The sequence below is a fragment of the Fistularia commersonii genome, chromosome 5 (genome assembly GCF_037954325.1).
Source record: "Fistularia commersonii isolate RoL2024-O1a breed Wild chromosome 5, RoL_Fcom_v1.0, whole genome shotgun sequence".
NCBI classification, from domain to species: Eukaryota; Metazoa; Chordata; class Actinopteri; order Syngnathiformes; family Fistulariidae; genus Fistularia; species Fistularia commersonii.
Genome location: NC_141288.1, coordinates 2,934,301 through 3,004,801, shown reverse-complemented (window position 1 = coordinate 3,004,801; position 70,501 = coordinate 2,934,301). Strand labels below are relative to the sequence as shown.

At 47.9% G+C, this 70,501-nt stretch overlaps 2 protein-coding genes, 1 long non-coding RNA gene and 1 other non-coding gene across 6 annotated transcripts; 1 reads left to right on the top strand and 3 right to left on the bottom strand.

Annotated features, from left to right (window-relative positions):
- Positions 1-45,988: 45,988 nt before the first annotated feature.
- On the bottom strand, positions 45,989-50,535 carry LOC147233842 (uncharacterized). Of its 3 annotated transcripts, XR_015106091.1 has the most exons (5): positions 50,397-50,535; positions 50,259-50,298; positions 49,730-50,039; positions 49,567-49,634; positions 45,989-46,495 (listed from the first exon to the last, which is right to left on the bottom strand). It is a non-coding gene; the product is annotated as an uncharacterized LOC147233842 (long non-coding RNA). The 3 variants fall into 3 exon arrangements; XR_015106090.1 differs by lacking the exon at positions 45,989-46,495 and having other exon boundaries at positions 47,981-49,634; XR_015106092.1 differs by lacking the exons at positions 45,989-46,495; positions 50,259-50,298 and having other exon boundaries at positions 47,981-49,634; positions 50,377-50,528.
- A 5,638-nt stretch (positions 50,536-56,173) lies between these two features.
- rpl18a (ribosomal protein L18a) lies at positions 56,174-58,821 on the bottom strand. The gene is made up of 5 exons (XM_086146436.1): positions 58,775-58,821; positions 57,501-57,680; positions 57,276-57,405; positions 56,566-56,675; positions 56,174-56,313 (listed from the first exon to the last, which is right to left on the bottom strand). Exons 1-5 carry the CDS (start codon positions 58,790-58,792, stop codon positions 56,221-56,223), a joined length of 531 nt encoding a protein of 176 aa, XP_086002562.1. The 5' UTR covers positions 58,793-58,821; the 3' UTR covers positions 56,174-56,220.
- LOC147233841 (small nucleolar RNA SNORA68) lies at positions 58,120-58,251 on the bottom strand. The gene has a single exon (XR_015106209.1). It is a non-coding gene; the product is annotated as a small nucleolar RNA SNORA68 (small nucleolar RNA).
- Positions 58,822-59,634: 813 nt separating the features above from the next.
- On the top strand, positions 59,635-68,503 carry xpot (exportin, tRNA (nuclear export receptor for tRNAs)). Its single transcript, XM_086146434.1, has 25 exons — positions 59,635-59,796; positions 60,971-61,121; positions 61,226-61,308; positions 61,393-61,449; positions 61,555-61,624; positions 61,726-61,944; positions 62,692-62,876; positions 62,970-63,138; positions 63,382-63,618; positions 63,708-63,746; positions 63,837-63,899; positions 63,983-64,107; positions 64,222-64,366; positions 64,441-64,560; positions 64,659-64,753; positions 64,864-64,933; positions 65,118-65,356; positions 65,447-65,732; positions 65,812-66,001; positions 66,090-66,206; positions 66,288-66,403; positions 66,485-66,532; positions 66,613-66,684; positions 66,766-66,822; positions 67,651-68,503. The coding sequence occupies exons 2-25, from the start codon at positions 61,035-61,037 to the stop codon at positions 67,675-67,677; spliced, it is 2,916 nt and encodes a 971-aa protein (XP_086002560.1). The 5' UTR covers positions 59,635-59,796; positions 60,971-61,034; the 3' UTR covers positions 67,678-68,503.
- Positions 68,504-70,501: the final 1,998 nt, after the last annotated feature.

Below are 70,501 nucleotides of genomic sequence, written 5' to 3'. Positions count from 1 at the left end.
GTCAGACCACAGTCTGTTTATACTGTAACCTCAGTCTGTATGCACTCGCTCGTCGGGCCAAGCGGACAACACACAACCTGGGGATGCTCTGTGCAGCTCTACGCTCCTGTCCAACTGATCCGTGACACCGCAGCACAACACTGCTAGCTGATCTATAATGACGCATCGCTACACTGCTAGCTAATCTGCGATGGTGCGCTTCTACGCTGCTGTCTAACTCATCAGTGATGCTACAGCTCTACACCGCTGTCCAACTGCTCCTTCACACAGCTCTACTCTGCTGTAAATCTGATCTGTGATGCAGCAGCTCTATGATGCTAGCTCATTTATAACCCTGCGGCTCTACGCTGCTACCTGATCCATGACCTTGCAGCTGTACACTCCTAGCGGATCTATAAAACTGCAGCTCCAAACTGCTTGCTAATCGGTGACAATGCAACTCTATCCTCCTAGATGATCTCTGACGCAACTTTAAGCTGCTGTAGCTCTAAACTGCTAGCTAATTGATGACTGCTAGCTAATCTACATCCCTGTCCATGTGACCTGTGATACTGCGGCTCTAGAAAACCCCTGCACCAAACGGGTACAGAGCACCACAGCGACGAGGGCCGATGACGCCATACCTTGGTGCACCTTGAGGTTGGAGGGTATTAAAGCGAACTTGGACAAGCGGCTGCCGTTTCGGGCTTTACAGGAATATAAATGTTTTATATCATGTTTATGAGTCCATAATGCGCCGGCTGGCAGGAAACGAACATTTTCACACATTAGCACCATATTATCACTTGTTATCGTCTGGAAAAATTTCGACTTGTATTTGTCTTTTTGGAGCGTGCGGCAAACGCACCCACCTGCTGGTGACGGGTAAACACGCCGGCTGTTTCCTCAGGTTTGTCCGCGGGTTCTGAAGTGGTCGTGTTTATCCGCCGTCGCCTTGAACAGAGATGTTTGTGTTTCCCTCTGCCCGCCGCCGCCGCCCACAACGGCCGCCCTCATGACTGATGGTCACTTTACAAATGAGGCATTTCCTTCTCGGTGTAACAAACCGCCGCACCTGCAGGGAAACATGAGACAGAGTCTGTAGTCACGAGACGAGGAGCTGCATCCAGAGACATGAAGTCAAACGTCTTCCTGGTGGAAGTCAGAGGAGGATGTAGGAAGAATAAAAATTGGAAAGCAGGGACCTAAATATAATAAAAATGACATTTTAGCCAAGCTGATGCTGGAGCGCCCTGGACGTCCCTCTGCGTAGCATAGTAATGTCAACACAGAGCTAATGCTAGTGGCTAGCCCTGTTCTACCACTTTCTGTTAGTTTTGGTATTTTGAGGTGAGCCACCTGGATGTGACCCGCAGGTGTGATGTCCCTGTAAACCCAGGATGTGATTGGCCATATCGTTCCTCCTGGAAGCCAGTGGTTCCTTTTTCCCTGTCTTTTTCTCCCCCCTCAAGCTGAAATGGTGTTTAGTGCAAAACGGCTTTAACGCAGATGTTTTTGATCATTTCCAGGTTTTTCGGCTGCAGTTTCGGGGCTAATCTTCCCTAAATGTTGGGTCACGTGACTTCTGATCTCGGAGGAGCCAATCAAGGCTTGAGCGTGATGAGTTTCAGAGCTCCTCAGCCCGCCGCTTTCATCGCCAGGTTTTCGAGCGAATGACCCGGTCTGCTCTCTTCGGGTCCCGTCCTCCTCTGATCCGATATTAGTCGGTAATTTCATTCCCGGCCGGGTTGTGTGGCTGCAGTTTGTAGGGATGGTTTCTGTCTGACTGTAAAGCCCGCAGCCTGTTTTCAGGGTCCGGGGGTTAAATCATAAATCCTGCTAGTGTGTCATGTTGAGAGTCTGCCAGCAGCCTGGGTGGTGTTGTCATGTTGCTGCGCTGCTGTTGTGGTTACAAGCGCCGGGCGGAGTCGTCGCCCCACGGGCATGTTGTCGCTCGCAGGAAACTCCAAGTCATTTAAAAGCCCCGTGTAAAACTATAAATCAGCCGCGCAGGAAGGGACGAGGAGCCCGTCAGGATTGGACGACGCGGAAAAGTGACTTTGGCTGTTTACTTTCAGAAATGTTGTCCCGTGCCGCCAGCGAACCCGGTGTGGTCACAGGTCCGTCATCCAGGTCTCACAACAGTCTCAAAACAAGCCGGGTGTCAGGGGCAGGACACGCATCACTCCTGCAGGAAGTTATTTCCCCGTCTCTTACCAAAATAAAATTACACCTCTGTCAAACACAATTAATTAGACTCCGTGTTGCAGTACATTAATTCGTTATTATCTGCAGCGCCGAACCTGCTCACAGGGTTGGCGGGGGGATTTCCGACTGACACCGGGTCAGGAAAATTAAGAGCACTTCAAGTAACCTACTAACTGTTTTTGGATAACAGTGATACAATCAAACTCCTGGTGGACAGACTGTCACTCAAAACCGTGACCATGGCGACCACAAACACATCAACTCAATAAAATGACCAAATGGAGGACCGAAGCTGCCATTAAAATGAAAAGCACATTCATAAATAAAACAAAAGGTTTACGATAAATGTCTTCAAGTCAAAGGAAATTATTCAGATTTGAATTAAATATAACAAAATATAATTTATTTAATACCATAAAATCTTTAAAACCACCTCCCATCACTCTTTCATTTTCACCCTCCAGATTTTCATATGTTCTTAAATATGAAATGATTCTGGAGCCGCCGTTTCATCTGAAAACCATCTGTCGTCGCTGATCTCTGGCCACGTTTGTTTCCCATTTGGAAAACTATCCAACATTGGAGACAATTTTTTTTCTCTCCCGATATTAAAATAAAAGTGCAGTTTAGGGTTTGATGATAAATGTGTTCATGTTAATTTGGCGATTGGAGTTTATTTAAAGGCCATGTGACCGGCATGTGACTGTTTGTAATAATAATATAAATAAAGGTGAAGTTAAACGGGACTCACAGTGTCGACGGAGCGGAGGCTCGACGGCGGCAGGTAAACAGTCAGTCAGCGTTTCCAGTCTGACCTCATGCGTAATAAAGGTGTCATTAAGGTCGAGCCGGGCAGGTTGTTGTTTATCGTCTGGGGCGGCCGGGGGGGTGATTTATTCAGGCTGGCAGGTATGGAAGGACTTTGGCGTCCTGTGACATCACACTGAAAAAAAAAAAAAAGGAAAAGTGTGAAACTGTTGTCTGAGTGGAGTTAAGGGGGAGAGGATTCAGGGAAAAAAAAAAAGTCCATAAGGTTGTTTTTAAATTTGTGGTCCCAATTAGAGGACGATAAACACTACGAAAAAACGAAATCCGAAGTTTATTTGCAAATCACTTTACGGGGAAAATTTCTGGTTTGTTTATAAATGTCAGAATTAATTCGCTAATGAAATATTTCATTTATTTGTTCTTTCATTGTCTGAACACCTCACAGAGCCAATCCCGTATTACACTGGGGGGAAGGGGCGGAGCTTAACCTGGACACAGCAGCTGTCAATCATAGACATCGCAAAAGTCACTCTCTCTATGAGTGAACTATGGACAATTTAAGAGTCCTCAGTGACCCTGCTGAGTGTTTGGGGGCTGTGGGAGGAAGATGGAGAACCCGGAGAGAACCCAGGTGAGAGAACAGGGGGAGAACCTGCAGAGAGGACTGGGCCTCTGGCTTTGGTTGGACCCAGACTTTTTACTGTGAGGTCGCAGGTCTGACCTCTGATTTTGCTGTCTTGCTGACATCAAGTCTCAGTTGATTCTTAAAGAATTTTCAAGAAAACAGAAAAACCTTCCTGAAAAATCGTGATGTTTTAGAATGCAGCATCTGTAAAATCTAAATTTGACCCTTGAAATCAGAGGCTTTTTGGCTGAATCCAAAGGTCTGTGTGAATCAGCGGCAGACAAACTTGTTTTGGTTGCGGAGAAGGTCCTGGTGGCTCCGAGCGGAGCCTCGGTAGGCAGGTGGGCCGGGGCTCCGTGGCTCCGCCGAGGACTTCGGGAGGAAAAAGTGAGCGTTTGTTCCTGGACGAGGAGCTTCGTCTCTGAAGGGCGGAGCGGCAGCTGGCAGCCGTCCGGACACATGATTCAGCCGGATGATGCAGGAGGGTCGGGCCTCTTTAAACGCCATCAGGCATCAACGGCCCCAGGCCCGCCGGCTTGGGGGGGTTGGGGGGGGGGGGGGGGGGGGGGCGCGACGGCCGCCGGACTCGTCGACCGCAGCTGTCAGCAGCAACTTAGTCTGAGCGGCGGAATAAATGAAAAAGAGGAGAAAATTGTAAAGTCACTCGTCGTTACAGGAGCAATTTGTTGCAGCCTAAGAGAGCTTTAATGAGCTTCTCGGTCATTTGTTTTGTTTGGGAAAAGTCTCATTGGCCGCGGTGGCGCTCAGGAATCCCACGTGCGAAACGGCGCCAGCTGCCCCTGGAGGCTGAGGAGACGATCACACGGCGACCGGCGGCAGGAGGAGCGTCCGAGCGGCTGACGGGCAATCGGAGCGGGCCGTCGACAGTTTTTTCCGTCGGAGGCTCTGCTCCCGAGGGGCAGGAGGCGAGAACCGCCGACATGAAGGCGACGCCGTCGGCTCCGAAGCCTCGGATGAAAGGTTTCTTCAGGGCCGGCCCGCAGGACGTCCAGGCCCCTGGGCACGCAGCCTCAGGGCCCCCTTTGAAAAGTAGGACTTTGGATTCCCTCTGTTTAGGAATGTTTGACGTTCACTTGGATCACTTTTTACAATTGGAACAAATAAATCAGTAATTACCTTGCAGATACAAATCTGGAGTAAATTATTTGTGGTCAAACTCTCTCCAACGACCCCAATTTTTCTGCCATCCGCCCTCAGACCAACTGCCAGCACTGGACTGCAGGTACTATGTGTATTTCATCCAGATTAAAGTAGTACTTAGCTAGTTTTAAGCTGCTTTTAGTGCTTTTCCACTGCGTTCTACCCCGGTAAGCTACTTGCACGCGAACCGTTAACCGGGTTCACTCAGTTCCCCAAGCACTGCTTAGAAAGCAAAGCTAACGTCAACCGCTCCACTTCCTGTTTGCCGGTTCCGATCCTCACATTGGTGTGTGTGTCACTGAGTAAGCTGACTTCCCATGATGCTTCGGGGGCCCGGAGGCAGGGTTTCACGCTGGCGTCCCAAGTGTTTTCATACAAATTAGCTAATTTACCGCGGCGGCGATGCGGCAGCCTCGACCAGTGGAAACATTAAATCAGCCTGGAGCTCAGCTGCTCCGTGTCCCGTTACAGCCGCCCTTTGAAGCTCCGACGATGCCGATTTCACCACCTCCGTCCTCAGACGCCTCCTCGTTCCGACTCCGGCGGGACGATGGGAGCCGGTGCCATTAACACTCCGCTCCCCTCCACTCAGCCGTGACTGATCTGACCCTCCTTCTTGAGGAAGCAGGAGACGGCAGCTCCGCCTCCCGTCAACGCTCCTCAGGCGTTAACTAATTTCTCTGCGCTTCAGCTCGGGGTGTGTTGACAAAATGTGATGTAATGGCTGATTCACCTGGACCCGTACCCCTCCGAGGAACTGTTTTCATAGCGGTGGCTTCCAGGAGTCGTAACTCGCCGTCAGCGCCGGACGAGCTCATCGTCCAGATACTGAATCATCGTCGGCGTCCTCTGTCCAAGCACCGCTTTTTATCAACCGCATTGACAGTTTTCTCAAGCGAGAAAAGACCGTGAAATCAGATGACTTTTGAAGGAGGCAGGGTTTTTTTCCCCCCCGGCAGCTCGCCGCCTCTTTGACGGCGACATCCAGTCTGGGAGGCCGAGGACGATCGCCGGTCCAATCGGAAGCCGCCGTCGACGCGGCGACAGCAGTCACGAAGCGTTTCGTGGGCAACTGTCCAACGCCGGTCGTCCGCCACTGAAATGGCGAGGAAAACAGTGATGAAAAAATGTGAAAAGTCATTGTTCTGATTGTTTTCAGGAAAACCATCAGATCCCATCAGTCAGAGTCACATGACCTATGAACACACAGACATACACACACATCCTTCAACACATGACGGGCCCAATATGTTAATACGTTAATTCCCTGTTCCGCTTATCCTGCACGCGGGGTCGGGCAGGTCGCCCTGGACCCGTCACCTGCCAATCTCCGGGCCACATATAGAGACAGTCGTTCACACATCATGTAGACATAGGATTGTTTACTCACGCATTCACACATCTGGGCAACGTAGGGCCTCCGCTGAACCTCCTGCATGTGTTTGGACAATGAGAGGAACCATGAGGAAGCCCACGCAGAAACAAGGAGAACATGGAGGCTCCACGCAGAAAGGCCCTCCTATGGGAGTCCAACCACGGACTTTCTCGCTGTGAAAAAGCACAAACTGCTGCAATATGTCATTTCAATATGTCATATACTAATTCATTTCTTAAAACCTGTGCCTGGGCTTTTGGTGACTGTGTTATTCTTTCATATTATTTTGCTTTACTAGTTTTTCATTTTATTATTTTTCAGATTCATGGTGACATTGAAGCGTATTTGTCACCTCTTGCTATTTTTTTATTTTGTCATCGGTAATTAGAAACTAAATTCTTCCAGAATTCTCAGGTAATTTCTTTCAGGTAATGTAGTACTTAATTTGTCTTTTTCTCTTTTAAAACTTCCTTATCCTATGAAATATTTAAATAATTCTATCTAAAGTTTCGTGCAAAGGTTTCATTAATTTCTAACCGTTTTCTGGTGAATCTGTGATAAAAAACGTAAATGCCAATGTGGTTCCTGAGACATTTTTAATTAGGTTTTTCCATTAATGCCTTCTGATTTTTGGAACTTTGTCTCGCTGGTCTTTAAATAATTTTCTGCTGATTCTCAGGTCATTCCTCGCTGATTTTTAAATGATCCTTGGCTGCCAATCAGATCCCAGCGGCCACGACCGGCAGTCTGGAACCCTCCCATCAATTTATTGATATTCAATCACTTAGAATATTTTCTTTGCTGGACTGAATGATTTGATTCATCCACCCTGTGATCCTCCTGATGACAAAATGTGCTTAAATCATAAAACCAGAACTCAGAAAATGTAATCTGGGGAAAATTAAAAGAGATTTCTCCGATGTCCGCCGGCTCCTGCAGCCAATGACAAAACCCAGCGGGGAAAGGATTGTGTTTGAGCCCATTCCAGTCCAGTCAAACATGTCCGGATCTCTACACGTTAAACGACCCAGAATGTTTCTGTGTTGAAGGTTAAAAGCAGCCTTTCAAACACAAAGCTCCCTCCTTCTCCTTCTCCTTCTCCTCCCTCCTCCTTTCAGCGCCAGGCCTCTCATCACTTCTTGGCTAATAGGATGACGGAGCAGCCAATCTTTGAAAGGGAGACCTTAACGCACTCCAACATCATGATTATGGAAAATAAACCCCGACCAATTCTTCTAACCTTGTCCCTTCAGAGAGGCTTCAATTTTTCTTCTCCTCACTCCAAACATGGCAGCCGGCCTGCAGCTCCAAGCTCGCGCCTCGCAGGAGGAGGAGGAGGCGTCCTGCGGTTTTGGCTGCCGGCGAGCTACTTTTTATTTACTTATCCACCCCCGCCCCCCCCAACACCCAAACCCCAGATTCTGACCCCCACCCGTGCCCAGCTCCTGCAGGAGGACGTCTGGGTAGCGAGGCCAGGTGAGGAGGTTAACCTGCTGTCTGAGGCTGCGGGGATTATCTGCTCCTTCGATTCGCCGCCCTCTACTTCGCCCATCCAATCCACCCCCCTTTCTTTTCTTTTCTTTTCTTTTCCGAGCAAATGCAATTTTCAGAAGATCGGGGGGGGGAGGCGGGGAGTCGGGGAGAAATCCCACGGAAATCGGCAAAACATCCAATCATAGTTAGCATAAAATTCCTGAAGAGTAAAAACAAACGGAAAAAAAAAACAGGCTAATTACGAGGATGAAAAATATGAAGAATCAGAAAATTATGAAATGAATAAGTAGGAACTACAACTAAATTGTCGGGGCTGCGGAAAGAAGCTGAGAAATACAAATGAATGATAAATTTGAGAGAAATTAATTATTGAAAATAAAAATATTTTAGAACAAAGACAAATTAAGTTCTAAAATACTGAAGATTTCACTAATAAAATCAAGAAGAAATTAGGAAAATCACCAACGAGTAAATTAAAACTAGCAAGAGGCTACAAAAACCAGCGTGGATCTGTGAAAAAGTAAAAAAAAAAATTAAATCAAATTTAAAAAATAAGTCATCTAAAGCTCAACTGCTAGTGTTTGAAAAATTAATCAGTATATGATCAACAGGATTCGGTGAAAAAGAAGTTTTCATTTTGAACTGATAGAGAAGGGCGGTACGGTGGTTAGCGCTCGCTCCTCATAGCCAGAAGGTACCTTTCCTTTCTGTGTGAAGTCTCCATGTCCTCCCCGGGTCTGCGTGGGGTTCCTCAGGGTTTTCCTTGTTTCTCCCACAGTCCAAACACATGCAGGAGGTTCACCGGAGGCCCTACATTGGCCAGACCTGTGAATGAGAGGGTGAATGCTTAGATGAACCATTCTGACTGATGAACAATTGAATGAATGGAGATGTTTCAGAGTGTCCGTCAGGACGCCAGAGGTTGGAGGCCTCCCCCTGGCATTTGAAAGTGGCCGCCGGTTTACGGGAAGTGTTTTCGGGGCCTGCTGCCGGTCCACACTAAGCTGATAACCAGCAGCCGTTGCCGACGAGGCGGCTTCCTGTGGAAACCGGCTGCCTCCGAAGGCTTCGGAGTGTTGAAGAGGTTGACGAGTCTGTTCCATCCGCTTAATATTTTATCTCTCGGCGACGGCGGCGGCGCAACGTAAACAACAACACGCAGTTTGTCGCTGCCGCTCGCTTGCATCATGGAACCCTTGGAAATTTCCATTTTTCTGTGAGCTTCTTTGTGTTGGACGTAGCGGGCGACACGGTCCATTTAGTCGCCTCTCTGCTGCTTTCAATCATGTCACACGTGGCAGCGAGGAGTTGGGCCGGCGCTGGGGAAACTGTCTGATACCATCGGAGGCTCCGGGGAGACCCAGAGAGGGACCTGCTCTGCGGAGACACCTGGCATCATAACGCCGTCATGTTGGAATGTGTGAGCAGGGTCGGCCCACAGGAAGTCGTGGAGAAGATCAACGTGGCTTCCAGGAGCGCGACTTCATGTTTTCATACTGGTTGTAAGTCAGAAAGAAGAGACCAGGGTCACTGGTCCAGGGCCTTCAGGAAGGAAGATCACCCTTCGAAGTCTTATCATCTCGTCGTCAGATCTGGGACAAGCGTGTGATAGTAGGTCAGCCGATCGCCTGGTGATGAGACTTCTACTGCCAAGTTCAAGGACTGAAAAGATCAGGTCAGAAGGTCAGCCTGAGAACCCGCTGACGGACATCGACGGCGAGGGGGGTCGTCTGTCAGAGCGAGGAGCTGCTTCGAGTCTGATCTAGGAGGTGAACCAGATGCACATGGAGCACCAGAGGGGTGGAAGGGCACAACCGCAGAGATGAGACATGCTTCAGTGTCCTCCTGGTGGAGGTCAAGGAGAAGCTTCTCAGGAGAATCAGCTGTGGAAGGTGCTGAAGATTCTTGACACGCTGGGTCTTGGATGTTGAAGGAGTTTGATCCTACTGGCAGGAGGCCCATGGAGCCAGATCATTCTACGGGGGATCCAAACACGATTTAGACTGGAAAGGTCTCGGGATCCTGGGAGGGTGTCGGGTATCTGTGAAGACCAGAACCCAAATAGAACAGTGGTTGCATTCACAGGGGTCAAAGGTCAAAGTGTTTTCTGCAGGGAGTAACACAATGGAAGGATGATCTGACCGATGGATGGACAATAAAAGAGCAGATGACTCGTACAGAGATTGACGGTTGGTTGGTCTGAAACATCTACTGACTGGCCGGAAGGGTCACGGGTGAATGGATGGATGATGGCCAACACAGAGAACATCCCATGATAAAATCTGCGAGAAGTAAACAAACACGGTGACAATGAAGACCTTTGGGGCCCAAAATGTCCAACCAGCAGCAGGGAATGAACTTTGTGTTCCACGTTTCTCTTTGTCTCTGGTCACCGGAGGCGTGTGGAACAAAGAGAAGGCACTTTTGTGTTGAAGCCTGAGCAAAGCCAGCTTTTGGGGAGCTTCTCGCCGCTTTGGGGAATATTTTCCCGCCCGCCGGGCTCAACGTTCTTTCTCTGTTTACTGCCGAGCGGCGGCAGCTTGTTAAGACGCTAAAGTTTATAATAAAATTCAAATTATGACGGGGAAATGTTTACAGAGGCTTTGCCGCTGACAGGGTCTATATTTATCTACAGTAGGAGCTACTGTACGGGCCGGGCCGGTCCTGAAAGCCCCTGGCAGGCGGCGGCCGAGCCTCGGTCTGAGCCGCAACAACAAAAACACACCCCCAGAAAATGGGCCACAACCAGAGTCACACTTTGCTCCAGTAATAACGACACCTCGGACCACAAGACAAGGGGGTTGTGGTGAGTCTGGGCCTGAGTCACTGCAGGCGGAGCCCGGGCCCGGACCGCGCTCCGCCGCTGGTCCCGGCCGCGCTCCATCCCGGGGCCAGCAGAACCCCACCAAGGACTGGGATCCGGTGAGGCGCAGACGCACATCAACGTCGACCGAAGAAATACCAATAAAACGAACAATGATTCATTCAGATATTAAAAATGGTTCATTTTTATCGTCTGTATTCGGTCGCTCGTTCGATTTCAGCGGCGATTAATCTCGGAAACAATGTTTTTTTTGTTTATCTTAACCACTGCAATTTAATGCTCTGTCTCCACGGCAACTGTGGCTGAGGACAAGGGGAAATGTAGACTTCAGCTATGAAATAAAGGGGTGATAAATTAAAGTTGTTGTCCGACCATACGGGGACTGTTCTGCTGCTTTGTGTTGACAAATTTTGACAGATTATTACTGTTACCACGGCAACCACAGAATTGCTAGGTTTGAAAAGCCCCACTTCGTTTTCAATGCTTCAGCGACAGTGTTTTCATAATAAACCTATAAAAAACACTTGAGATGAATTTAATTAAAAATCTTGAAACTGAAGATCCTTTACTGAGATTTTAGGGTTTATTTTTGAAACTTTTTGTTTGTTTTTCCCGGCAAGGCCGTGACAACGGCTACAGTCCAACGCACTCAGACGATCACTTGCCGTCTTCAAACAGGAAGTTTGACTCCGGCGGTGAACGGGCAACAACAGTAAACAAATAAAAACCCTCGGCGGCGGCGGCTGTACGAGGAGGGTGTGTAAATTTGAGAAGTTTCTCAGAGTCTGTCAAGTGGCTGCGACTGTTTGTGCGTTAAAAGCACACATGAAGCAGCAGAGGAGGCTCCTGTGTGGCCCCGGCCTTTATGAACTGCTGAGGAGAGAGAACAGACTCGTCCTGCAGGAGGTGGTTCATAATCGACAACAGACGACTCACTTTTACTGCCTCCTCCAGACGCCGCATGCTCCTCCGCCTCAGACGGGAAGACGAGTCCGCCGCTGATTCAGGTCTAGAAATGGAAATAAAGCTGACGTTCAGAAAACAGTTACACAAATAAACCTTTAATAACGTTACTTCAACGCATGGGAGACACTGCGACCGACTCGCTGCTCTGCGCCATGTTCACATAGGGCCGATCGGCGTGTCCATCCCATAATTAACCTGTCGACTGGTCGGCGGCTCTGCTCTGGGCACGCCGGTGGGTACGACTGTGGGCAGGTCAGGTGGCCAGCTGGTTGGTTAATAGTCTGGTGATCAGCTCGGTGGTTTATTGGTCACCTGGCTGGTTAATTGTCAGATGGCGAGCTGGGTGATTGATTGGTCATCTGGATGGGGGTTTACTCCTCAGCTGGGGATTTACTGGCCAGGTAGACAAATGAGTAGTTTATTGGTCAGGTGGTCAACTGGTTGGTTTACTGTTCAGCTGGGTGGTTAATTGGTCAGATGCCCGACATTTACTGGTGAGCCACATGGTGGTTCATTGGTCAATTGGCTTCTTCACTGATTCGATGGTGAACTGGGTGGTTTACTGGTCAGGTAGTCAGCTAGATATGGTTAACTGGTCAATGGGGGGTCATTTATATTAAAAAGTCCCCCCGAAAAATCCAAAATAGTTGCTAGTTTTCCACTAATGTGTGTTTGTGTGAGTGTAAAAATGACTTTGCTAATGGCTCTGCAGATGGTCGGGTTCATGAGTGTCTGGTAACTGTTATTTTCAGAGGTTGGAGAAGCTAAAGTTTGAGAATCCCGATCTGAATGCTCGGCGTAGTGGAGACCAGAAGACCCGGAGCCCACTGGAGACGCCGGTAAATAATAAATTACCTGTAGTTTCAACAATGGCAGCACTTTGTCTCCGAGCCTTCAGTCCCAAGTGTTTATCGCTGCTTCTCGTCTCGACAGGTCTGTTTATCTTTGAGTCGAAACGAAGGTCCAACATCCTGCCTGGACCGTCGACTCACACAGACCAGGCCTAGTCTGCGTCCAGGTGGAAGCAATGAGAAGGAAAATGTACAAAAAGGAAGAAAATCGCTTTATGATTCAGCGAAATTGTAATATTTCTCTCTATCAAAAAAAGGGTTTGCTAAATGCATGGTAGGATACCTGAATCAAGGCTTTGTGTTGCTCAGGATGATTTCCATCAATATATCAAGCAAAAACATGGTGCGTGGAACGCCTATGAGGGTAAAGCTAATGACCTGATGCCGACACTGCTAACAGTAGCACAAAAATATTTGAAAAGACACCCACAAAATCAGCCGATACTACATGGGGCAATAAATTCAAATGTTCTGCACCGGAGATCAGATGGAAACTATGTGAAACTAAAGAGACCAGGACCGATACTTGGGGGGTCTTGGAGAGAGGGAGGGAGAGCTGATACTGAAGATTTATTATCTTCATCCATCATCTGTCCAATTTATTCCACTCAGTGGGGGGGGGCAATCCCAGCTGACACCGGGGCAAGGGCCGGGGTTTAACCTGGACGGGTCAGCAGTCACTCATCAACCATTCGCTCTCCAATCCACGACTACGGCCAATTTAAGAGTCTTCCATGAACCATGTTAACTGTGGAAGGGAGACAAAGACCCTGGAGAAAACCCATGGAGGAGAACACGGGAAGAACCCTGGCGTGGAGAAAATGGAGAGTCCACACATAGGAGGGACCAGGAAGGCAAGGGGAGAACCTCGGAGATTCCGGGTCAAGAACCCAGTCCACCTCTGGATGGGAACCCGGAGCCTGGTCACGGCGAGCGTGTAAAGCAATAAAAGCTAACTGATGTGATGAAGAGTGAGTTGAAGAGGGGAAGCAGCAGAGTGTTGGGTATAATTTTCCCTGGAGCTGCGACAGTAAACGGTCTGCTCTGGATGTGTTCATCCTGGGAGGGAGCAGAGATTTACTGCTACACTAAATTCCTCTGATACTTTCCTAATTTGATTTTCAGCAGATTCCTCCAGACCTTCTCCCATGTGGATCAATTTAAGTGTCATTAGGCTTCACGTCTCCAGAGGAACAATATGGATTCCTCTTCAGGCTCCAGGCCTCGGTGTCGCTTTCACTCCCGGGACACACAGGGAGCCCATCAATCCCGCGTTATGTGCATCTACAGACGCGAGGGCGAGGCGTCTCCACGGCAACCGGTGTTACAACGACTAAAACAGACGCTCACCTCCGTTGATGCGGAGGATTTCAAACGTACCGAGGAGGCCTGCGTAGCCATTCTTCACGTGTCCTGGGACAAGAAGAGGGAGCTGACGCCACAAAAAAAAACAGACATGAGTGAAATAACAAAAACAAGATCCAGAAGAATTTAAATTAAAAAAAGAAAAAGAAAGGATTACCTGAAATTCAGGGGTGAAGCATCTTACGATGTTCGTCAAACTTTTAAATTTGTGAAAAAGGGAATGGGGGGGGGGGGGGGGGTAGTTTCACAAAGACGTGGACCTCGGAGGACCAGAGGTGAAACCAGCCCATATTTTCCCCCTCCCATCCCGGTCACTCTGAGCGGCCTGGGCGTGGTGACGGAGGGAGATTGTTTGCAGGCTGGTTATCAGACTGCGGCGGTTGGAGTCGTGGCGTCGCAGCGAAGCCTGCAGTGGCTGCAGGCGGATGCAGATGTGACTTGATTGCAGCCTCCATCTGTTGTGCGTTTTCTCCGCTCTATTGTGAATTAGTGCCTTTGTTGAGCTTGATTCTTCCCATCAGCCTGTTTCCATGAGTCAGTGCCGCCGTGTCCGGCCCGAGTCCCGCTACCGGCCCATGCTCCCACCCCCCCAACCCCGGCTACCAGTGCCCGGCCAATTCCAGGTGGGGGTGGGCGGCGCCGTACCTGCCTGACAGAGAAGATAATCCTCAAACTGACAGAAAAGTTCATGAAACAAAAACAGAGAATAAGAGCAGAAAAATACCTGGACGTGTTAAGATACACCTGGAGGGCTCACCAGTTTGAAACCGATGTGAAAAATAACATTGAGAAATCAACTCAAGTAAAGAGTACCCGAAATTAATTTGTTCAATGATTATCTATCCTGCTCACCCTGCATGCCGTGCACACTGACTGTAGTCTAACCCTGTTGTCACTGGGAGAGAGGTGGGGCTCAGCCTGGACCAGTAGCCATTCAATCACAGCGCCGCATATGGAGAGAAAAAGCAATTCAGCCTCTCATTCATGCACCATATGGAAACATGCAACATGTCAGCTGTCAATTATCCAACCATTCACTCTCTCCGTCTCACTAACGGACAATTTAGAGCTTTCGGTGAAAGCGTTTTGAATTCCAGGAGGGGGAACATGGAAGCTGTGGGACCAGAAGCAGGTAGTTGCCACGAAGGGGCTGTTCTGACCTCTGACCCTCGCTGACATCAGATTCTCGCATTAAAACTTATCAACCATTTTGGTCACTGAGCCTTGGATGTTATTCCAGTCATAAACCCGATGACCGGCCTGTCCCTTATTGACGGAGCTCGGCGTTTGCGGAGGCCGTTTACGGGACAAATACGAAACAAACAAACGTCTGATAAAAGCCAGCGGAGGGGATTTATTTGGAAAGAGGAGCGTGTCTGCGTTTAATATTTGACATCAGATTGACCACATGAGAGGCCTCCGCTGGGAGGGGGTTTTCTGCTGGTGGGCGCGTCGAGCCTCTGAGCCTCCAGGCGTCTGCTTGGGTTTCAGAATCCTCATTTTTGGATCGTCTGTGGGGCGGGGGGGGGGGGGGTCACAGACGTCCCGCTGAGGCGCCTGATTCTCCAGTAACTGTTACAGAAAATAAAACTAATGACCTACAAATGAAACTGTGTGGAAAAAAAAAAAAATTCTTTCAGTTGTGAAAGTTAAAATCTAGTGCTTATCGCCAAAATGTTTAAAGATCTGAGCTCTGGAATAAATGATGGGCTCAGGAGAGCAAATCACATTAATAACGAAATGGCCTCCGAACGAGGATCGGGGGGTAAAAAGTGCTCGGCGGCAGAAACATGGAGATTTACAAATGCAAAGATTCAAAAATAATCAAATTATCTGTCAAAGCTGCCGGACCCCGGATCTAATGTTCCAATCATTTTCTTTAATTTCAAAAGTAATGCCAGGAAATTTCTCAAAAAATAACCGACAATAGATTTCAGCTATTCTTTTTATATTAAATTCCAATTTTTTGCAGAGGAAAATTTTGAAAGTGATTTTAAACACACACACAAATTTATCTGTATGAAATAATGATAACACTTGTACAAATGATCCTTCATTTCCCATATATGTTCTTCAGAGTTCTTTCCTGAATTTCCTGCTTCGTGTGTCGGGCGGACGATCTCGGATCAACTGCCGACGTCCCGGAGCTCCGGTTCGACCCGGACCCGTTTCTTCTCCCCAAACAGACAGGCTAAAAATAAAAAGGGCCCTGTTTTTTTTTTTTTTTTTTTTTTTTTAACAACGTGTGGCTTTTAATGGCGGCGTGTAAAAATGTGTTGTGTGTTAACAGGCTCAGCGAGGCGAAGCGGAGACAAGCCCCGCCGCCTCGCAACAAATTGTGGCGAGGGAGGACGGGATCGGGAGGCTGGAAGCGTCGGGGGGATTTTTCTCCTCCACGTTTGATCCCAATGTGACGCGACTCACAAAGCGCTCAGAAAACACTCGGCCTTTGTGAAGTTTACCGAACGTCTGGACGGGATTATTGAAACACCCCCGTCCCGATTAAAACACCATCACAAGTGTTTTCGTGTTCGGGACAGTTTCTCTACGACTGCAGTCTCTCAGGAAACCGGAGGACGTTTCACCCACTTTGTTTAAACAAATCCCTTCATTTTAGTCGTTTTCAATTCTTCAACACTTCTCCCACTCCCCCGACATTTCTAGACGATTCTTTTGTTGCCCAATTCTCGTCGCATGGTTCGACTCGCTCTATCTTTGTTTTGCTGAAACCCGTGGTGTCACCTGTAAGGATCCCGAAATGATTTCAGTCATCGGGGCGAGGAAGAGGGGGAAAAGCAGACTCTGCAAGGAGATTCAGCCGGAAAATAAGGAAAAGCTAAAAGCACAGAATTCCCATAGAACCAAAGAAACAACAACCGGGGAAACGAGCGAGAGCTGACAAGATGACTCAGTGTCAGTCAGTGAGTTTTCCCCCCTGAAACGGACGGAATATCAGCCGGCCGAGGTGTTTCCTGAACGGGACCAAACAAAGCTGGACGTGGAAAGACGGAAGGGAGGGAAAAGAAAGCGGGGACGTGCAGGTAGAAGAGGAGGGATGACGTCGTGTGACCAGGATGGCGGCGGCGAGACGAGGAGGAAGGTGAAGCCTGTGGAGGCTCTGGCTCCTCATCAGGACTCTTGACGGGCCTCGGAGTGTCTCTTCGGCTCCGCAAGTGAACTCATTCGAAGCTGTCCCCTCACATTAATCATCCCCCCCTCCCCCGGCCGACGACGCAGCATCATCGGGACGAGTCAATTAGGGTTCTCATCCTGGACGCGGGACAAACCCGCACGTCAGGCAACAGCCGGGGCCCAAAGAGGAGCGAGGGGCCGCGAGACGCTGGAAACACGTTGACGTTGCCGTGACAACACAAATCAATGCTATCGATCCTTATATTTATTGTGCCTGAAGAAAGCTAACTGCGTATAGGATTTGAGCCCCTGGTGGCCACAGCCAGAATTGTATATTTACGGAAACTATAATTAATCCCATAATGTTTGAGGGAAGAAAACCACAAATTTTATTCAACTGCGGGAAATGAACCAAAAAAACGGCCTTCGAAAAATAAACCATCTTCCAAATATTGGTCAAAAATGGCAAAGTAACACCAATGAATCTGAGAGAAAACGACTAGAAACAACCGAAAATAACCAAAGTCTGCAGGAACTTTCTCATTATTTCATTGGATATTCTGAGGGATTTTATTATTTCAGGCATTTCCTCCTTCCTTCAAGTGATTTCACTCCAACGGTGCTGGTTTTCTTGTTTAAAGTCGACGGTCAGGAGGGGGCGGGCCTCGGACCCGCTGGCTGCCGCTCCACCTCCACCTGATTAAAAGGAAACACTTGGCCGCTTTTCTGCTTGGATTTCAAGTCGTTCTTGAAAATGGTGGGAAAAAATAACCAGGGTAAGACTGAAAGACAGACGGCAGGATCTCTGATTGCAAGTCAGGGCCGATTCCAGGTCAGGACCGGGTCCAGGTCAGGGATAGATCCAGGTCAGGACAGCCTCTAAATCAGGAATGAGTCTCAGTCAGGAACAAATCAAGCTCAGGTCAGGACCACCTCAAAGTAACGGGGTCCAGGTCAGCACCACCTTTAAGTCAGGATTGTGTAACGGTCAGGACCAGGTCCAAGTTAAACGGGTCAAAATCAGTACAAAGTCATAGTGGGAAAAGTCTTAGAAGATGCTCTATACCAGTCCAAACCAAATCCAAGATGATTCATGTGAGATCACAGTTCAAGTCCGACACCAAGTCTACATCGGGTCTAAATCAGACGGCGTCTGAGACCACAGACCAGAGGGGAGCATCCCGTTCCAGTCAGGACAGAGTCTGCGTCAAGTCACACCCAAGTGGGGGCGGAATCTGAGGAGAGATTGAATCCGAGTTTGAACCAAGTGCCGGTCCAAGTGTGAAATAAATAGTCCAAATGCAGTATTCCTGAAGTCCAGACTGGATTCACGAGTGACCACTTAGATTTCCCCCATGACTGTCAAGTTCAGTTTTTTTTTTTCTAACTGGCTTCTTTACTTGTGTGGTGATTCTTGAAAAAATTGCGTGAAGAACGCACAATTAAAGCTTAGATTAAAGAGCTGAAGACTCGGGGAGAATATACATGGCTTCTGAAGTGACTCTACATGGGCTGCGGGAAAACATCTAGCTTTGAGGAGCAGCCGTCAGTCAAGCTTGAGACTCGACCGGGGTTGGATCCCGAACTGGCAGCAGCTCCATGTTTCCCGAGCAGCGGGACGCCGCCACTGCCCGCCATCGGCGGACCGCCGTGATGCAACTGTGGCTGCAGGAGGGCGTGGCCATTCTGACACACGTCGCCAGGGAAACTCCTTCCAGTCCCAAAGTCCTGGCACGTCGGAGCTGGCCGACCGCCACGGCGCCGCCTCCCTGCGGTCACCAACACGCCACAAAAGTGTTGCTTTATTTTGTTTCCACTAAAGTCGCACAGTTTCATGTGTCCAGTCAGCAGCGGCGGCAACGTCTGAGGTCGATGTGGGAGAAACTCGAGATGTGTTTTTATTCCTTCAAATAAAATAAATCATGTGTTCAGAGTTGAATCTCTCGCACAAATAAAACACCACAGTTTGTAAATAAGAGCCGTACAGAGGCCAAGAGCTGCCAAGTGGAAACACTCTCCGAGCACTCCGCTGAGCTTTCCTCAAATACAACCCCAGCTCCTCAGCATCAAGTCCAAGTCAACACTGAGTCCAACTCTTTAGCCGAATTAAAATCAGGACTCGGTCGAAGTGAACACCAAGTCCAGGTTAAAACCAAGTCTAACTCAAAATCAGGACCAACTCTTCGATCAATTCTAATTCACCTCCCAGTCAAAATCCGGACAAAGTCAAAGTCTTCACCAAATCCAAGCCAACACCTAGTTCAAGTTTTCAACTGGTTCAAGTGTGAACCAGATTTAAGCTGGGCCAAGTCTGGACATGGCCCAAGTACACACCAGGTCCAAGTCAAGATCCATATCTAGTAAACACCCAATCCAAGCCAGGATCCAGGCCTAGTCAGAATCCATTCGAAGCCAACAAAAGACAAAGTCACCCCCGCCTCCAAGTCAACCCATAGGTAAAGTAGAGATCTAGTCCTGGAAAGATCGAATTTGAGATAGAACAAAGTCCAGCTGAAATCCAGTGGAAGTTGGGACCATGTCCATAAAGCTGGTTAGAATCTGAGACAAGGTTGAATCTGAACGCAGTCTAACTGGAGTCTGTTGGAGCATTTGGAGGACAGGTGAAGCATGGAACACAACTGAATACAAGTGAAGGGGGGGGTCAAGGGTTCGATGTCCAAGTGGGGTCAAGTTTGTCATGGCTGAAGTTAAGACAAACTTCTTGAAGGATTGAGCCTGGGACAAGACCCGGTCAATGTTGGGGTTGAATCTGGGGAGAGAGCTAAGTGAGGAGAAGTCTTGAGTCCAAATCCCCAGCAGACTCACAATACTGGATCCAAGTCCTAGACCAAGACAACTGTATCCATACTTAGCGGAGTCCAGATGAAGTCCATGTTCTTATGAGGTCCATCCACGCTAAAGCCAAGCTCAAATCCAGACCACAATCACATTGGGTCTGTTCAGATACCAGCCACGTCTCATTACAGGTCAAGTCTTCACAGGGTCAACTGCTCGTGGGCGAGGTTGAAGACAAGACAAAGCGAGATGGAGTTCGGACAGAGCGTTAAATGATATTACGGCCTACTTTTATTGATTTTTCATGTGGTTTTCTGGCTTAATTCATGCCTGAGGCGTGTTGATAGAAATATGTGAGTCGACTCGTCTGTTTCCTGTATTTCTCTGCAGGTTTGTCATCGATCACAAAAGAAAAATGTACGGAAACGGACCAAATGGCTGCGATCTCTAATAGAGTCTTCTCTTCGGTCTCGGCGGCCAGGTTGGATCCTGCAGCTCATCCAGCGGAGAAGGTTATCGAAGCGGTGGAATGATGGAATGCGTAAACGGAGGATACGTCCTGATCCTTCTCCTGGTACCAGAGCCACCGATTCATCCACGGATCATCATTCATCTCTCAGCCGCTGACTCCATATTTCAGCCGTGGCTCAGAGCCAAAAGGTTTTAGGCTCCTCTCTGGTTTTAAATATTCCAGACACTGAAGGACTAAAAGCTTCCAGGCGCAAATATTAGAGCGGCCTTTCAGAAGATCCACGTCTGCTTGATGTCCGACTCGCTCCAGTAGACAGAGGCAACATCAGATTCACTTTCAACCGAGAGTTTGACTCAAGAGGACCCCACGGCTCATAATGACTTTTAAGCTCCTCTAGTTGACAAATTTAAAAGTATTGCTTTGTGCAAGAGACAGTGAAATGTTCAGGTCTGGTGAAAGACAGGGATCAAGACCAGGTTCATCTGAGGTCTTATCTAAAACGGGACTTGATTTAAGTGTGTTCCCAAGAATTTAGCAATTCAAGTAAAGTTTAAGCCAACACCAAGTCCTAGTCAGCACCAAGTCCCGCTGTGGTCGAGTCAAAAGGGTGTCGGGCTCCAGTTCAAACACGGTTGAGACTCAAATCAGTATCAGTGTCCAATGAGACCAAGTTTCAATGTGTCGCGTATCTAAAACAGGACCAAAAGAAGACAGGCTGAGATCCGAGTGGAGCATGAATCCAACTGAAGTCCAAGTTGTTCTATCCGAGTCAAGACCAGGTCCCAGAGCAGCAGGTCTGCCTTACACCACGTTGAGATGAATCGTTCAATGCGGTCCTGGGGTGATGAAGTCCAAGTCAAGGCTGAAGAATATTAATATAAATTCAAATCTTTTCTTGGGCTTTAATGTATAAACCCGATGATCAGCACCAATATTATTATTATTATTATTATTTCATAAAAAAAGTTATTTGTGGGATCTGAGTATATCCGTTTAATCCATTAAACATTTGGCCCTTTCCACGTCCTCCATAACTTCTCATCCCTTTTGAGTCTTTCCTGGCAGAAAAGCACCACCGCTGACTCATTTAGGGATGAATCTATAAATACACACCCTCTTGTCCATCATGTAGCTGCTGCTCCATTGAACTTTGATCCCTGAGCCACTGCGTTCGCTGCGTTCTCAGGACGAGGAAGCCGAGCGGCGAAGGAGGTTTAATGTTCATGTTTCCAAACACACAAAGAGCCCCTTGATTCGGCGGTAACACCAGCCGGAGGGGAGACAACGAGGACCACACACCCGGCATCCTTGCCGTCCGACATCATCGGCGGCGGATCCAAACAACCAGCCGGCAGCGTTTGCTCCGGGGTCGGCGTTAATAATCAAAGCGTCTGATCTCGACGAGGTTTCGCAATCAGGCCGGGAGCCTCTGGCAGCCCGATACAGACGTCCTCACGGGCGGATTTATTAAACATGGCTCTTTGAACACACTCTTTTTATTACGCTCCATTATTCACATCTCCTGGATGTCCTGTGTTAATTAAGTTTCATTTATACAGCGCCAACTTAGAACACCAGTGATCTCAGGCCACTTTTCATGAGGACCACACTCCCTCTACGTTTACAGTGAGCCGACCATTTCCCCCGCGAGCAGATCCTGGCGACAGTAAACCCCACTTTAACGGGAAGAAAACCTTGAGCAGAACCAGACCGTGGATTTATTAAGAGAGGACTGTCTCTGAACAACTTGCACATTAGTGGGACAAAAACCACTACTTACACCCTCTACAGCCTGTAAAGTGTCTCAGAATTAGCAATAAACTGTCTTAAAATCGCAAAGAATTTACCTAAAAACGGCAGCGAAAGTACCTAGAAATCTATGACAAATTGTCTGGAAGTCTTGGACAACCAAAAACAAGAAAAATATAAAAATTACCCAAATGTCACCAGGAATTTCCCCAAAGACCTCAGAAAGGAGCATCATAACCAACCTCACACCCGGTCGGAGTCAAGTTTGCAAACCTCATCAGTCTGAGGGAGAACATTCTGGAACTGAGCGGCGGTCCAATTTAGATCAGCGTCAATCAAGATTGTGAGCCCCCCCCTACACACACACACACACACACACACACACACACACACACACACACACACACACACACACACACACACACACACACACACACACACACACACACACACACACACACACACACACACACAGAGGTCCACATTCATCGGTTCTTCCCTGAAAATTCACAATCCAGTTTTCTCTCACAAGAAAATCCAAGATGGGCGGGTTTGGATCCAATACTCGATAAGGGTAAGGCCTTTAGAAATGAGTTTAAGACTACGAGGCTGTTTTCTTTAAAATCCAATGATGCTGTTGCTCAAACCCTGCTCATTCTTTAGTTAGCAGCATAAAAACGACACTCCCTGCTCATTTTAAGAACTTTCTCGTCCATTCGCTCAAAGCATTTTTCACGTTGAGAACCTGGAAGCAAAAAAAAAAAAAAAAAGATAGAAAAAGGGACTGAAGCTGTAAAAGAAAAAAAAATGTAAATAACACTAGACTGAATACCAGGACAGAAGACCTCCAGGTGCACGCCCCTTAAGTTCTGACCGATTCAAGGTCAGCTTCTTAAAAGACCAACCTTTTAGCTTAATTTATTTTGGTCCCCTTCCATGTAGGACTAGGAAAAACAATTATAGCCTGAAGATGAAGTGACGAAACAGATAGAAATAAAGTTTACATAGCTTGAACAGAAACCCTCAAGCAAAGAAGCAGCAGAAGGACACCGATCAATGACGTTACGACGGGCTTTTGCGGAGGTCATGTTTCACGCTCACGTCCTGACACGTAACTGTTAAATAGGTCGTCTGTCTGTCATCGCCACCGCTTGCCTTTCAGTTGCTCGTCAAACCTTCTGTTTCCCCGCTTAGCCGCTCAAAAGTCCGGTTCAGCTTCGGTTCTGGTCTAGTTCCTGTCGCCGTTTGTGCTTTTAATAAAAAAGTGGAAACACCTGTTCAAATGAAAAACGTCAGCGTATCAAACATCGCAAAGCTGAAACAACCATAAAATGAATAAAATCTTCCAAAAAAGTGTATAACAATCTGTTCTGGTTTTATTTCTGAATTTCACGATCAAACTGTTTCCAACGAGACTATACGGTCAGGGATATAAGGGTGAAATGAATAGCTTCTGCAGCTTTATGATTGGAAGCTCTTTAATGCAATGCAGACTGATTTTAAATGACGGTGAGATTGACCGATCCGATTGACTCGCTAGATAGCATGGGTTTTGTCACTGCTAACTATATAAACCAGTTCCTAGTGATATAAAGAATGCTAACAATTAACCTGGACAATGCAAACTAATAGACTGGAGATGCTAAAAGTAGCCTTGATAACGATTACTACTAGACCAGAGATGCGGGAAAACTAGCCTGAGGACATTAACAACTCAACCAGACATGGCCAATACTTTTGCAGAGGAACGCTAATGTCTCACCTGGAGATGCTAACAACTAGCCATGGGAAACCCACCATGTTAATTTTGACAGTGTCCTCGCTGATTTATTTCAGGGTTTTTTCCAAATTGTTGTTTCTACATTCAGGCTCGCCTCTCCTTCAGTCACATGTCAGACCCGGTCGCTAGGAGACACAGATTCAGCGTCGGCAGTGACATCACTTCCTACCCTGACCTCCATTGTTCAAGCAGGTCAGAGCTGGGAGAGTCTCAGCTGGGAAAAATAAGTGGTGGGGCGTCCAGTAATTGGCTGGTGTTTCCTGACCTCCTGTCATTTGGGTTTGCGGCGGCGTTTCTGTGGTCGGCCGACATCTCCCTCCACTTCCCTCCCTCACATGACTGACAGAAAGGCTGATTCCACTGGAGGAAACATGGAGGTCACAAATCACTTTCCAGGTCCAAAAAGGTTCAGAAACACAAGTTGAAAAGCCTCCGCAACCAAAACGTGCGAGTATTCGTGTTTTTTATTTCTTTATTTCCAAAAATGTGCAGTTTTTTTTTCTCAAAACTTTTTCAATTCAGATATGTTCCCAGCCATAATTTCAGGTGATTTCTTTTCAGGCTTCAGCTACTCTCTCCAGATGTGCGGGCGATTTTGTTTTTAATAAATGATGTACCTGAGCAGTCCTCAGCAGGACTTGGGGGTTCTGTTGACGGTGGAACCCGAGGACGAGGCGGCGGCCAGAAAAGGAGTTCTCCGGCTGGGAGGAGGGAAACAGTAATTAGTGCGAAGAATGTTGTGTTGCTCCCTCCTGTTGTCACACAAACAGCTTTTGATCCACACAGACACACAAAACACACATTTACCGCCCACAGCTGCAGTTCTGTCCCGGTATTGGTGGACGGAGACCACATGGGGGTGGCTGAAGCTTCCTGCCTTAAAAGTTTGGTGGCAGGGGGTGTCACCTGCAGGGAGTGTGTGTTAGATGTGGTTCGACCAGGCGTTCCAGTTACTCACCTGTCGGCAGGTAACACCTCGCCTCTGTGGCTCACAACACGCTGATTACAGCAATTAGCGCTGCGCTCAGACAAACCGTCACACCGGGTGTCTCAGCACCGGCTGCACTGTGTCTGAACGAAGCTCAATTTCACACTCAACTTCTTCCAAGTGCTTGCTAATTTAGTGCAGATTTATCGCTATTTTGGGGCTGCTTTTAGTTAATTTCTTCCTGATTGTTGCGGAAAATGTGAGGGTTTTTTCTGGCTTTTTAAGTGATTTCTCTCTTGATCATTATGATGTGTTTCTTGCTCATTTTGAGGGAAATTTCTTCGTAACTGTTTTGCTGATTTACAAAAAACTCTCAAGATTAAAGATTAAAATCACTTGAGTCAATTTAAGGCTGTTTCTAAGACTCGGCTTCTGGGCTAAGTTTTAGATACAATTTTCAAGTAATTTATTTCATATTGTGTGTCCTTTACGGTCGATTTGGCGTAAATCATTTTTACACAGACCTTTTTGATCCCGCCCTTACACAGACACACACACACACACACACACACACACACACACACACACACACACACACACACACACACACACACACACACACAGCCAGCATGATGAATGGCCTCAGCTAAGAGAGGAAGAACCCCCTCGGCTTGGCTCAGGTCACCCACCTGATGGGGGGGGGGGCAGGATGGGGTCTAGGTCTGTCACCCCCCCTCCAGGTGATTGATGTTGGAAGTCAGCAGCAGTTCAACCAGCAGCTGGTCCTAATACTGTGTTAAAGCTAACTCTATGTTTTTAATATAAACACTACTTTCCATTCATGCTACCATTACATTGCTTATATAACTCTTGTAGAAATGCTACCAGGCTAATGCTAGCAGTACTTTGGATGGAAAAGGCTGCTTTCTGTGAATGCTAAGGTTGCAGTCTTCAGATGTGTATCTCCAAACATCGCACCCCACCCCAACTGGCACCGGCTCACATGACATCACCGGTGACGTCACCGGCTTGTTTTTCGACGTCCGGAAACACGTCGATCGTAGAACGACGGCGCCACTCGACAGCCATTAAGCCAATCCCGCTGCCTCGTTTTTCCTTCGCCGTTACGATCTGTGCTTGTCTCTCGCTTCCGTTCGATGTTCCCACAAATCGCCCGTTGATTTCCACACTCGGGAGAGAACTTGCAAGGGTGCGGACGGACGGATAATTAATACGAAGGGAAGGTAGAGCCAGAAGTTGAGAAACACCAGTCAGGTGTGTTAGGGTTGTCCAGCTACATGACTGGGATTTTTATTTTTTTTTCACTCAGGAGGCTAAATTTTATTTTGAAGGGCTTCCAGTTGACTGTCTGGCAGACGAGGCATCTCGACTTTTATTTCAAACGCTTGGCACGTTTCAAAAGGGTCCTTGAAAAGAGTCCTTGAAAAGTCTTTGAAACATTTCCTCCCCAAACAATTAAGTCCATTCAATCTCCGGCGTTAGAGAAACTCACCGTGATGTTTGTATCACTGCTCTGATTGTCTTAAAATAACTCGCCCGCTCGGGGAGCCTCCATTAATTTTTCCACGCCACCACTGAACAAAACTTTCCAGGAATTATGTAATTTCATCTCAAGGCCCGGGGACGCTGCTCGGCTGCCTCGCCCAGCGCCTCCCTATGGTCCAAGGCTGGAACTGCGAGCTGAGACTGCATGAGCTGGTCCTCGCACGATAACATGAGCAGTCATTCTGTAGAAATAATATTAAAAATTAAAACTTTTGAAATAAATGGTATATCTATATCGCAATTATTTGCTTTTACATTTGTATTATTTTTAAAAATTGAGACTTTGCAAAATGCAAATGTCATTTGTTCCTGAGATTTGTACAAGTCTTCTTCGTCTTCAAACTCTCCTTTCAGCTTTTCCCTTCAGGGGTCGCCACAGCGAATCATCCTTCTCCATCCAACCCTATTCTCTGTATCCTCCTCTCTCACACCAACTACCTTCATATCCTCTCTCACTACGTCCATAAATCTTCTCTTTGGTCTTCCTCGAGACCTCCTGCCTGGCGGCTCCAAATCCAGCATCTGTCTACCAAAGTATTCACTATTCCTCCTTTGTACATGGATTTGTACAAGTAATATCATTAAAACATTATCCTGTCATTCTAATGATTTTTTTGACAATGCGTTATTTTAATACTACATTAAAATTATCCTGCTAATTAAATCTGACTAACTCCAATACTGCTTATTTAAAATCATTACTGTGTGAATATAAGCTGGAAACAACCCTCAGGTGAACTGCTGTCAACCCCTGAGGAGACCAGCTAATTATCCCTGGGGATGTGTTTGAATAAAGTCCCTGGTCACCGCCAGCAGGCCCGGCTCATTTAATAGTGCTGTGATAAATAATAAAAAGCCACGTTGGCGGTAGAAAGTTATTAATAATAAAAGTCCTGCTAGCGTTAACGACACCTCCATCTGTTAGCGGAGCATCGAGGGCCTGAATGAGCGCAGAGGAGCCAAATAAAACCTCCTCATGTAAATGAGAAAATTTCCTGTTTCTTCAGAGCAACGTCTCTGAACCTGTGAATTTTCTCTCCTGAGTGTCTGTTTTCTTTCCTGTGAACTCTGGTGTTTCTTCAAAGGGACAAAGAAGAAAAGTGTTTTAGTGCGGGAATGAACCGGGTCCAGGCCGAACGTCTGGTCTTTGTCCGGGAGCCGTCAGACCACCGACGAGATCCCGCTGGATCCCGGTCCGGACGGGGCCGGAGGTCCGACGCTGAGCGCCTGGCCTCCGACACGCCTCCTCAATCAGCCCGTCCACTGGACCGCTGCAGACATTCAGCCTGCTGAAGCACACTGGACTCACTCAATACTTATATTCATCTATAGATGGAGTCAAGGGGGGAAAGGTTTTCAAATAGTATTATGAAAAAAAAAATAAAAAACTCAAATCAAAAGGAAAATTCCTAAAAATTCATTGGAAAATTCCTAAAAATAAAAAAATAAAAAAATGCCTGAAATTTGCAAGGAAATACATGAAAGTTTGGCAAAATTTATGAACAGATGTAGAAACATCGAAATATCACCAATAGGTGAAGCTAAAAGTCTCTGTGACACAATTTGGAATCCTGCAGAGAGCAGCTGAGGATCTTGTATAATGCATTTGTGAGAGTCTGTGATTCTTTTCCTGTGTTTACCAATAAGCGGTAAAGTCTTCATCTGGCAGGAGATGCGAAAACGGTCACGTGACCTCACTGCGGCCAGAGCGGCAGCGGGACGGCGTGGAATCGGACACTGCAAGCGAAGCCCCCGGTATCTCCGCTGGAAGAGAAAGTGGGTCTGAGCTCTTCACCTACTTTCTTCTGCACACAATGACGCCAGTGTTTGGAGGCCTAATTATTTGGCTGGCAGCCGGCGGCTCCACCCCCTCTGACAGGCCCATTAAAAGTGATGAGGGCGTGTCGCGGCTCGGCTAACGAGTCGCTCGCAATCACCGCCGTCACGTTCCACGATAAGTCATTACATAAGAGGCGAGCAGCAAGGGAAGTGGAGGCTTGTTCCAGCGGTGAGGTCGCTGTGTGCTTTAGACCACAGCGCCTGTTTTCTAAACATGGCGGCCGCACAGGGAGAGCCAGCGTGTGCGCCTGTGTGTTGATTTGTGGGTTTTAAAAAGCAAGTGAACAAACGACCCAAAACCGGCAGCAGGTTCTGACGGGTCACTTTTATTGGCCAATTTGATTTATTTGGTTTCTGATGGAAGAAAAGGAGCTTAGAAATACAATCATGAAGCTGCACTCACAGTATGTGTGTGCGTGTGCGCGCACACATTCAAAAAATAAATAAAGTATTCTCTTTATATTTATAAATATATATTTAGTAGGGAAAAATCGACGATTATATTAAAAATGTTTGCCTTTTTCATGACTAATAATATGAATATGTGGTGTTTTTTGTGCTGCAAAAAAACTAGCAAAACCAAGTTCATTGCAAAAGCTAACATATCTAATAGATAAGAAAGAACACCCAAAAGACTAAATAATAAATTATTGCTTTGCTAGCTAGGCTTTAACATATTATGAATGACAAGCTAATTAATACTCAAAACAAGACCCAGAACCATTTCCTTGCCAGATGGTTTGACAGGGGTCTTTCAGCCAAAGGTCCCATGGAGACTCCCTACATCGATCTGCGCTTCAACGCCTCCCGTGGCAGCAGGTGACAACCGGTCTTTAAATAGCAAACAGGATCTGGACTCATCTGTTTGGCCTCTGGATGGAAACACATCTGGGACAGAGCCTAAAAATAGCCCGTCATGTGTCTAGAAGCTGCTGGACGTCTAACAGGAAGAAAACCATGTGAGGTTTTCTCCTAACCCGGAGACGCTCAGACAATCGGCTCCTGTTAAGATCGCCGGCAGGAAGCAACGCTCGGCATGCTAACGGGTTCTCCAGACCGGCGGCGTGAAATTAGTCCAAAAAATACTTGAAATTTAGACAAAGATTACCTGCTTTTTGGCCAAAATGCAAGAAAATCAGCACGAAAATACACGAAATTCTTCAAGCCCATAAATTAAGATACTAATTATTTGTCAATCACAAAGAGAGAAAATATTAGACAAGAACTGAAAATGAAACTAATTTACCAGATGACCGGAGTATTTATAAAAAAAGGAAAAATAAATGAAAAAAACACACTGGCAATTTAAATATATATCGACAAATTATCAATGTATATTTTTTTAAAGGAGGCGAGCAATGACCTGGAAACTGAGGGGGAAAAAACAAAAAAACAAACAAACAAAAAATATGCTTCCAAGATGAACAAAAGGTATAAAAAAAAGGGACCTTTTAAGGTGCAAGAGATCACCTGGAAAAAAGGAGATCACTGGAAGCTCCAGAAAATATGAAGAGCTAATTAAGACACGTGGGAAATGGGTTCAACTTGGTGAGTCTCAACATCAGCAGCTGCCAAAAACAACAGCAACAAGTCCTGAGCATCAGAAACCCCCAGGCAGCCGAAGACGCGACATGGGCTGCGGTGTTTGCTACAGAAGCCTCTCCTCCGCCTGGAGTCTGGACCAGCTTCTGTCCAGACGGCCAGGTGGATATTTTAGATGGGAGAAGATACGGGCGGCGCCGATTATTGAGATGCAAACACAAAGAAAACAGCAGAAAACCTCTGGAGGAAGTTTTCGATGGAAAAGTCCGGTCACATGACACGACTCGCCTCCACATCTCCTCTGCAGAATGTGAATATTGCAAGCGTGTGTGTGCGTCTCCTGGGTGGCAGAATAAACAGCCGCCCACCTGTTTGGACCAGGACTGGACACAGCCCACATTGGCCTCCTGGATCCTGGACCGGGTCTCACTTCCTGATGCTGCTTTTCCAAATAAATGATGGTGTGGAGCGACTGGACTGGACACCCGGAAAACCCCGGAAAATCCTCCACACGGAGCCTTTGTTGACCTTCTTTAGCAGATGTGGAGGATCTTTGAGGTCTAAATATCAACACGGGGGTGGAAAGACGGCGAGGGCGACTTTACCGCTGGAAACTTTTAGATTCTCAACCATCGTATATCTGGAGGTATTTTGGTCGAGATGACCTGGGAAAAAGTCCAGGCAGGAGGAACTACAGATTCTTCAACTTTCTAACTATTTGTGGTTAAAAGGAAGAAAAAGTGGTCATTTTCTATGTTTTCTCCCAAGAAAGTCCACTGGTTTTTCATTCATATCATGAAGATATTGAAGCCAAACTGACAGGAAAACACCTCCCTGTCTAAGAGCAATGACCCGACAACAGGACCCACTCTGATGGAAGGGGCAGAAAGTTTTCTGACGGCTACAAAAATGGATGAAAACAGTGTTTCCCTGAAAGCTGGACAAAAAGTGACCTCACAATAAAAGTGTTAGAAAAATTACCTGACTGGGACATAACATTTGGGGAAAATTGCTTGAAAAAAAAAGACCCCTTTAGTTTAATTTATTGGAAACAAGAATTAAACCATTTCTGGGAGGGGGGTCCTCAATAATTGACCTTTTTTACTTTTTATTACCTTGGACAAAAAGAAGGGGAAGTAACACTAACAATTAATGAGGTGCCTGAAGTTATTCAAAGAAACTGAAGAACTAAATATTTGAAACTTTCCTCCCACAGTCCAAAACACTGGAGACTCTAAAATGCCCAGATGTGTGAATATCTGAAAAAAGCAAGCAAAAAAATTTGCAAAAATTCCTAAAAGCTACAAATGAATTACAGAACGTCCCCCTCGCCGACACAAACAATTAGAGCTAAGGGAAAGAAAAGAGAAGAATGAAACTCCTGCTGGACCAAAGTGAAATTGTATTTTCTGAGAGGAGCCAGATGTGTGTCTGAGGTTGAGAATCCAGGTGTGGTTAGGGGGGCGGGGCCTGAGCAAGGCACCCACCATATAAGGAAGTTGGTTAATTTCATCTCTGCAGAGGCACCATGCATGGATTCCTGGCCTTTTGCTGGGTCTGGACAGAAGGGGGCTCACAACTCACATATTATGCAACGTGTTGATGTTGTCACGATAACACAGCGCAGGGAAAATCTCCCCAGGAAAGATGCAAAGCTCCTCAGTAATGGACGTTTGTTTTCACGATTCTGCTCATGAAAGCCATCTTGAGCCTCCAGGACGCCTGGGAACGCTTCATCTCCGCTGGTTTCACAGCTGCAGATGAACATCTGAGCTCATCAGAACCCGGAGGTGTTATAACCCAACTAATGAAAAGTTTCCAAACTTTGGAAATGTACTCAATTAAAATAAAACTGTGAAATAAGCAAGAAATGGCAAGAAAATTTGTAAAAAAAAAAAAAAAAAAGAAAAATAAGGAAAAAATACAGCAAGTGACCCAAAACCAGAGATCATCTCCTGCACCACTGATCCAATGCATAAAAAGTACCAATTTAAAACCTCGATATCGAGTCAGTCGATTCACTTTGTAAAAAGAAGCTGGAGTAAAGGTTTCTCCTTCTGCTAGATGTCATTGTCTGCCTTATCTTTGTGTTTCAACTGTCGGACAGGCTTGACGATTTAGTATCAGATGGACGCCGGCTCAATGTCAGAAAGATACAGACTCAAAAAAAAAAAAACAGAAAAGTCTACCTAAACCTACCAAACATCGAGCGTAAGAGCGATTTGACTTCAACAACAAGTGTTGCAGTGCTAACGCCAGCTCTCGGTCGGTTAGCGGACAACGTCAAAACAACACAAAACCAATGCAGTCGGTCATAATATAAACTAAACGGTCAGGTGTCCTGACAGGGATGTCAGACCCTCTATTTAGCCAAACATCAACATCAAACAATCTCTGCCTCCAGCTGAGATCCACTGTGACCAGATTCAGATGTGAAATACCAACAGCCTGCTATTGTCGAGCCCACTGTGTATTCGAGGTCACAGTTAGCGTTAGCGTTAGCGTTAGCTCGGATGTGTCTCTGCTGACTCAGACTCCACCATGAATCTTCAGAAGGTGAACTTTCTTCCCAGGTGTCCGATACGATCCGTCTTCAGCTCCTTATCTGGTTGCCGCCCGGTGCTGCAATGTGGGATCACAGGAGACGCCCCGAGGGTAAACATCCCCCCGCCGCTGATCCCCCCGCCTGACCCGAAGGTGAGCTGTGGTCTTTGGCAGTGGCGGCGGAAATCGAACCCTTCCATTTATTAGTTCTCGGCGGCGGCTGTTGTTGTAAGACTCGGAGATGAAGAGCGAAGACAAACAGCGGTGAGATGAAGACGACTTCAAAAGGGGTTGCAGCTGCTGCAGCTTCCACTCCGAAACAAAGCAGCTGCTGACGAAGAGCAAAGTCCACAGCTCCTCGTCGCGCGCACTCGTCCAACACTGATTGTTTTGTTTTTTAAAGCAACTGTTTGTCTTATTATTGGAAAGGTTCTGGAACAGATTTACTTCTTTTCACTCAAAAGCATTTTTCATTTTTTCTCTTTAAACTACTGATGTTTTATTTCCAGAAATTCCCAGTCACTGTTGTTGCTGTCACTTGGACCATTTTTTTCCAGAAATCTTCAAATTATTTTAAATAAAAAAATAAGATAAAAATCTAAGACATTATTTTCACTTTTATAAAAACAAATATATTTCTTCTTCATATCCAAATCAATTTTGGGAGAGGTTTTCCCCAATGGAAGTATCATTGATACCTTTTTCTCCTCTAACAGTGACCTCACAAATGTTCAGCTAAGTGTTTTGGGGGATTTTCTTGCCTGCAGGGCGGCGTCCTCTGAGGTGACGGGGCATGAAGATAATAGCTGTGAGCAGCTGTGGTTCAGACAGTGAACAAGGTTCATCCTCCAGTGGAAAAGAATAAAGTGCAGTTTATAGTTCTGGTCCAGCTGGACCCGTCGCTCGCTGTCGCTTCACTCAGTCTAAATAAACTGGCCACGCCACTTCGCTCTCGCACCTTTTCACTCTGTGACTCCCAAGAATGTTCTTTTCCATCCACCTGAAGGTCACATCTGCTGCAAAGATGAGCGTCTCGAGGAGAGAGGAGCTCCGCAGTCGCTGGATCGTTTGGTTTCTCAGCCTCCAGCTGTGAATCATCCTTTTGTGTCAAACTTCTTACGTAACTCCATTCAAGACCACGTAACTGTAACGTCACCAGGACAGGAGTTTCAATTATGTTTTGTATCTTAGTTTCCTGTTTACAGTTTTATTGGCCCTACATTTTCACACAGATTTTAGCATTTCCGTTGAATTTTTATTCTTTCCCCTCCTAATTATAGGTATCTTGTGATAGTCGGCTACTGTGATTCTTAATTTTCATTTTTCAATTTTATTCTTGGACAACTACTTTATTTACGAGTTTTTGTCCTTTTCCGTCAGTTGTACAAATCCAACTTTTCTACAAACATTTACCTATGGGGTATTTTGGAAATTAATTATCTGATGTTGAAGTGAGAAGCAAATTGGAGCTGCTTCTTTCGTCATGATGTCAGACTTTATTTAAGCCCCTAAAAGATTCCTTGAATGTTTTTCATTCCACTCAACAGCCCAGTGGTTTCCATCTCCGCTCACTTGCACCTGCTGGCACCGCGCCTCCGACCAAGGGTCACCGGTTACACGTCACTTCTGCTGGAAAAAGACGGTCAGATGTGGCAGGAAAGGCCCTAATGATGTCATTTCAGTGACATCAGCCCACAATGAAGACATTGATCCCTGCTCCACATCCACAGACATCCAGTCAGACGCTGCTCACCACAAACAAGTGTGACCTCCGACCTCTAGAGGCCTCCACCTCCTCCTGGGGTGACCTCATGCTGGCCTTTTCTAACCGGCACAAATACGAGTGTGACTCCTGAAAGAGTCAGAGCCGCTGTTTGAAAAGACTTCAGGGTGATTTCAGATCTCTTTTGTTGTTGCCAAAGCCAGTTCACGTCAATTTCTAATGGTAAGTCCAAAATCACAAACACATCTCGAATTTCATCTGAACGTGGTAAAACATCCTGACATCTTTGACACAACTACTGCATGAAAACTGCCTACAAAAACGTTTTTCAGAGGGAAAAACAAAGGAAGAAACCCGGGGATTGTTATCACTGCTGTGGGAGCCAACATCACCTGTCCAAGCTAACATCAGGCCTCTACGAACAGACCTTCACTGTGTGTCTGACATTATTTAGGCTTTTATTTCTAGCGCTGGTGTTCAGTGTTATTCTTTCCTTGAAGGCACACATGCCTCCGTGATCAGATGATTGCACAGAATGTGTCCTCCTGCATGCTAGACGTTACTCTCTTGACCTGTATGTCCATTTGTTGTTCTTTCTGGCGCAGCTAGGTTTGTGTTCTGTCGATATTGGAAATGTAAAGTGGGTCACATGCAGGCAAGCTGCTGCCAAACACTCACATTCTCCTCTGGTATTTGTGTTTCTTGCTTCCTCTGGAGGCTGTGAACTCTCCAGATCAGCTGGATGCCCTGAGGTCAAAGGTCACAAAGCGCAGGAACCAGGAGCTCCTTCAGTTTATAAAAAGCCAACAAATCAGCAGGCAATTATTTATGTCATTTTCTGTTAAGATGATCTTAACTTGTAGAGAATTTTTGCTCCTATTGGAGGGAAAAAATGCAACAGAAACAAGAAATAATTTGATAGTGGATTTTCCAAAATACTGGAATATTAAATAGTGTCTGACGGCTGTGTCATGTGGGCATTATTTGAGATACATCAGACAGAAATAGTATTTTTTTTGTTTGGTACTAGTGGTATTGCTTAGAAGGAAAGGACAGATTTTAATTTCAATACATTACTTTGTTATTACAGAAATAATTACAAAAAAATTATTGGGAAAAAAAAAGCAAAAATGGAGTGGAATGGGTGGGGAGATTACCAAAATAAAATTACAGGAAGAAAAAAAAAGGAATGACCAAAAATATGCAACAACTAATCTGACAACCTACATTAAGCAGCACCAAAAATATTAAAGAAATCAGCCTGAAACCACGTAAATGTCTGCGAGCCGTGAAATCGATGTCTTCTTCACCAGCACACTCCTGTTTGGTTTATCTGTGCGGACGAAGAAATAAAAAGGCCAGTGTGAGGCCATGGTCAAGGGGGTTTTGGGGCCCCCGGAGGTTCCTCCCAAGCGGGACTCGTTCCTTCTTCACTACAACAACAGTAAAGTGTGAGAGACGAGGACAGAAAGGCGGCGGAGGGAAACTGGGTTTTGGCTTCGGCGCACATGAACATGAAATGGGATTAAAGCAAGAAACCTTTGGCCAATATTTTCCCTCCCTGCTAAATGACCCTCCGCCCTCCGCTTTAACGCGCAGATCTTAGATAAGCCCGCAAAGTGTCCAACAACACGGGCTCCGGTTCCTCCACAAGCGCCTCATTGACAGAAAGAACATGGGAACCATTAGAGAGAAACATATCCCAAGTAAATACACCGAGTGTAAACTGTCAGCCGGCGGCGGCTCAGTAATCAGGCCGCCGAGACCCGATACCTGCGTAACTGAGCTCCTCCTGCTGGGTAATAATCCACTTCACGCTTCACCTTTAAGTGGAGAATTAACTAACTCCTTCTTTCTGTTGGTTCAGCACCTCTGAGTTGCGTGTGGTCGTTGCTGCCAGCCGCCAGCCGGCCACTTTGCACTGAGGAGCTGTTTCACTACGAAGGCGGCCTGAGATGTCAACCTTCCCAGGAGGTTGCGGAGGAAGACAAAGACAAAGAGAATAAAAGCCAAGACAAACAGTGACTCCGTTCAAGGACCTGAGTTCACCGAGGCAGGAAACTCTCGGACTTTGTAACTAATCAGTTAAAAACAAAAAAAATCAGACTGACATTGATCTGACGTCAGGAAGACGCCGATCTGACGTCAGGAGGAGGTTCATTTCATGTTAAAGACATGTCACCTGAAAGACGTGATCGGGGAGAGTGGAAAATAAAATCAGATGGATGTTAGAAACCCGGGCTTGAAACCAAGTCAGAAGTTAAAAACAAAGTGAAAAAGTGAGACATTTTTAGTCCATGAAATCAGTCGGTACTAATTACATCGAAGGTCTGTCCAAAACCTATAGTGGTAATTATCAACCACAGGCTGTCACTCCAACTTTCCCCACAATGCAACAGGAAAGGTAGCATCCATTCAAAGGTCATTCACCAAGGAAAAAAAAACATGTATTCATCTGGTATGTTTTACTGCTGCATTCACATGATGTTATAATAATTGAAGAAATGATTATATGACTTGGAAGATTAATGAAAATATGCTCTATGTGGAAACAAAGAACAAGAACGCACCTCGGTCGGAATTATGAGAAGAAACTGTACAAACTGAGGGGCTCATGACTGCATCTCAGGCTCACAGTTTAGCACGGCAATAAACAACTCAGGCTCACAGGTTAGCACCCCGATAAACAACTCAGGCTCATAGGTTAGCACGCCGATAAACAACTCAGGCTCACAGGTTGGCACGCTGATAAAAATCTTAGGCTAATAGGTTAGCACACCGATAAATATCTCAGACTCACACGTTAGCACGCCGATAAACATCTAAGGCTCACAGGTTAGCATACCGATAAACATCTAAGGCTCACGGGCAAGCCTGCCAATAAACATGTCAGGCTCACAGTTTAAAAAAATATGACGAATAAAGAAAAGAAAAATGCATTTAAACACAAACTATATATACACCCATGTGCTGGCATGAACACACACATATGCACAATTACTAAAATTAGCAAAGACAGAGCTAAGCATCAGACTAATGTCAAGCTAATGATGTGACTTCTTGATAGGTGGCTTCTTCTTGTTCTGTGATTGAGGTTCTGAAGGTTCTAACACACTGGCAGTCCCTGCGGGTCCAAACCCACATCAGCAGAAAACAGTTTCACGGCCATCAGAGGGTTAATATCTCTTGGATTAAAACAATCTTCCAGTTCACAACAAGAAAATCTCTGAATCCCTGCAGCTTCAGATCTCAGCTTCGTCATCACTTTCTGCTCCGTCCGAGTCCATGGAAGCACCTGGAAACGCTTCAAGGACTCCAGGGCGGTTCTTCCAAGACCAATAAACACGGCAGCTGGAGGCGAGTCTTCATCAATCTGACGGCGCAGGAGCGCCCGCGCCCTCGGCCTTGCTACACTGACATCACCAACGTGTCGGAAAACAGGTCAACTTTAATCAGTCAGGAAGCAAATGAGAACACGATCTTTTTATCGGCCGCCGGTCGAGATCAAAGAGTGAAATCAGGACGAAGGTTTAGAGCAGAGAGGCTGATTCAGCTGATTCTGTCCAACCAGCAGCTTCTCACCCAAATCTGCAGGCAGATCCTAACATTGAATTCTTCCTTATAAAATGACTCTGGCTGGTCCTTGGCAATTTTTCTCTCACTTTTAAAGAAATGGTGGAAAATGAGAAGGGATTTGAGCAAGAATCAGAGCATTTCTGGCTTTGAGGTTTTTTTTTGTTTTTTTTTAATTTACTTTTAAATTAGGGATTTTTTACATTATTTCAGAATGTAATTATTTGCACAATGAAACGAAATCTTTTCAAATCAATTTCAGTAAAACATCTTAACAAATTTCAATGTGATTCAGTCCATTTTGGCTAAACTGCACTCCATTATTTATTTTGTTTTTTTATTCACAGTTTTCAGGTAGTTCTAATTTGTTCATTTTTCAATATTGCCAGTTATGCTTTCAACCGGCAATGTAACCAGCATCAGAAAAACAAAGATTTTTAATTGCAGGAAAGGTTTCAAAAATTTGACAAAATTCAAAGCTCTGTGAGAAAAGTTAAGACCACACAGCAAACTAAAAACACTGTTATGCTTTCACCTGTGACCAGTGAACTCCAGGATTTACCACCTGCTGTTGTGTAAGTCTCTCTCCTTCCAATGGCATTCAGGGTGATTCATCGCCACAGGTTTTGGGATGAAGACAATCTTAAATGTCAGCCGGTGTCACGGTGAAGACGCTTGAAAAGGGCAGAGACCCTCAGAACCCCGGAGTCTTGGCTCAATACAAACTAACGCAACGCCACGGCAGCCGGACGCCTCCTTATCTGAGTGACAGCCGCGGGAGGGCAGGAGGGCGGAAGGAGGGCGCTGAACTAAAGTTTCTTAGAAGTCCAATGAAATCTTGACAAAGAAAATAGAAATGCCTTTCAACTGCCAAAATATCAACAAGACATTTGCGCCAAAGTAGAACTGCAAGAAATACTAATAGAACTAGGACTAGTAATAACAACAACAAAAGGAACGTTATTTTTGTAATGGCTTATATGATCAGGTGAATCACAGTTGTCTCAGCTTCCTCTGAGCTCAGTTTAAGGTCTAGGTTCCTTTCAGTTGATTTTAAATTCTTTACTCATTAAAAATCAGAGGACTTGAGGACAGTCAACTGTCCCAAAGTCTAAGGTACACACCAGAAAATGTACTGCTGTTCAAGCCCCAGATTTGGTCTGCCTGACAAGAACACACCAAGAACTGGAATTATTATTTTTATGGTCATATCTCTGAAGATTTTACCAGGTTTGGGGTTTTTGTCCAGGTTTGGAGGGGACCCCCGGGGGTCCTAATCAGATGAGAAGCAAAGTGGGACCCCACCCTGCTGGTATTCAGGAGCCCCCACTTTGGTTCTCATCAGATCGGGATCTGGATCAGGTGTCTTCACAATCCTGTCAGCGGTTCTTTAATCCAAAATCTTCTGATCATCAGGAAGCAGCGGGATCAGGAACTTCACTGACGTTCCCACAGCTTCTGTCAACAGGGAGGGTGGGCTGGGGGGCACTGGTATGCGCTGACATGAGGATCAGCTGGGGAGGGGGTACTCTCCCACGGGGCTTCAGGCTGCAGGTGCAGCAACAACAAACACTGAGGTTTTAGCCTGAGAACAGAGACCCTCCCCCCTGACTGAAGCTGCTGCCAACAGTCAAGAGCTGGACCCTCATGTTACACACACTGTGTTCAGAACCAGAACCAGAACCGCTCCTCTCACCTGAAATATATTATTCTAGGTCTTGTTTGTTTCATGCCTTCACTTTTTGGGAGGTTTAGTCAGTTTAAGAAGTTTAACACATTTTTGCTGATTTGCAAATCTCTTCCACAGCTAAACTAATTCAGCCTTAACATAAAAACACGAGAACTGCTTTGAGGTTTTATGTTTTTGATGGTTCAATGTATTCTATTCTTTTATCCTTCCAGGCGAGTTTGTTACTCTGTCAATTACATGAAAATTTTCATTTTTTATTTAGTTTGGTTTTAGCTTTAGTTTTAGTAGAAAACATAACCTGGCCCAGACAAAACCAGAAAAAGACAAGACCTGGAACTTGACAGAACCAGGACAAGACAAGCTCTGGACCAGACAAAACCTGGACATGAAACCTACGTATGTAAGTGGTGCAGAGTCCAGCAGCCACGACTTAGAATGTGTTTTTAATCATCTCACAATGGGGACATTTTAACAAGACTCACCACAGTTGTCCAGCGACGGTCTGTGTTCGGTCCAATAAGTGAAATTAATCCAATGGGTTTAGAAAATATCCATTATTTCTCGTCGCGTCATTCTGCTCACCACCTTCATTGTGACGTCTTCACCCTGTCTATTAGCAAACGCTACATTCTGGCTAACGCTAGCTCGCCGCACAGCTCTTTAGCAGAGTTGCTCGCTACTAATGATGCGAACACCGAGGGAATTTCCAGCAGTTCTAAGTCAAGTTGTGTCGGGAAAAAAAACTGTGACCGACATAAATATGGCGACTGGGCCGTCTCCTTTCTCTCAACTTTATTAAAAAAAAAAAAAAACGACAGAAGAGGGCTGGGCGCAATTGACCTTCCGCGCCGAAACTTCTAGAAACGCCTCTGGAATCTGCTCTGAGCCTAGCTACGTCGCTATTAGCCGGTTAGCAGAGGAGGAACTCCATCTTCACGGAACGAAATTACGAAGAAACAGAATGGACTAAGGTGAAAAATGTTAATTTCCAACAAAACAGACTGCCGTACCCGCGGGTCACTTTCCCCCGGCCACCACCGGCCCCGGCGCGGCTCAGTGGCTCACGGCCGGCCCGGGGATCATCGTCTGCTCTGGATAAAATGCTGAATCACTGTGCCCTGAATTCCGGTTAAATGAGTAGTTCACGTAACGTCGGAACTTTCATTTTTGATAAATAAAAGTCGTATGTCAGCATCCAGAATGTTGTTGTTTTTTCTGTCGTATCCGTCTTTCCCATATTACCTGAAGGCAGCATCACTTATGCTGTCAAACTGTGGGTCATCCATTCAGCTGAGATTCAACTCATTCCCTGAGAAATCTTCAATCAACGTTTGACATGTTTACATAATTTTCTTGTAAATTTCATTAATCTCGTACTGATAATGAAAGATTTTTCGCCCAAAAAATTTTTAATTTTGTCCGTGCTAACCTTTTTGAATCTCATTTGATTCAGATATGTTCTGAAACTACTTGCTAATGCAACTGATGGAAAAACAACAATATAAAAACAGATATTTTATTATGTTAATCAATATATCATTAGGTATATTTACAAAATAATATTATGTATGTACATATTTTATGGATATCACCATTGAATCACTGAACCAAATTATTACTGTTGCATTTTGTTCACTGATTTTCTGGACATTTGTTTTTGAATTTCTTTTAGTCCCAGTGATGAAAATGTTTTTTCTGGTTCTCAGGTTTCAGATTGTGACGCGAATGTCGATATTTTAACATATTTTCAAGTTGAATTAGCAGCTCTGCTGCTTCATTAGTGAACTTTAAAGACTCCTGCTGCTTTCATGAAGAAGGTCACAAAGCGCCAGGTTGTTCATTAATGCGTCGGCCGACGTGAATGGAAGTGGCGTCCCAGCAGGTTCGTGCCGGACGGTCGGCGACCAGGATTCGTGACCGCCGGCATGCTAATTTGCTTCATACGCTGATGAAAATCCGCCGTGAAACATGTTTGCGTGACATTTAGCTGATTTATTTATAACTCGTCTTCTTATTGCACTCATTAAGACAGTGAAGCTCAAAGAATTGAAAGATTCTAGACATTTGTTTTCTAATTATTATTATAATAATTTCTCTTTCCCCTTCTTTTGCAAGTCACTTTTATTTCCACTTTGGAGGCACATTTTCTGTATCTAAAGCAACATTTTAGAAAATGTCACCTCCCATGCAAGTTTTTTGGAGAGATCAGTGCACTGTGGTGAACTTTTTTGCAGTTCCTTGAACCATCTCTGGAACAAGACTGTTTTTACGTGTATTCGGAAAGCATTGGGACCAGGGACCGCTGACCCAGTTCCATGTAAGGTGCTCGGTGACTGGGGAACCCATAAGCCACAGCCATTACCTAATGCTTCTTGCGGATTGCAGAGCACAATTTTTAAAAACTATTGCGGTCACTGGTCGGTTGTTTTCTTGCCACAAAGCGGACAGAAGCAGAGAGCAATGGAGTGACGAAAAGGTCCGAGCTCTTCTGGCCTGCTACGGCCCAGAGGGGTTTACAGGGCTGGCACTGGAACATCAACGTTTTCTCCAAAATTAGTTTAATGGGTATCTTCACATGGTGAAGCAGTGCAGGGAGAAAATAAAAATACTTCAACCCGTCCGAGAGTCCATGGTTTTTATTCCCGCCATGCAGAACATGACAATCCATGCTGTCGGTGCTGTCCAATTTTCATTTGGGTCATTTGTATTGCTGAATCCTCATCCATTTGGTAATCTGAGTATCTTTTTAACAAACCTCCAGTAGCCTCTTGCAAATATTGTCTTATCTATGGCTTTCTCATTTCGAATAGTTCTTTTTCCGTCTTCTTGTCTGTTCAGCCTTTCCCCTCGCGAGTCAACACGTAGGTTTACGACTCAGCCATCGCTCGGAAACAACCTTTTTTTAATCAATGAGAAGATCAATTATCTTCATGTCAATGGAAAAGCGTCGAAACACATGAAACTAGGTCGGACCTCCGTCATAACGGCTCATTATTGTCACGCAAAGCAAACAACGGCGCCTATGTGGGGAGCGAGGCGGGGGGCACCACCCTCTGATGACGCGTGTTTCCAATTACAGCAGGTCAGAGGAGGCTTCCTGTTGGTGGAGCCGGTGACTCGGACCCCAGCCTCCGGGTTTCCTCCCATCTTCTCCTAATGAGATCCAAATGGTCCAAATGGACCCTCCTCGGTCCCGAACACTGGACCCTTTCATCCCCGGGACCCTGTGAGGCTCCATCACTCCAGAACCTTCACATCAGGCGTCGCAGTACGTGGACAAACACGTGGGGCTCAGCAGGACCAGGGTGCACGATGGACGTGCACAGTGGGACGGGGGAACCGCTTTCAGAAAGACACATCTCCTCGGGTGTGAATGAGACAAAACTACAAGCTCAAAAATATACATATTTTTGTGTGAGCAGAATTTAAATCTAAATTAAGTCTCAAATTCTGTGATTTTATTTTGAAATGCAGCTGTTTGAATATGTCATTTGAATTTTTAGAGCATTTATTTGTGATGTCCTCACATGTTTTTCGGATAAAAAGTGCTTTAGTAGAAAAGGCTCGCGCCACACACAGCATTTAGACTAATACGACTAATAAATTTCATATTCAGAATGAATTATTACTTTTAAGGAAGAGATTTGAGAAGAACAAGAACGTATACAACGGCTCCTGTCGAGCGCAACCTCCTCAGGGTCAGAAATAGAAGATAAACCGGAAAGAATGAAGGTGACGCCATGAGACGGTTGATTTTGACGAACGTCCGAGAGCCCCGGGTGCGGCGAGTCGTGATCTCGAAGGTCGCCCGCTGTGAAAACGCCTGTCTAATGAAGCTTCTTCTCTGATTCCCCCTGGAAGCCGGAGATGTTTCCTGGAAATGAGTGGACTCACCACGCCTGGCAGCGACTCGTGGTAAATGTATGTTAATAATACGAAGGAGGCGCACTTCAGCTCTCGCCGCCATGTCAGCGCTCAGGAAAAGGACCACCATATAGCCGGAGTTGTGTCTAAATGATTTTCATTTTCAATATTCAAACCCATGTTTGTTGTATTTGAAAGGATTTTTTTTGTCTGAATTTTCATCCATCCATCCATTCATTCATTCATTCACCTTACCCTGCAGGCAGGGTGAAGTCCATCCCAGCTGAGACTGGAGTGAGAGGCGGGGTTTAGTCTGGATGGTCGGCTGTCAATCACAAACCTTCTGACAATTTTGGTGTCACCGGTGAACCTGCTGTTTTTGGACTTTGGAAGGACGACGGAGAAGATGGAGACTCCATCCAGAGAGCTGGTGTCGGTGTTTTGACCCAGCTTGAAACTGCAGTTTTCTGATACCGGCCTGATTGGTTCCCCGGTCTGTGTTAAGTCGACCGGTAGGTCTGTGATGGACCGGCAGCGGCAGCCATTGGAAAAAAAACACCCCTCCCGCAGCAAAAACATAAAAAAATCCAATATTTCTCATCGCCGTCGATCATCTCCGCGCTGATGGCTGACGGCGCGGGAGGGCTTGTACTCGCCATGTATGAGGTCATGCGAGTTCCTTCCAGCAGCTGATGAAAGCGTCGAGAAGCCGTCGGAGGGTCCTTCGCCTCGTCTCGGAAGGGCCGTTAGGGGCCGGACAGCGGCGGGGGGACGGCAGACGGCGACGCGCTCAGATGAGATGGATCAAAGAACCTCTGGCCGCTGTTTGACACTGGAAAAACCATCAGAGAAGAAGAACAGACGCGGGAGGCTATTAATGGGCCACTTTATTGCCCCGTACTGTTAGAATTAAGAGCTCGGGTTACGCGGCCGCTCGGGCCGAACACGCTCCACTTCTCCTCCCGGGCCTGGTTTCGTTCACGGTTTCGGTTTGCGGCGACCCGAGGAGTCGTGACGGGGCGAAGCCGGAGGGGATGACAGCTTTTACTCGAAGAGACGCTTTTTTAAAGTCACATAAGCCTCATAAAATCTAATAAGTGAGGCCTGGAAGGAAGCGACGGACGGGAAAACCTGTTGCGTCGAGAAAAAACCCGATTTAGAGTCAATTTCGGATTTTATTCTGCGCCAACTGGCATGGGGGTCAAAGGTTTGCAGCCTTTGCATCGCTGCTCGATGACATCGTCCGCCGCCTCTCTTATTGCTGAGCCACGCTAAATTCCTGAGTTAGAAATAATAGCTGCCGCAGATAGCATTAGCACCATGCTAACTCATGCCAACCACCTGTAGACAGGTTGCGCTATCTTTGCATACAAAACACAGTAACACCTTGACTCAGGAGTTTAATCACTTACGTGATAGAGTTTGTAACTCAATTTACTCTAATTAAAATCCCCATTGAAATGAGCTGAAGTGCTATTAATCTGTTCCCTACCCCTGTATTATTAAATAAAATAAATGCACTGTATCAATAACAAATAATGTATCAAAAATAATTCATAATAAAAGAAAATGTAAAGACCTGGTTTTATTATTAAGTGAATTTACCTTGAAGATCTATTGCTTAACTTACTTACTGGCTACACACTTAATACTATCAGGTGTTGCTAAATGTAACTTGCACACTTTGCCACACTTTATGGCTAAACTTAATTTGGAGACGGAGTGAGCGCCACTCCTCTTTTTAAAACATCAAACCGTCCCCAAACCAGGTTTGAACGACCCTTCCGGCGCCTCGTCCGTCAATTTTCCCGCTGTCTGCCGCACCAAACCCCCGTAAATGTCTCCTGCCTTCTCACAGATGACGCTCTCCGTCACCGTATCTTTACCCAGTCCACAACACGCACAACTCGCTCACTATTTTCCATGATTTTCTCCGGGCTACCTAGCGGCGGCGGGCGCAACTAACTGTTTTTAAAAGTAAAAATCAACACAGCAACGGCTAATATCAGAGAAAAGTCGTGAGTTGATGCTCTCCTAAGTCAAGGTTCCACTATACTGAACTTTCACTTGACTGCCTCAACTTGGCTTCTCTTCAACCAGCAGGACCTCCGAGAACCGGCTCCAGGCGAGGTGTCGGCCTCCAAGTTCCTGTCTCAGAAATGACTCACAGCTTGGCTCCTGTCTTCTCCTAAGGTTCTGATCCGATCACGAATTTGCTAATCTCTGATCCGGAGCCAGAAGAGGATGTGGAGCTGCTGGAGTTTTGACTCGGTTAAGTAAAGATGCAGAGTGACAGTGAGCTAGCGGCTGCTAACGTGACTCTATCAGCGGGGAGCGTTGAAAGGATGGCGCCGCTGAGAGAGGAGGTGGACTTCCTGCATCAGGACACGTTGTCACTCCATGCACAAAAGCCTTGAAGACCTCGATTTACAAAAAGTATCTGCTGTTGAAATTTCTGCTTCCTCTGATTTATCTCCGCACTTCACCCTTGGCAGCCGCAGAAAAACAATCCGCCGCCGGACGTCCAGTGCCGAGCCACCGCCTCCTCGGGCAGACGGACAGGCGGGAGCCACGGCGGCGGCTTGGACAGGAAGCGCCGCGTCTTCGCTGTCGCTTTGGCCAGAGAGTGAGTGTGAGGTGACAGTCCGCAGAGCGGCGCGGAGGCGGGCGCTGCTTTCCCCATCAGTCACACGATGCCGCCGCCTCCGTTTCGTCCGACCCGGCCTTCGGAGCCCAGGCGGGGCGGAGGGTTCGCTTCGCTTCCACCGCGTCTACCATCTTTGGAAGACGAACGGCACGAAACTTCCATCACCAGAACGCAGACTTCTGCTGTGGTTCTTGAAGTGATTATTATGGTCTGTTGATTTTCCTGCTTCTGGCGTTCTCGCTCAGAGGGTCGGACAGGCTTTTGTTTTGCATCGCGGGGAAAATGAAAAATTTTATAGCTTTCTAGACTATTTTCGAGTTGTTTATTTTTTGTGCGTTTTGAATCATTCGGTTGTTTTACCATTATGTCAATTTTCAAAATTCAGGTGCGGGAGTATGACAACCACTTGTCGAGATGGCATCCCTGTTTCATGCTTAACCCTCATATTATGTTAAGGGTCAATTTGACCCATTTCACCCATTGACCCAATGGGTCAAATTGACCCTTAACATAATATGAGGGTTAATCTGAATGCCCAATTGCACTTTCTCAAATGATATTCCTGCTATTTTGGGGCGTTGCTTTCAGCTCTTCGGATAATCACAATCCCGAGAAATCTCACAGGACAAAAAGGCAAAAATTTGCACAAGGACCCTTTGGGAGACACTGGGGGACGAGATGGGTCCTGGATCCGCGGCCCCCAGGTCAAGACTGAGGAGGCCGGCCGGCTGCTGCCAGCCAGATGCCCGGTGATTGTGAACAGGATCTGCGGCGATGCGTGTCGTGTTTAGGGTTACGCACTGGAAGGAAAGAAGAAGAACATTCCTGGCACAAAGAGAAAAAAATGACCCAAAGAATAGAGAGAGGTGAGTCATAAAGAAAGGAGGCTGCAAAAACAAGGCCTCCCACTCCATTCCTCCAGCTCCTGCACCAGAGGAGTCCCAACAGGTCCACTGTTGAAGGCCCAAAACTTCCTCTTCATCTTCTTCAGCAAGAAATCTGCTTTTGTTTCCTCCACTGGGAGCGTTTCACCTCTGAAAGTAAAAAATAAAATTAGCCCACTCAAGTTGTAGTTTTTGCAAACAGTTCAGGGGTGTAAAGCGGCTGGTGACTGGTCCAAAGGGGCCAGCCTGAGGTGGCTCCATTGGTCCAAGGTCACTCATCTAAGGTTCCTGGTCCAAAGTGATCAGTCTTTGGACACTGGTCCAAGCTAATCGGTCCGAGATCACTGGTCCAAGTTGATTGGTCCATGGTCATTGGTACAAGGGAACTGGTCGGAGGTAACCTATTCAATGTCACAAATATAAGGTCATTGGACCAAGGTCACTGGTCACCAGTCTCAGGTCACTGGCTGGGGGTCACTGGTCAAAGGTCACCTCTCTGAGGACACCGGTCCAAAGGGACTGGTCTGAGGTGACCAGTCCACGATCATTGTCCTGAGATCACTGGTCCCAGGTTGTTGGTCCAAGGTCACTGCTCTGAGGTGGTCACCAGTTCAAGGTCACTAGTCCCAGGTCATTGGTTTAAGGTCACTTCTCTGAGGTCACCGCTCCAAGGTGACCGGTCTCTTGTCACCCGAATTTGACGAATGTAATGGAGGTTAGTGGATAGAGGACATGTCTAAGGTTATCTGATCCTCAGGTTGATGTCCAGGTCAGGTTCCTGTCTATAGGAACCGCTCGCCCCCCCCCACAGTCTGGAGAAATGGTCTCCACTTACATCGGGCTTTCAACAATTTGTGTTTTCAAAGCGCTTCACACTGGATCTCACATTCACCCAGTCACAGATGAGGTCGCCGGTCCCAAGGTCGCATGAGGTCAGCGCAGCGAAGCCGATGTTCTCGGGTCATCCGGGGTTCCTCCGGTGGACCAGACCTTCCAGCTGCATGTGTGGTCACGTCGTTATTGTCAGTGGAGCTTTTCAACGTCGGCTCAGTGAAACCCAGACCTGACCTGAACGGGGTGACCTCAGGGGGGGGCGACCTCAGCGGGGCGACCAGCTGGACGTCACCTGGACTTGTATTTTTAGACAAGAAGCTGCCTGAAGCAGCTCATTGATCATGTGGAGGCTAAATTTAGTCCGTGCAGTTGGAGGCCGCAGATGTTTGGTTCCAAGAAGTGGAACATCGTGCGGTAGAAGAGGACGACCTCACAGGAGGAATGCGGACCGCGGCCTCAACACCACCTCCCGGGGGTGGGGGAGCTATAGCACATCCACCTCAAGAGTAGCGAGAGCCCGGACCTGTCTGGAAGGAAAGCTGTCAGCCCCTCCACTTTCCTGGAAATGCAGATCCCGGAGGTTCCCCTGAAGGACAGAACGACCTGAGGAGACATCTGACGGCATGTCTGATGCGGCGTGGAACTGACAGGGTTCTCATGAACCATTACCTAATGATCTTTCAATAATCACATTTTCGACCGGATCATGTTTTATTTATGATTTGAAAAAAAAAGGGAACTTGGAGAAGTTTCACATTTTTTTTTGTGTTTTGGCCCATAATTCAATTGTATGGAGGAAAATTGCAACATTTTATTCGATTTATTCATAAAATACAACCGTTGGGAAAGCCCAAGAGGAGCTTCTGCGACTTCAAGTCAAATCAGGAGTTCGAGGAATTAATGTCGTTATTTTGGTTTTTCTCTCGTAGTTCCTTCTCAAAGTAGCTCTCCAGATGTTTTCATTCCCAGGGACCTTCTGGTTTCCACCCCGGAGGTACGTCCCCATGTTTTACGCGATCGAACAGAGCAAAAGATTGAAGGGGGATCAAACGTAAACAGGAAGTCAACGTTTCCGCTTTGACGTGTTACGGGTCCGATCAGCCACGCGGGGTCCAGATATCGGGTTCTGTACGGAACACCCCCCGCCATGGAGAGCCTTCAGAACATGGAGAGGAGCCTCTCAGATCAGCATCCAAAGATAACAAACCCGTTTTTAGAAAACACTTGTTCCTGCGTGGAACCTGATTGGTCGGTCAGAGACACCCCCTGCATGCTCATTGGTAGGCTCTTTGACTTCCAGCTCCTTGTATTCCCTGAACCCCCTCCATCACCCCCAAATCAGCATACAGGAAGTAGATCCTCCTGACGCTCTGGGCTTCCCTCCACCTGCATGTGGTTCTGATTTGAAAAGGAGGCAAAGTGTTTTCATTGGCTGCCCTGGGCTTCCTGTCACAGACGCTCTTTTGTGCTTTTATTTCCTCCAACATTAGCCGCGTCCAGCTAATTGGAAGGTGGTCTTTAAGTGGAGCCCCTCCGCCCCCCCCCCCTCGTTATGACAGGGTTAATGGCCTCGCTGAGTGGGGGCTTTTTATGGGCCCTCCGGGGTCCGGAGCCCCGCTGGGCCTCAGCGCCAATTACAGTAATCAAAGGCAAAGTGAGGAGCCTCATGTGGAGGTTCAGGTGTAAAATAATCTCCAGGCGGCAGGAGAATAAGTCCTTGTTTCACAGCGACCCGCCCCCGCCGAGGAAACAACCTCCAACCAACTCTTTAAACCCTGAAAACACGGCGGGGGAACTTCTTTACCACCAAACGAGAACTTTGTCTCAGGCTTTCGCACAGAAAACGTCTGTTTGTTCCTGTGAACGTTTGGCTGCGGGACCTTTGTAGGGTCAGGATTCTCACAAGGATGTTGTTCTGAAGGTTCTTCCCAGATTCTGCCAGGCTACCCGGTGCTAACATGAAAAGGTTAGCCGCCGGTATCCTCAGGAAAACCGCTAGCTTTTTTTGGCTAGTCTTACCTCCTTCTGACATTCTCAGGCCAGTTACCTTTAGCATCATGGGACTAGTTAGCGCTAGCATTCCCATTCTAGCAAATGATTAGCCTTCCCAGGCTAGTTGGTGCCGCTGTTCCAAGCTTGGCTAGTACCATTGAAATCACCGTTTACACTTGCTAGCATTCCCATGCTCATCATTTGGGACCACCCGTGCTAACACGACATCGTCGGGTTCAGCTCTAATCCGTTTGATTCTTGTTAACGCGGTGGATCCTGGAGATGCTACATTACACTTCAGACCCGCAGGGAGCCGGGGGAGCAGCGAGGAAGAATAAACACCAGCCCAGTCCATTATCTGAGGTGTTTATATTTGCTCCGAGGTCCGTCCTCACTTCTGATTGGTTTTCCAGACACCTCGCCCCGGCACATGTGTGGCTGCGACCTCTGACTCCGCCGGGGTCTAAAAATAAACCCAGCAAGCTAAATAAACATTCTGCGCTGCAGGTCCGGATTTGGCACTTTTTTGCCGTGCGAACTAGACCCGTGGGAACCGACCTGGTGGAGACGAGGATGGTGACGGGCCAGGACGATGATGATGATGATGATACAGGAAGATGAAAACAAACCCTGGACTCGAGCATCTTCGTCCTGAGGAGACGGCTCTACGGCCGCTCCAGACGGTTCTGATTGGAAGTGCAGCTGCCGTCCCGTCGAAGGCGCCTCTCATTTTCCATCTGCCGCAGTCACGCCGCTGTGAATCTCATCCCACTCCCACACAGGAACGGCAGCTTCGGACGCTCCGGCCAGGACGACCCTCTGGGATCCGCCGCTGTTCACCTCTCCCACAGACGGCGGCCACTCTCACCTGTCAGACAAAAGAGGGGCAAAGTTTCCTTAGGAGCAGATGATGGAGGGATAGATGGAGGGGGTGAAAGTAGTGGATATCATGGGATGGATTGATCTCCATCCCTCAGCCACCTGACCCAGCGTGGGGTCACAGCTGGAGGCCACCAGGGGTCAGAGGTCAAACCAGGCGCCTCCTCCGTACTGAGAGATCATGTCAGGAAGCTGCACTGAGACCAACCGTTTCCAGATCGCGCCGGAACCAGAGGGTTTCCACGCCACTGTGGCACAAACACACACGCATACATATACTTTACACTATTTTCAAATCAGTTTTTGGTATTTTTTAATATGTTTACCACTTTAGGCTTCTGTACACCTCCAGGCTTCTGTACGTTCTCTTGGCAGACTCTTGGCGTACGGAAGATGAACGGCGCCTCCCATCTGCAGCTTGCTCACTTTCGATCTCCATCTTCACGCCTTCCAGCCAGACGGAGTTAGTCTGTTTCCTGTCCCGCTCGCAGCTTCGACCTGCCCCATAGAGGAAGTGATGTCATCGAGCCCGAAGGCGTTATATAAACGAGGGTTTATTTTTAGCCCCGGGCCGGCGGTGACATCACTGTAAACACCGGGGTTTGATTGGTCGATAAGGTGATAAGGACATCTATACACCGACGACACGCCTGAAGACAGACAGCATCGGGGGGGGGGGCATGTAGCACTGGCGGGTGGGGTCAAAGGTCACTAGGGGAGACTGATCAGAGGACATTTTGAACTGGGAACTTGAGAAACTAATATTTGCTTGAGCGGCATGCGTGTTAGCTAATACAATACATATCAAAAAGCTAATATTAGCATCAAGGCCATCATGTGAGCATTGCTGGCATAACAGGTGACACATCAGCATTAAAACATTAATTTTAGCATTTAAAAACTCACGGGATATTAGAAAGCTAATATTAGTGGTAACAAAACCCATGTTAATATTGGGGTAATAAGGATTTGATATAATGATTGACATCGACAAACTTTGAAAAGCTATCTTAGTATTAGCATTACATTCTCAACTAGTGTTAGCGGTAGAGGCATGATGATGTTAGCAGTAGCAAAGCCTATGCTACAGGAATTACTAATGGTACTCCCGAATAAAACAAAAATCAGTGTTTGCTTTTCTAAACATGTAAAACGTATCAAAAACAGAACCGTTGGCATGAGGAAAGGGGTTAGCACTGACGAATTATGATGCTGCCATTAGTATGTATAATGGTAGCATTGAAAATGTTAATTTTAGCATTTAAAGGAGCGGCTTTTTGAGCATTTTAGCAGGAATGTTAGCACAGCTTTCACTTTTCAGCCTTAAAACAATTAGCCATTGAAAAAAAGGAACAGCGTAGGAGAGTTTTATGAGAAAAAAAACTAGCCTGAGAGGCTACGTAGCATCGAAGAGTACGGCTTCTCTGATGAGAAGAAAAGGTTCCTGAAGATTTTAAACAGCAGTTTGGGCTCCAGGTTCCACGTCTGGAGCTCGTTAATAACCTTAACAACAAACAGGGAGGAAATTCCACCCAATGAGAGTCTCTTCCTGAACGAGGCTTCGGAGACGACGAACCAAAACAAACCACAGAAGAAGCAGAAGAAGAAGAAGGAGGAGGAGGAGGAGGAGGAGACTGTAATAAATCACCTCTCTGATGAGCCTGTTTTGACTCCACGCAGTCGAGGACAATCCCCGACGTCCCATTTTAGGAGAAACGGACTTCCTGCCGCCGTTTGTTTCTCCTGCTAACGAGCTTCATCACCGTCCTTCTATTTCCATCCAGGACGTCATCCAGGAAAACCATCAGCCGCCGAAGAACCGGCGCTCTGATAGCGGCGGTTCTTCAGAGGCCGTGCGAGTCCGAGGCGAAGACAGGCGCCTGATTGGCCCGCGTGTTTTCTTTGGCTGATGAGACGCCGGAGGTCTTTCTCCACCTCCGTCCTCCGCCCAGAGGTGTTTTATTTTAATGTATCTAATGGGCTCGGCATCCTGCTTGTTTCTAAACTCCCAAAGTTATAAATACTCCTAATTTTGGGCCTCTCCTCCAGTTTGGACGTGGACCAGCAGAGGGCAGAGGAGATGAAGATGGGGATGATGATGAGGAACGTCAGCCTGTTGGACTCATATTGAGGGATGGAAAACGTAAAAATAGGGCCGGGAAAAAAACATCAAAACATCACCGGTGTCACTCATGCACACACACCCACACCCACACACACACACACACACACGCTCTCTGGGTGGGATACTTTGCACTCAAAGCCTGTCTTCCTGGTCCTGATTGCCTCAGGCTGCAGGGGTTTTCCTTTTTTTTTTTTTTTTTTTTTTTTAAACGTAATAACAACATCGTCTGCAAATAACGATGGTGTCACCATTTGTCCTGCGGAGGAGAGACGAGCGCCGGCGCGCGATGAGCTCAACTTCTCCATCGATCGGGAAATAATTACTGTTGTTTGCGTGTTGGAGGAGGGGTGGATGGAGGCTTTCCCTCTGGTTTCTGCCCCGCTGACAAGAAAAAGAGCAGGAGATAAAAGAAGGAGAAAGTCGTCCCGGAGGAGTTGTGTCGAGAGGTTAATGGCTTCCACCCGACGCGCCTCCATCGCCCTCCTTCTCCACCCCGGGTTTATTTTCTCTGCGCTGCGGCTCCGTCCTGCTTCTCCTCACGGAAAGAAAAAAAAAAGCCCTCCTCCACCAATTAGCTGAACAAACATCTTTCCCCCAAACGCACAAATTGAATAATTCGGCCCAATTAGCTGCGCAAACACCACTTCCTCCTCGTTAGCGGGATTAACGAGCCGCCGCAAGACTCCGCCCCTGTCCCCGCGTCCTCCAATAGCAGTGCAGCTCACTGACGGGTCCCTCCAGGTGAGGGGGGGGGTGAGTGACAGGTGGCGGCGTCTCCGTCGGGACATTTTTCAAATAAACTTCCTTTGAATTTCATGTAAACTCACCAGGGTTACCGGGCCTGGTCCTGGTCCTGGTCCAAGGTCCTTGTATGGAGTCCTTGTCCACAGTCCTGGTCCATAGTCCTGGTCCGAGGAGCTGGTCTTGGTCCAGAGTTCTGGCCCCGATTTCTGGTCTAGAGTCCCTGTCCAGAGTCCTGATTCAGGCCCATGGTCCACATGCCTAGTCTAAGATCCTGGTCCAGAGTCTTGAAGCAGAGTCCTGGTCCAGGGTCCTGTTTCTGCTCAAGAGACCCGATCCAAGGGCTCCTGTTCAGAGTACTGGACCAGGACTCCGGTCCAGGATCTTAATCCAGGGTCCTGGTCTGGATTCCCAGTCCAGGGTCTCGATCCAGAGTTCTTGTAGTAACTCCTGGTCGAGGGTCCTGGTCCAGATACCCAGTCTGGGGTCACGGTCCAGGATAACGGTCCAGAGTCTTCATCCAGACTCCTGGACGAGGATCCTGGTCCAGAGTCCAGAATCCCGGTCCAGGATCCTGGTTGTTCTCCTGCAGGAGCTCATCTCCTTCCTGCCGCAGTAATAAAGCCTCCTCTGTCCTGGAGCCCCCCGGGATACACACACACACACACACACACACACACACACACACACACACACACACACACACACAGACACGCACACACAAACTCTCTTCTATCATTATCATTGATCACATGACTGTTATACAGCCCTGTGATTGGAGAGAAGGCTCTGAGGGTCAGGGGTCAAAGGTCAGACCTGCTCCATGCTGTTTCCCAGATTTGTGTTTCTCCTCTGAAGGTCCAGGTGACTCCTCAGAGAGGTTCTCGAGGGTTTCACGGTGGGGTCAGAGGTCAGGGGGCGGAGTTTGAAAAACCAGCCAATGAGAACAAAGCGTCCTTCTCACCTCTGTGAGGAAGGTGAGGCGCGGGAACACGGACGCCTGGCGTTGCCGGTGGAGACGCGTCTCCGCCCGGCGGTGCATTCAGGTGCCGGGGCGCCCGCGGGAGCTTCTGCGAAAGCCGTTAAGGGTTTGTTGATCTTTGCGATTACATGTCGTCTTGGCAGCGGCGGCGCTGGAGGTTCGTGGGAGGTTCGGAGAAACGTGAACGCCGGGAGGCGAGGGAAGGGAAGGGGAGCGCTTGGCCGCCGTGCGCGGAGCTTTTAGCGCATTCCTCCGGGGCCGGCGGGCAGACGTGGTCTGGGCCCCGGTCCTGGTCCGGCGCTGCCTCGCTCTCCTGCAGCACGACCTGGCAGCCCGGACGCCGTCAATCAAACGGCCGGGATCTGAGTCAGCAGGTCGCCGCCGCCGCTCGCTGAGCTGGCGTTTCCCGCCCGCCTCCTCTAAAGAAAAACTACTTCTGGTCGGGTTCCTGTTTTCTTTCTATTTCCCGCCGTCAGGAAAATCCCGGGCCCTGGACCCACAGGTTCGTGGGGGCGGGGCTTAAACCCCGACGGCCGATTAGAAGTGACAAGGACACCCCAGTTATTGGGACGTGATGACTATTTCATATAAACTTCGTAACGATTGCGTGGGACCTTTGTGTGATCTGTTTTCACAGGCTTTCACGTCATCTTGCATCTGCAAAAGACGTCGCAACCTCGTCTCGGCCGTGGAACCTTAGGATCCGGTTCTAAAGGGGTCAATGGCGCCGCCGGTTCATCGGGGTTCGGGTTCCATGCGAACCCGGCGCTGTGCTGGAGCCGCATGCGGTCCAGACAGTGGCTGCCGGTTCGGCGAGGAGGGCAAAGTCTTCCGGCGTGGCCCGACTCTTCAGCTCCTCTAATTGCTCCTTACAGACTATTATGGTCTGTCATCCATCAGCGGGTCGGCCTCCACCTGCCAGCCGCCTCCCGTGGCCGCTAACGGGACTCGTGGCTTCAGGCTTCGCCCACAGAGATTTAGTGGATCCGCAAAGACCGGCACCCCTCCACACACACACACACACACACACAACCACAGAACAGTAAACCTGGCAGCGCCCGAGACCAGACTGTGGTCGAGTCCAGCCTCAGCGCCGGAGCAAAGGCTCCCCTACTCACTGCTACACACACACATACACACACACTCTCACGGCCGAGGGCAGGGATCGCGGGTATTTGCAACCCTCTGGTTATTTTAACACTTGTTTTTTCTAATGGTCGAAATAATTTGCTCTTTTTCTCCGCCTGGACCTGCAGCAGCCTCATCCATGTTTGACCATCTCGGATCAAGATCCGAGGCCAGAACCAGAGAACTGGACTTCGCTCTTGAATTGTGAAGTCGCGACATCTATCGTATTATCCTGTTTCCGGAAGAAGTTCCATGCATTTCCAGTTATTTCCATAGCTGCCTTGGACTTTTTGTGCTGATTCTTAAATAATTGCCCAAAAATCCTCATTTATCTTTGTCTCTTTCCTGATTTGATGGAAATATTAGAACTTGCAGTCAGGCAGTTTGGTCAGAAAGGGGCGACAGAGATGGGCAAACACACACATGGACCTGCAGGGAGAAACTATTTCACTTCAGCTGGTTTAGATGCGGCTCTGCTGCCGCCGTGGGGACACTCGATGCAAAAGCAGCCAGATTAACCACACATTCGTGTTTGACCGACGCAAAGTTGAACTGACAGTCTGTAAAACTCAATACAAGTGAGGACTGAAATTTTAAATTCCAGATAAATTGTTTTTTTCCCCCTGGGGTTGAAAGTATGAGAGGCTGCCGGTTCGGTCCTAATCTGCAGATTAAAATCAGATGTGCTCTGTAGAAAATTACAATTGTTTGGAGCTTTGGCTTTTAACATTTGGTTGAGTTGTTTAAGAAAAAATACCGGTCATTTATAAAAATTTAGCATTTCCACTAAAACAATCTGACTGGATTAAATTAAAGGGTGATGAAAACCCCTGGATTAAAACTACTGGTTTCGGACGTTTGATTTTGAGCCCGTTTTTCATGGTTTTAGCTCTTAAATTCCTGAGCTTTGTATCACCGGGAGGAATGTTTTTAATAGCCATTATAAATCCTATATGTTTCCTGGTATTTAACTCCAACTCGACCAAGCATTGCGATAAACTGAGTCAATTTCTGGAACGATTCCCTGATGTTACTGCTTCTTGGGTTCATCTCAACTTTTGAAAACGCGAACCGCCGATCGGAGGTGGCAGGGAGGAAAACACACCGGGAGGTCAGAGGTCGCAGATTCAATCAGACACAGACAGCCTTTCGCCTTAGAAACGTTTAATTCTTCCCGCTGAACAGATGCTGAACTTAGTAGAAGGTGTTTGGTCTCTTGGTGGTGAAGCGAGGTTTGTGTTGGCGCCGCATGATGCGGTGGGGCAGTGGGAACCTGATCTTGGAGTCCTGGAGGGGCGAGAGGGCAGGGGTCACAGGTCAGATCGACAATGTCAACAAAAACAGGATGGAGGACAGGAAGCGATCTGAATGTTGCCGCTTTCTGAACCGCCTGGTTTCAAGATGGAGACAGGAAACCAGGAAGAGGAAGGTGGCGTTTTAGTCTGGCGGGAGTTTAAGCTGAAACCACCGGATGAATCTGGGGTCCAGAGAGAGACCCGCTGAACGGCCTCCCCCTTTCGCAAATAAACACAAACTCACGTGGAACTGCTTGATGGCGGGTCTGCGACACTTGTTGGCGGGGATGACCTGCACCTTCATGATCTGGATAGAGTGGGCCCGGGCACGATGGCGGGCACCCATGTCCCGGTCTGAAACCACAGGCAGCATATTAGTCTGGAACCATGTTAGATAAAAAGGACTTGTGTCCAGTCCCGGCCTCTGAACGTCCGGTTCTCCAGGAGACCGGCCTGGACCGGCTCTTCGGGTTTACACTCAGTTGGCGCTTCTGTTCGATCCAGGGAGTCACAGCCTCTTCTCTGTGTCAGGTGTTTAAAATCCGTCTGATCAAATAATTGGTGGGAGTTTTTGGACCCAATAGAGGTTCACCAAACCACTAAGAACCAGGGTGAAATGCTTTTGTACATTTGTGTCCTCACCCTGAGTCATGTACAGGTGGTTAATGATGAAAAACATTCAATTTAACAGACCGTGAGATTCTTGTGGTCACACGGCACAGGAAGGACAATTACAGAGGTTCGTCATGAACTCAACCTACACCAGCTCAGGACTTCATCACCATGAAACCCCGGACCTACTGAGTGACCTTTTAGGCTTTTTAACAGGTAGATCAGACATCAACTGGTGTCGCACCTCACACACGACGAGCAGATTACACTTAGTCTGAACTGTTTTGCATATTCAACATACAAGCACCTCCAGGCTAAAGCTGAGCGTGTGTGTCTACTTACAGCACTGGGTCACGGCTCCAGATGTGGTCAGGTCCCTGTACTCTCTGTACATATTGTGAGTTCCACTGCGAGAGTCATAACGCAGCCAGATACCGAAGTTCTTCACCTTCAGGGGGGTCTTCTCATGGACCTGTGTCGGAGAGGTCAAGGGTGAAGAGGTATTAAAAATGAAAGCAAACGCAGCCTTCCATGAACCACAGTACTGAATCCCGGTGATCCACCCACCAGGCCGCAGTACACTGTCTCTCCGGACGCCTTCTTCATCTTCCTCAGCTGCGACACGAAGTACCAAAAGCGGGACTTGGCAACCACATGGTTGGGGGCAAAGATCCTCATGCGGTAGAGAGGGGGGGCAGGGTTCTTGGGGGAGGGCAGCAAGCGCCCAATGACCTTATATTCCCTCAGCTGGAGAAGACATGGAGATGGCAATGAGGAGACATCAAGCAAGATGAGACATATTTTATTATCATCTGATATCGGTTTCCCACAACTTTAGGTTGCGCTACATATTCAGGTGTTTGGATTTTCAGCATCACCAGCATCCTCTAAAATTTACACCGGTCTGTTGACCAGTCATTCGGTGGAGGAAACATGTAACCAGCCTTGAGATAAGCTGTTTATAAATTGTTACACATCCAATTTGTAACGACCTAGTGCAGATATTTGAGGACGTTTTAGAACCCATTCATTTTAAGGATTGACATGAAGATTGCATGGATTTCACTCTATACAGAGATAATCAACACAAACTTTCAAGTCACTTAAGAGTACAAGAGCAGATACTAAAACATCTACTGCATGTTGTCTGGAAGGATCCAGACCTGTGCAGAGTAAAGCTGCAGCTGTTTGTCGACCCTTGAATTCACTTTCAGAGGCACATTCAGCAACAGGGAAAGGCGACAAGGGTCAGTTCTGTTTGCAACCCAGACTAAATCAGACCACTGAAGAGGGTCAGACCTTTGGGTTTGGGTGCAGACGCTGCAAACTAATACACTACAACTCACTTATCATTTACACTTTCGCAGTAAATGATTTAAAGGAAAACCAAAAAAGGACTGCACGTTATCGGTAGCTAGGTTCGATCAAATTAGCAACAATCATTAGCTTCCATCCAAGCTAACTCGGGTACAAGCTAGGGTACGGTAGGATACGGAGCACCGCATTTGGGAGTCAAATTAGGGGGAATATAATTTATAAGCAGTTGAATAGAACCGAAAGCTCATTCCTGGTCGAATTGAGAGACCTGCCGGCTGCCGAAGTGGGGCAGCCGACGTCAGGCAGCTTCCAAATTCAGGGCGCCGACGTCCACATGGTCCTTCAGACGCCATGTTGCAACGGAGGCGAGTGCCGGAAAGAAAAACGCTCATATTACGCCGGATATATAAAAATGATGGCATCTTAAGACGTGAATTGGACAAATGAGACGTTATGGAGTTAAAACGACCATCGGCGACCGTGTTTGATAAGGCTAGTCAGGGAAAAATAGGTATTTTACGTACTGTGCCGGACGCCTTCATGGTGTCTCTCGCTCACAGCCACGGTAAAAGAGGAAGCAGCAGGGCGGAGCCACCTGACGTCATACCCCGGAGAAGGCGGGCGGGGGCGGGACTTCCGGTGGCAAGCGGCACTTCCGGGAGGCAGAAGTGAGTCTCAAGTTGGTAGTTAACGTTGGAAACGTGTAGGTAAGCAAGTAATAAACACATAAACAAACAGATAAATAAAGACGATTGTCGGGTCGTCCGTAAAAACAAGACGTCAGCCCTAATATTGTTGAAATACTTTGTTTTGTTTTGTTTTTTTTTTAACTTTTGTCATTGTTTCTTTTTCAATCGTTGTGTATATGAATATGTCTGTGCGGGTGTCCTTGACTGTCAATAAAACGTGATATTATTAATATTACATTTTTTCGGAAGAATATTTTAATTTATTTCCAATATAGTGACATGGGGAAGTCCTTAAGAGTGATAGAGGTGTTGTGCGTGGATTGCATCAGGTTCACTGAGATTGCAGGATGGGAGATCATGTGATCACACTAATAAAATTTCGTGATCTAAACACTTGTTTGCACATTCTAAGAACGTGATTTGGATATGCAAATAAGAAATTTTAAGGAGTCACACGTGTCAATCTGGACTCTGAATCAAACGCGAAGCCAACGTCATCTTCTGCTGACGTCAGCGGCCGCCGGTCAAGGATCGTTTTCGAGGAATCTAAACGACTATGCTTTTTCTTTCCCCGATTCATGCCGAGAAAATAAACTATAATCGACAAATTAGTGAATATATAACTGTGCGTGTCGGCTGTGTTTTGATCAGGGTGTTGCATCCGCACCGGGGGCGGGGGAATCACTTCCGGTGTCGGGTGACCCGGATTTCAACGGAGGGGACACGCCGCACCGCCGCTTCTCTGTGACTTGCCAACGACATGCAGTGGATTTCTGGAGAGTTCCGAGCGAACTAACGGCGCAACTGGAGCCGCGGGGCGAAAACACCGGTCGATTTACGGGTTTTCCCAAAATAAGGTGGGTCCTCCGCTCCGGGGGTGCTGCCGCTCCGCCGGGGGAACTGGAACCGTTAACCGTCTGTCATCGTGAAATTTTCCGCGGTGATGTGATGTGACGTGAGGGAGGAGAGCCCCAGGTAAAGGGACCCCGTCGTGATATACCGACCCCGAAAAAAAAAACAATTTTATTCTTCCTCCTCCCGGTAGCCGTTCAGACCGTCCGACCCGGTGCCGGTGAAAGTTTTTCCAGTGTGTTAGTCGACGCGCGTCGGGAAGCTAATCGGCTAATGCTAACGCGAGTTAGCCACCGAGCTATCGGTCCGCCGAAGGCAGGGACGGAGGGAGGGGGAGCGTCGGTGTCAAGTTGTCAGGTTTCTCCGGTTCCGAGGAGCGGCTCGTACCTCCGCTCGGCACCGGGGGTAAAAATAGAAGGGGTTTAAATTCACCCCGGTTGGAGCAGCGGGAGCGGCGCTGCTCCGACGGCGAACAGCAGCTCTGGGGTGCATCACGTGGTCCGAACCTCACCTGGTGCCATTGACATGTTGGACACACAGCGCTCGACCTCGAATGTGTGTTTATTCCATTAAAGTGTGCTTTCTAACGGCAACTCTTGGGATCCATGGAATCCTAGACCGTGCCTTCATGGTGATTATCAATGATCACCCCTTTCTCTTGTCCCTAAAACAGCAGGGAAACTTGTATCAATGAGTTTTCTCACAACCAATTCAGTAAAAGAGGACCGTGAAGTTGTGTCTCTCTGGATCTGTGTGTGTCCCGTCCATCTAGACACCCGTCCACCGATCAATCGCAAATAAACAACCTTCAGAAGTAATTTCAGGATGCAGTGAAGGATCCGTGTTTTTTCATCATGACTCCCTGGTGTGAGACCATCTTTTGAAGAACTCACATGAAAATGACGTCCTTATGTGACACTGTTCCCTCCCCACACACATGCACACACACACGATTCCCGCCCCTGAGGGCTGCAGTGGGACGTTTATGTGTCGCTAGTTCTTGTGGATGGGCTGAGTCACATGACCGGTGCTAACGGAAAGCACCTGCTCGCTGAATATTGTTTATTTAAGATGCTAAAGTGTTACCTTGTAGAATCCGAGATCCCCTTTGTGATGTCATGGCACCGCAGCGCCTCCGTCCCCGCCGCTGACCCGTTTCCCGGCGTTTCGTCCGTCCAGATGCGAGGACCCTGTCCCCCCCCAGCAGAGAGCAGTCACCCCCCTGAGCGAAGCTAACACACCAATGGCCTGCCAGTCTGTCGCCACAGTCATGGACGAGCAGGCCCTGCTGGGGCTCAACCCCAACGCCGACGCCCGCTACCGGCAGAGGGTGAGTGCTGATACACACAGCTTAGATAGATTGCTTGGAAGTTTATTATGTAGCGCTTATTTCAGCAGTCTGCATGGAAAGATAAGTTTCTGTGTGTGTATCAGGCGATGGCCTACTTCGAGGAGCTGAAGGAGTCTCAGGGCGCCTGGGAGGTTTGCGCCGAGGCTCTGGCGAAAGGCATTTACAGGTGAGTGTGTCCGTCATCCGATCACACACTCCTGACGTATTGCTCCCAGGTCACACGACTAAAGTCTGTGTGTGTGTGTTGCAGTGATGACCATGTGAAGTTCTTCTGCTTCCAAGTTCTGGAACATCAGATCAAGTTCAGGTGAGGAACCTGGATCCCGGTCAAGGTCGTTGTATGTGTGTGTTGCAGATGTACAGGGTCTAATGTGTGTGTGTGTGTGTGTGTGTGCGTGTGTGCGTGTTGCAGGCATGCTGCTCTCAGTGCAGCCCAGCAGCAGCTCATCAGGGAGACGTTAATGAAGTGGCTACAGTATCAGGTAAAAAAAAAACAAAACAACTGGTTTTGCTTAATTTCTCCTGAAAAGTGCTGACGTGTGCATCGGTGTCACACTGTTTGTGCTCTGCCGGTGTTGGGCAGCTGATAAACTCCCAGCCCGAGAAGCCCTTCATCAGGAACAAGGCGGCCCAGGTTCTGGCGCTGACCTTCGTCATGGAGTACCTGACCCTCTGGCCCAAGTTCTTCTTCGACCTCCTGGCCCTGGTGGGTCTGAACCCGCACGGCGTCGACGTCTACCTGCGGACCCTCATGGCCATTGACGCCGAGGTGGTGGACCGGGACATCCTGCACGCCCCCGAGGTTCGAACCCTAACCCTAATCCTCTGTCCAAACCAAAATAATGATGGTGGACACTATAATACCCGACTCACAATTTGAATCTATTCCGTGACTGAGCTCGTTAATCAATTTGCTTCTATATCAATTGAAATGAATTGAAATGCGATAAATCCGTTCCAGACCCCTGGGTTTGTTACTTGTTTTTATACAAGGAATTGTACTTCATATATAAGATATAAAAAAAATCTTAACTTACTGGCTGCTCACTTAATGCTACAATGGGTTGCTAAATGTAACTTGCACACTTTGCTACATTTTTAGCCGAACTTCATGTAGCAACGAAGCGAATGCCGCTCCTTTTTTTTTTTTTTTTTTTAAAACAAACCGTTCCCGAACAAGTTTGAATGACTCTTCCAATGCCTCGCCTGTTGATGTTCTCGTCGTCTGCTGCACCAAATCCCTGGAAATGTCTCCTCCGTCATGGTATCTCAGCAGCAACTTCTCCCTCGCTCTTCATGAAAGAGTCCGTAACCAACACACACCTCGCTCATGATTTTCCATGATTTTCTTTGGGCTAGCTAGTAATGGGCGTCACGTCCCGCCTATTTTTAAATGGTTCTTCACGGATAGCGGCGCCCATGTAGGTGTTAAAAGTTCATCCCGCCTGCTTCTTACTCAGACCATGAAGCTGTGGAGATGTTCTGGTGTGGGTTCAAGGAGCGGTGGTATGGTGGGTCGCCCGACGAGCTCCTCTGCATGTGTCCTCAGGCTACGCGCAGGAACACGCTGATCAAGGACACCATGCGGGAGCAGTGCATCCCCAGCCTGGTGGAGTCCTGGTTCCAGATCCTGCAGACGTACCAGCGGACCCACCCCGAGCTCACCTGCCAATGCCTGGAGGTGGTGGGGGCCTACGTGTCCTGGATCGACCTCAGCCTCATCGCCAACGACCGGTCAGTTCCGGCCATCTGGGCGTGGGAGGTGGGGTCGGGGTGGTTCGGGGGGCAGGGGGGCGCGTAGGCTGACCGGGTCTCTTGGCCTTCCAGCTTCGTGAACCTGCTCCTCAGCCAGATGTCGGTGGAGGAGCTCCGGGAGGAGGCCTGCGACTGCCTGTACGAGATCATCAACAAGGGGATGGACCCCGTGGACAAAACCAAGCTGGTGGAGTCTCTCTGCCAAGTCCTGCAGTCAGCTGGCTTCTTCAACGTGGACCAGGTGACCCTGACTGTTCAAGAGGTTCTACTGCTGGTGATGAGAAGGATTGAAATATTAGTTTTTACCTGTAGCTTTGTCGTAGTTGACTGTCTAATTACATATTACACTTGGCTTGGCAGAAGGTCACTATGCTACGTTAGCGTAGCGATCTCCACCTGGTGCTTCTTCAAAAAGAGCGTCTCCCTTCTTGTGTATTCAGTGGACACTAACTCTGAGGTGCCCTCCTGCTTGCTATCCGTCCAGGAAGAGGACGTGGACTTCCTGGCCAAGTTCTCCCGGCTGGTGAACGGGATGGGCCAGAGCCTGGTGCTGAGCTGGACCAAGCTGGCCAAGGCCGGCAGCGCGAAGGAGGCAGCCGACACGCTGCAGGCGCTGGAGGCCAAGGTGCCGCTGCTGCTGCAGCTGCTGGTGCACGAGGACGACGACATCTCCGCCAACATCGTGGGCTTCTGCTACGAGTACCTGCACGTCCTCAAGCAGGTCGGTGCCGTCGGTCCTCACGGGGATGTTCTGCAGGTTCTGCTGGAGTGAATTCGGTGAAATGACCGCTTGATGTTCTGTTTGTGCAGCTCCCCCAGCTCACGGACCAGCAGAAAGCCAACATCGAGGTGTGTGCGTGCATGTGTGTGTGTGTGTGTGTGTGTGTGTGTGTGTGTGCTCGCCGCAGCACAAAGAACTAACAAGTGTCCCCCCCGCAGGCCATCATGGTCGCTGTCATGAAGAAACTCACCTATGACGACGAGTACAATTTTGAGAACGAGGTGTGTTCCCCTTTCTGCTGCTGCCATATGTCACAGTCCCACTTGGTCCTCACTGTGTGTGTGTGTGTGTGTGTGTGTGGCAGGGCGAGGACGAGGCCATGTTCGTGGAGTACAGGAAGCAGCTGAAGATGCTGCTGGACCGCCTGGCTCAGGTTTCCCCGGAGCTGCTGCTGGAGGCAGTTCGCCGCGTCTTCACCAGCACCATGACGTAAGGACACTGGCGCTCGCCTCCGATCGGCCGGGCCGCGCGTTCAGCGAAAAATCAAAACAAAGTTGTTGGGTTACCGGCGGTAACGGTGGTGGTGGTGGTGTCGTCCTGCAGGAGCTGGCAGACGGCGGCCTTCATGGAAGTGGAGGTCGCTATCCGGCTGCTCTACATGCTGGGCGAGGCCCTGCCGGCGTCCCATGGCGCTCACTTCACCGGGGACTCAGCCAAGACCAGCGCCCTGCAGGACATGATGAGGACGGTGGGTCCCTTGCTGTGCCTAGTGTGTGTGTGACACTTGTGTGTGTTTGACACTTGTGTGTGTTTGACCTTCAGTTAGTGTCCTGCGGCGTCAGCGGGTACCAGCACTCGTCCGTCTCCCTAGAGTTCTTTGAGACGGTGGTACGCTACGATAAGTTCTTCATTGTGGAGCCGCAGCACATCCCCGCCGTCCTGGTGAGTCCAAGCACACACACACACACACATACACACACGAACACACACTAGGTTGGCGTGAAGTCATCAGTGAACTTGAGTGCTGTCTTCACCCTCAGATGGCTTTTCTGGACCAGAGAGGGCTGAGACACAACAGCCCAAAGGTGCGAAGCCGGGTGGCCTACTTGTTCTCCAGGTTCATCAAGACCCTGCAGTGAGTCGTGCGCGCACGCACACACACACACACACACACACACACACACACATGCATACACGGCAGGCCCCATTCTGGTCACCAATTCCGATCTGCTGTTTGCCCCCTAGTAAACACATGACGGCCTTCATCGAGGACATCCTGACCAGGATCCAGGACCTGCTGGAGCTGGCGCCTCCCGTGAGTCACATAGTCCCAGTTATTTTCTCTCTGCCTCCCAAGATTTTTGCGTTTACTCTCATATTGCTTCCTGGAAAATGGCCGCCCTCTATCGGATTCCGGAAGTAGCGTGACTAACGTAAACGTGACGTCGTGTACCAGTGAAGGCGTTCGCCGCTAAGCGACGGTTTGCCTCACCGCGCAGGAGAACGGCTTCCCCGCCCTGCTGACCAGCGACGACCAGCTGTTCATGTTCGAGACGGCCGGCGTGCTGATCGTGAACGGCGAGTGCCCGGTGGAGAGGAAGCAGGCGCTGATGAGGAGCCTGCTGGCGCCGCTGATGGACGCCTTCCGCCTGCTGCTCGCCAAGCTGCTGCAGGAGACGGAGGAGGAGCGGCAGGCCGTGCTCGCCGACTGTCTGAGCCACGCCGTCGGGTTCGCCAGGTGACCGCCGTCACTCAACCGTCCCGACTGACACCTGTCAATCACATCGAGAGTTTATTATTGTGTGTGTGTGTGTGTGTGTACGTGCAGTCGGACCAGCAAGGCGTTCAGCAACAAGCAGACGGTGAAGCAGTGCGGCTGCACCGAGGTGTACCGCGACTGCCTGCAGACCTTCCTGCCGGCGCTGAGCTGCCCCGTCCAGCGCGGGGCACTGCGCAGCTCGGTGCGCTCCTTCCTGCACCGCATGATCATCTGCCTGGAGGAGGAGGTGCTGCCCTTCATCCCCGCCGCCTTCGAGCACATGCTGAAGGACTGCGAGGCCAAAGACCTGCAGGAGTTCATCCCCCTCATCAGCCAGATCACCGCCAAGTTCAAGGTTTGAATCTCCCGCATCGCCATCTCACGGATAAACCCGCCAGGGGTCTCAAAACCGATCCGCCCCGTTGCCACGGCAGCGGCAGGTGTCCCCCTTCCTGCAGCAGGTCTTCATGCCGTTGGTGCTGGCCATCTTCGAGGTCCTGGCCCGGCCGGCGGAAGACAACGACCAGGCCGCCGCCTTGGAGAAGCAGATGCTGCGGAGAAGCTACTTCTGCTTCATCCAGACCATCGCGGGCAGCGGCATGAACGAGGTGATGGCCAATCAGGGTGAGTGTCAGGAACATGAAGATGAAGAATTTAAAGGCTAGTCTTTTTAGATGGTCCTCATCGAAACGCGTTTTTTTTTTCATTCCAGGCGCGGAGAACATGGAGCGCGTGGTGTTCACTATCATCCAGGGAGCCGTGGACTTCCCCGATCCCGTGGCCCAAAAGACCTGCTTCATCATCCTGTCCAGGCTGGTGGAACTGTGGGGTAAGAAGATCCGGGAAGCAATAGAAGGTCTTTGCGGACCAGGTTCCAGGTCTCTTGATGGTCTCTGATGTTCTGACCCAGGAGGGAAGGACGGCATGGTGGGCTTCCCGGACTTCATCTACAAACACATCGTCCCCGCCTGCTTCCTGGCTCCTCTCAAGCCGACCTTTGACCTCTCGGACGCCCAAACGGTCCTGGTAAGTGCCCCGACACAAATCCGGTCTCGTCGTCCGCCACTGTTCCCACGGTTACGCTCACCGAGGGCGGGTGTCTTGCAGACGTTGTCCGAGGTGGCCATCACGCTGAAGATGATTCATCTCAAACAGGTAAAAAACGCTTCGACCCACTCCCCCCCCTCCCCCCCCACCATCTTGTTTCTTTTCATCTCACGACGTTCCTCTTCCAGGGACCTGAGTTCATCCAGTTCCTGCAGCAGGAGTACCTGCCCTCCCTGCAAGTGGCGCCGGAGATCTCACAGGTCGGGAACGTTAGATAGAAATCGTGCCGTAGTTCCACTTCTGGATCGGGTTTCGCTGATCGTGTCGTTGTGGCTCCACAGGAGCTGTGTCACGTTCTCCAGCAGCCCGACGTCAAAGTCCTGAAAAACTACATCAAGGTGGGACCTGGTTCCTCATTTCAAGGTTCTTTAGTTCAGAGGTCTAAACCCTTTGGGGGACAAATTTCAAAATAAAATCGCTAAGTTTCAGTGCATCAGCTCTCTGAGATACGAGCCGTCGCTCAGTAGATTTTTTTTTTTTTTTTCTTCGGCTTTGTGATACGAGTCCAGATCTTAGTTAGGAGCGACCCCAACATGTTCGCCGCCGTCCGTGAAGTGGCGCTTATAAACATTAGGGTGCGTTATCGTCGTAAGTCCAAGACCAGGAAAAGACGGAGCTAAGACAGCTCAGCTCACCACTTTATTCTTAACGGCCAAGAAGACGGGTGCTCACGGCACCTCCAGTAACTAGCTATCTCATATCTTCTCCCTTCTATTTATAGTCATATTTATTTCCTTTTTATTGACATAACTGATATGCTGCCGTGGCAGAGAAATTTCCCCTGTGGGGATTAATAAAGTTTATCTTATCTTTAAGTTAAGTTAAGCCGTAGAGCACCCAATGGAAAAACTCCCCAAACTTCCGGCATCTTCGGCCGATATTCAAGGTAAACACACCTATTAAACCAGTAAATGTCCTTACTTTATGTTTTATACATTTTGTTATTGAGGATTTTCTTATTTAAAAACGTAACAAAACCGTGGGGCTGGAATGGATCAATAGCATTTCAATTCATTTTAAAGAGGAAATTCAATTCGCTATACGAGCAAATCGAGGGCGTCACGGAACCAACGCAGTCCAGGTATCTCTGTTTTTGAAGCGGTCGTGTTTCGGGCCGTCTCTCTGGATTCACCGACTCCCTGTCCACTCCCTGTCCCCCCCGCCAGGCGTTCTTCCAGCGGGCGAGGCTGTAGGCCGCCGTCGGGAAGGGAGAGACGCTCGGGACAGAACAACAGACTCATGGAACTTCTCACAGGAGCTGCTTTTTTTGCACTTGAACCAGTAAATGCATTCAAAGCCCCGTCCGTCCGCCGGCTCGAAGGGCGGGGGAGACGCCGCCGGTCGCCGACCCGTCGAGACGTCCGCTAAGACGGAAGAAGGCCGGAGACGGGAAGAAGTTTGCGGCACCTGGAAGTTCCAGGTCCTCCGGACAAAGACTTAGTTTCTGCAGAATATTTGCCCTCCCCCAATCCCCCATCCAACGATCCGCTTTATTTCGGTCAGAAAACCAGGGTTCAGAAGGGGCCGTTCACTGTGGACTAAGAACCAAGGGCTGGAGAAGTTGGGGTTCTCTCTGCGAGGACTGCACGTCCAAGAGCCGTCTCATCGGCTTTTAGATCGGGAGCCGTCGCAGGAAGGCAGAGTAAACCACCGTGTGGGAGAACGTTGTCCTTTTCGAACCAGGAGCTCCTCAATCGGAGTTCTTCTCGTTTCTTCGGCTCCAAAGCCTCTAACTTCAGGAAAACATCCGAGCGGCTCTTCATTCAAACCACGTTGGATGACGGGGAAAGGGGGGGTCGACCCCAAAGCAATCCTTTTTCTTCCAGGAAACGAGAGTCTCGGGGGGAGCGAAGGCGGAGGAACAAAGTGTAAATAAGAGGACCGGATGTTCAAGAGTGTAAATAAAGGTCCTAGATTTAGTTTTTTTTGGTTTTTTAATTTTAATCTTCATCCGGAAACTGGAAGTGCAGTTTGTTTGAAAAGGAACAAATGAAAAGCCTGGAGGATTTATTTTGAAAAGCGAGGTTTTTCTTTGAGTGCTTTCACTTTTTATCATCCCATCCCTTCATCCATCACGTCTTTGGCATTGTCAATTTGTCGTAATCCAGAGAAAAAACGCTACCATCGAGCGCGACGAACTCTGCTAAGAAAGGGTTTCCATGGAAACGCCGGGGGGGATCAAATTGGCGGAGAAACAGCCAGGCCAGTTTTTACATCCAAATATTCGGGACCAGTCAGGACGATCGATCGATCAAACATTTGCTCGAGTCACGCGATTGATTCAGAGTTGGTGTCCAGAGGATGAGCTGATCTTAATCTCTATCGATGTCTCAGCAATACCTTTGCCGTTGATCCCAAACAGATCTATCTCATGTAGAATTGGTGATCCCGGTCCCAAGCGAGGCTTTGTCGCGCCAGCCCTTAAATCCGTTGTTTTCTAAATGGAGTTTGGAATGGTCGCATTGCAAAGTAGTTATTCATCATTGGCTAATCCATTGTTTTCAGGTGACATAAAAAAAAAAAAAAAGTGCGATCAGAAAGCGACGTTTGTCAGAAGAAAGTGCCCGACAGTCCATTGGGCTGAAGCTGCTGTGGGGGTTTGTGGTTCGATGTTTGAGGAAAAGAGAGTGAAATGTCTCGTTGGTCGTGGAGGAAACACCCAAGTGAGAAAGTGATGAAGGTGTAGCCCGAGTTCTGCTGTGACCTCCAATGTTTCCCCCACCAGAGTTTGGTCCTAGAAAATGAAACCTTTGGTTTTAAAATGAAAATATTTGCCATTTTCTTTTGTGTCTTAGACCCTCTTTTCTTCTCCAGACATTTCAAGGTTTCGTCTTGAACATTTGGATTTTGATTTAAAGCTCAAATATGCTTTTTTTTGAACGATCAAGGATGAGCGTTGGTTGCTGTTTATTTATTTCAAGGATCTCCGTGTATTATTTTAGCAGTAAATGATTTGATCCTGCAGAGATGCAGTAGTAGCAGTGAGCAGGAAAACGCTTGGTCAATGCGTGGAAGCGGTTGCCAAAAGTAGAACATTAGAACTTTTGATTTTCAAGCTGGTGGAACCGCTGATCGGCTCCGGGTGAAGACGGTTAATATTTAGGCAAGAGAACTAAAATCCTGGGTTTTTCAGTTTACACTCCTTCTGGCGTGAGGAAGAAAACCTGTCCGAGTACACTGACAAGCTAAGCTAGCAGAGAAGTTGAATTTCTCTCATTGTTTTTCTGTTCTGGGTGAACTTTATGCAGTGGTTTGGACCGGTTTAGAGATCCAACTGCCGGAAAGGCGTAGCGCTTCGTTGGCAGGGATAATGTTATCTGCTAATCTGCTAAATCAGTAGATCTACTTCACCTGCCCAGTTATTGTGTGTTAGTACACGAGGCAATGCTAGCGGTTTCATGTGTCCGATCTTTGTGCTAGGCTAGGTTAAACACGCTTGGGCACCACACTAATCGGCCAGTCTGGCATGTAGGGATGCTAATCTACCATGTACTGTATCAATGCAAACAGTGAGTTGACATCCTGTGAGCATGCCAGCCAGCTAGCAATCCCTCAGCTAGCAATGATGGTATAATGTTAAATCCACTTGTATTAGTGGTTGGACAGAAGAGGTTGTATTTTTTAGAAAATATTTGACAACTTCCTAATGGAATAACTTCCCTATTAGCTCGTCCTATAAGTCAATATTTTATGAACTACCAAATGCCAAAATTTGAATGATTTTGAAGATTGTTTTGTCCCTATGCTCGCTCGCTCGACATACCCTGCACTCACTTTTCTGGATGCAAAAAGGTGAAACATTTGTTTTGTGAATGAAAAGACAAAAAAAAAAACTTCCTTGGTTTTCTTCAAATGTCAGTTTTGTTTTAAATGCTAACAGCTATTATTATTATTATTCCTGACCCTGTAATTCAGGATGGTTTCTACCATGTTTTGCAGTTGGTTTTCAGGGTGAAATAATCAGCAAATAGAACCTTAATGAAATGCTGGAGTTAGCATGGGGTTAGCCTAGCATCG

Bases quoted from the DNA above. Each gene is read 5' to 3' on its own strand.
- rpl18a (XM_086146436.1), bottom strand. The intron at 57,406-57,500 runs GTGGGTGGATCA...TCTCCGACACAG, and splicing joins AGACAGTGTACTGCGGCCTG to GTCCATGAGAAGACCCCCCT. The intron at 56,676-57,275 runs GTAAGTAGACAC...CTGTGGTTTCAG, and splicing joins TGGAGCCGTGACCCAGTGCT to ACCGGGACATGGGTGCCCGC.
- xpot (XM_086146434.1), top strand. From the start codon at position 61,035: ATGGCCTGCCAGTCTGTCGCCACAGTCATGGACGAGCAGGCCCTGCTG. The intron at 64,561-64,658 runs GTGAGTCCAAGC...CTTCACCCTCAG, and splicing joins AGCACATCCCCGCCGTCCTG to ATGGCTTTTCTGGACCAGAG. The intron at 66,685-66,765 runs GTCGGGAACGTT...GTGGCTCCACAG, and splicing joins TGGCGCCGGAGATCTCACAG to GAGCTGTGTCACGTTCTCCA.